The following is a 72,089-nucleotide window of genomic DNA, read 5'->3' on the forward strand; positions in this document are numbered from 1 at the left end:
ACGTCTGAACCTGTCTACGCTTTTATCGTTCCAAGGAAGACCAGTAGTAGTTTCCGATGCACATCTGGAGGCAATCTGTAATCTGTATACTATCAGAGTGTTGATGAAAAACTGAAATTGCATCGGTATTGAATACAACGATCACCATGCGCACTTTCTTCCATGGGAGTAATGTCCGTAACGGTCTACACTTTGATCCTTCCCTGGAAGACCAGTAGTAGCTTCCGACGCACGTCTGGTGGCATTCTGTAATCTGTGGACTATCAGAGTGTTGATGAAACACAGAAATTGCATCGGGATTGAATACAACAGTCACCATGCGCACTTTCCTCCATGGGAGTAATGTCTCAAACAGTGTATGCTTTGATCGTTCCCAGGAAGACCAGTAGTAGTTTCCGATGCATATCTGGTGGCAATCTGTAATCTGTGGACTATCGGAGTGTTGATGAAACACAGAAATTGCATTGGGATTGAATACAACAGTCACCATTGGCACTTTCCTCCACGGGAGTAACGTCTCAAACAGTCTACGCTTTGATCGTTCCCTGGAAGACCGGTAGTAGTTTCCCATGCACATCTGGAGGTATTCTGTAATCTGTGGACATTCAAAGTGTTGATGAAACACAGAAATTGAATCGAGATTGAATACAACAAGCACCATGCGCACTTTCCTCCACGGGAGTAATGTCTCAAACAGTCTACGCTTTGATCATTCCCTGGGAGACCAGTAGTGGTTTCCGATGCACATCTGGTGGCATTCTATAATCTGTGGACGATCAGGGTGTTGATGAAACACAGAAATATCTTCGGGATTGAATACAACAGTCACCATGCGCACTTTCCTCCACGGGAGTAATGGCTCAAACAGTCTACGCTTTGACCGGTCCCTGGAAGACCAGTAGCAGTTTCCGTTGCACATCTGGTGGGATTCTGTATTCTGTGGACTCTCAGAGTGTTGATGAAACACAGAAATTCCATCGGGAGTGAATGTAACAGGCACCATGCGCACTTTCCTCCACAGGAGTAATGTCTGAAACAGTCTACTTCTTGATCGTTCCCTGGAAGACCAGCAGTAGTTTCCGATGCACGTCTGGAGGCAATCTGACATCTGTGGACTACCAGAGTGTTGATGAAACACACAAATTGCATCGGGATTGAATACAACAGTCACCATCCGCACTTTCCTCCATGGGAGTAATGTCTCAAACAGTGTATGCTTTGATCGTTCCCAGGAAGACCAGTAGTAGTTTCCGATGCATATCTGGTGGCAATCTGTAATCTGTGAACTATCGGAGTGTTGATGAAACACAGAAATTGCATTGGGATTGAATACAACAGTCACCATTGGCACTTTCCTCCACGGGAGTAACGTCTCAAACAGTCTACGCTTTGATCGTTCCCTGGAAGACCGGTAGTAGTTTCCCATGCACATCTGGAGGTATTCTGTAATCTGTGGACATTCAAAGTGTTGATGAAACACAGAAATTGAATCGAGGTTGAATACAACAAGCACCATGCGCACTTTCCTCCACGGGAGTAATGTCTCAAACAGTCTACGCTTTGATCATTCCCTGGGAGACCAGTAGTGGTTTCCGATGCACATCTGGTGGCATTCTATAATATGTGGACGATCAGGGTGTTGATGAAACACAGAAATATCTTCGGGATTGAATACAACAGTCACCATGCGCACTTTCCTCCACGGGAGTAATGTCTCAAACAGTCTACGCTTTGACCGGTCCCTGGAAGACCAGTAGCAGTTTCCGTTGCACATCTGGTGGGATTCTGTATTCTGTGGACTCTCAGAGTGTTGATGAAACACAGAAATTCCATCGGGAGTGAATGTAACAGGCACCATGCGCACTTTCCTCCACAGGAGTAATGTCTGAAACAGTCTACTTCTTGATCGTTCCCTGGAAGACCAGCAGTAGTTTCCGATGCACGTCTGGAGGCAATCTGACATCTGTGGACTACCAGAGTGTTGATGAAACACACAAATTGCATCGGGATTGAATACAACAGTCACCATCCGCACTTTCCACTATGGGAGTAATGTCTGAAAAGGTCCTCTCTTTAATCGTTCCCTGGAAGACCAGTAGAAGTTTCCAATGCACATCTGGTGGCATTCTGTAATCTTTGGGCTATCAGAGTGTTGATGAAACACAGATATTGCATCGGGATTGAATACAACAGTCACCATGCGCACTCTCCTCCACGGGAGTAATGTCTCAAACAGTTTACGCTTTGATCGTTCCCTGGAAGACCAGTAGTAGTTTCCGATGCACATCTGGAGGCATTCTGTAATCTGTGGACCTTCAAAGTGTTGATGAAACACAGAAAATGCATCGGGATGGAATACAACAGTCACCATGCGCACTTTCCTCCATGGGAGTAATGTCTCAAACAGTGTATGCTTTGATCGTTCCCAGGAAGACCAGGAGTAGTTTCGGATGCATATCTGGTGGCAATCTGTAATCTGTGGACTATCAGAGTGTTGATGAAACACAGAAATTGCATTGGGATTGAATACAACAGTCACAATCCCCACTTTGCTCCATGGGAGTAATGTCTGAAACAGTCTACACCTTGATCGGTCCCAGGAAGACCAGTAGTAGTTTCCGATGCACATCTGGAGACAATCATAATCTGTGGACTATCAGAGTGTTGATGAAACACAGAAATTGCATCGGGATTGAATACAACAGTCACCAACCGCACATTCCTAAATGGGAGTAACGACTGGAACAGTCTACCCTTTGATCGTTCCCTGGAAGACCAGTAGTAGTTTCCGATGCACATCTGAAGGCATTCTGTAATCTGTGGACTTTCAAAGTGTTGATGAAACACAGAAATTGCATCGGGATTGAATTCAACAGTCACCATGCACACTTTCCTCCATGGGAATAATGTCTGAAACAGTCTACGCCTTGATCCGTCCCAGGAAGACCAGTAGTAGTTTTCGATGCACATCTGGAGACAATCTTTAATCTGTGGACTATCAGAGTGTTGATGAAACACAGAAATTGCATTGGGATTGAATACAACAGTCACCATGCGCACTTTCCTCCATGGGAGTAATGTCTCAAACAGTCTATGCTTTGATCGTTCCCTGGAAGACCAGTAGTAGTTTCCCATGCACATCTGGAGGCATTCTGTAATCTGTGGACCTTCAAAGTGTTGATGAAACACAGATATTGCATCGGGATTGAATACAACAGTCACCATGCGCACTTTCCTCCATGGGAGTAATGTCTCAAACAGTCTATGCTTTAATCGTTCCCAGGAAGACCAGTAGTAGTTTCCGATGCATATCTGGTGGCAATCTGTAATCTGTGGACTATCAGAGTGTTGATGAAACACAGAAATTGCATCGGGATTGAATACAACAGTCACCATCCGCACTCTCCTCCATGGGAGTAACGTCTGAAACATTCTAGGCTTTGATCGTTTCCTGGAAGACCAGTAGTAGTTTCCGATGCACATCTGGTGGCATTCTGTAATCTGTAACCTGTCAGAGTGTTGATGAAACACAGAAATGGCATCGGGTTTGAATACAACAATCACCATGGGCACTTTCCTCCATGTGAGTAATGTCTCAAAGAGTGTACGCTTTGATCGTTCCTTGGAAGACCAGTAGTAATTTCCGATGCACATCTGGAGGCATTCTGTAATCTGTGGAGCTTCAAAGTGTTGATGAAACACAGAAATTTCATCGGGAGTGAATACAACAGTCACAATGCGCACTTTCCTCCACGGAAGTATTGTCTCAAACAGTCTACGCTTTGATCGTTCCCTGGAAGACCAGTAGTAGTTTCCGATGCACATCTGGTGGCATTCTGTAATCTGTGGACTATCAAAGTGTTGATGAAACACAGAAATTGCATCGGGATTGAATACAACATTCACAATACGCACTTTTCTCCATGGGAATAATGTCTAAAACAGTCTACGCTTTGATCGTTCCCTGGAAGACCAGTAGTAGTTTCCGATGCACATCTGGAGGCATTCTGTAATCTGTGGAGCTTCAAAGTGTTGATGAAACACAGAAATTGCATCGGGAGTGAATACAACAGTCACAGTCCGAACTTTCCTCAATGGGAGTAATGTCTGGTACAGTCTACGCTTTGATCGTTCAGAGGAAGAACAGTAGTACTTTCCGATGCACATCTGGAGACAATCTGTATTCTGTGGACTATCAGAGTGTAGATGAAACACAGAAATTGCATTGGGATTGAATACAACAGTCACCATGCGCACTTTCCTCCATGGGAGTAATGTCTCAAACAGTTTACGCTTTGATCGTTCACAGGGTGACCAGTAGTAGTTTCCGATGCACATCTGGAGGCATTCTGTAATCTGTTGACCTACAAAGTGTTGATGAAACACAGAAATTGCATCGGGATTGAATACAACAGTCACCATGCGCACTTTCCTCCATGGGAGTAATGTCTCAAACAGTGTATGCTTTGATCGTTTCCAGGAAGACCAGTAGTAGTTGATGATGCATATCTGGTGGCAATCTGTAATCTGTGGACTATCGGAGTGTTGATGAAACACAGAAATTGCATTGGGATTGATAACAACAGTCACCATGCGCACTTTCCTCCACGGGAGTAACGTCTCAAACAGTCTACGCTTTGATCGTTCCCTGGAAGACCGGTAGTAGTTTCCCATGCACATCTGGAGGTATTCTGTAATCTGTGGACCTTCAAAGTGTTCATGAAACACAGAAATTGAATCGAGATTGAATACAACAAGCACCATGCGCACTTTCCTCCACGGGAGTAATGTCTCAAACAGTCTACGCTTTGATCGTTCCCTGGGAGACCAGTAGTGGTTTCCGATGCACATCTGGTGGCATTCTATAATCTGTGGACTATCAGGGTGTTGATGAAACACAGAAATATCTTCGGGATTAAATACAACAATCACCATGCGCACTTTCCTCCACGGGAGTAATGTCTCAAACAGTCTACGCTTTGACCGGTCCCTGGAAGACCAGTAGCAGTTTCCGTTGCACATCTGGTGGGATTCTGTATTCTGTGGACTATCAGAGTGTTGATGAAACACAGAAATTCCATCGGGAGTGAATGTAACAGGCACCATGCGCACTTTCCTCCACAGGAGTAATGTCTGAAACAGTCTACTTCTTGATCGTTCCCTGGAAGACCAGCAGTAGTTTCCGATGCACGTCTGGAGGCAATCTGACATCTGTGGACTACCAGAGTGTTGATGAAACACAGAAATTGCATCGGGATTGAATACAACAGTCACCATCCGCACTTTCCACTATGGGAGTAATGTCTGAAACGGTCCTCTCTTTAATCGTTCCCTGGAAGAGCAGTAGAAGTTTCCAATGCACATCTGGTGGCATTCTGTAATCTTTGGGCTATCAGAGTGTTGATGAAACACAGATATTGCATCGGGATTGAATACAACAGTCACCATGCGCACTCTCCTCCACGGGAGTAATGTCTCAAACAGTTTACGCTTTGATCGTTCCCTGGAAGACCAGTAGTAGTTTCCGATGCACATCTGGTGGCATTCTGTAATCTGTGGACTATCAGAGTGTTGATGAAACACAGAAATTGCATCAGGATTGAATACAACAGTCACTATCCGCACTTTCCTCCATGGGAGTAATGTCTCAAACAGTCTACGCTTTGATCGTTCCCTGGAAGACCAGTAGTAGTTTACGATGCACATCTGGAGGCAATCTGTAATCTGTGGTCTTTCAAAGTGTTGATGAAACACAGAAATTGCATCGGGAGTGAATACAACAGTCACAATCCCCACTTTCCTCCATAGGAGTAATGTCTGAAACAGTCTACCCCTTGATCGGTCCCAGGAAGACCAGTAGTAGTTTCCGATGCACATCTGGAGACAATCTTTAATCTGTGGACTATCAGAGTGTTGATGAAACACAGAAGTTGCATCGGGATTGAATAGAACAGTCACCATGCGCACTTTCCTCCATGGGAGTAATGTCTCAAACCGTTTACGCTTTGATCGTTCCCTAAAGACCAGTAGTAATTTCCGATGCACATCTGGAGGCAATCTGTATTCTGTGGACTATCAGAGTGTTGATGAAACACAGAAATTGCATTGGGATTGAATACAACAGTCACCATGCGCACTTTCCTCCATGGGAGTAATGTCTCAAACACTTTAAGCTTTGATCGTTCACAGGAAGACCAGTAGTAGTTTCCGATGCACATCTGGAGGCATTCTGTAATCTGTGGACCTTCAAAGTGTTGATGAAACACAGAAAATGCATCGGGATTGAATACAACAGTCACCATGCGCACTTTCCTCCATGGGAGTAATGTCTCAAACAGTGTATGCTTTGATCGTTCCCAGGAAGGCCAGTAGTAGTTTCGGATGCATATCTGGTGGCAATCTGTAATCTGTGGACTATCAGAGTGTTGATGAAACACAGAAATTGCATTGGGATTGAATACAACAGTTACAATCCCCACTTTGCTCCATGGGAGTAATGTCTGAAACAGTCTACACCTTGATCGGTCCCAGGAAGACCAGTAGTAGTTTCCGATGCACATCTGGAGACAATCTTTAATCTGTGGACTATCAGAGTGTTGATGAAACACAGAAATTTCATTGGGATTGAATACAACAGTCACCATGCGCACTTTCCTCCATGGGAGTAATGTCTCAAACAGTCTATGCTTTGATCGTTCCCTAGAAGACCAGTAGTAGTTTCCCATGCACATCTGGAGGCATTCTGTAATCTGTGGACCTTCAAAGTGTTGATGAAACACAGATATTGCATCGGGATTGAATACAACAGTCACCATGCGCACTTTCCTCCATGGGAGTAATGTCTCAATCAGTCTATGCTTTAATCGTTCACAGGAAGACCAGTAGTAGTTTCCGATGCACATCTGGAGGCATTCTGTAATCTGTGGACCTTCAAAGTGTTGATGAAACACAGAAAATGCATCGGGATTGAATACAACAGTCACCATGCGCACTTTCCTCCATGGGAGTAATGTCTCAAACAGTGTATGCTTTGATCGTTCCCAGGAAGGCCAGTAGTAGTTTCGGATGCATATCTGGTGGCAATCTGTAATCTGTGGACTATCAGAGTGTTGATGAAACACAGAAATTGCATCGGGATTGAATACAACAGTCACCATCCGCACTCTCCTCCATGGGAGTAACGTCTGAAACATTCTAGGCTTTGATCGTTTCCTGGAAGACCAGTAGTAGTTTCCGATGCACATCTGGTGGCATTTTGTAATCTGTAACCTGTCAGAGTGTTGATGAAACACAGAAATGGCATCGGGTTTGAATACAACAGTCACCATGCGCACTTTCCTCCATGGGAGTAATGGCTCAAAGTGTCTACCCTTTGATCGTTCCCTGGAAGACCAGTAGTATTTTCCGATGCACATCTGGAGGCAATCTGTGATCTGTGGACTATCAGAGTGTTGATGAAACACAGAAATTGCATCGGTATTGAATACAACGATCACCATGCGCACTTTCTTCCATGGGAGTAATGTCTCTAACGGTCTACGCTTTGATCCTTCACTGGAAGACCAGTAGTAGCTTCCGACGCACGTCTGGTGGCACTCTGTAATCTGTGGACTATCAGAGTGTTAATGAAACACAGAAATTGCATCGGCATTGAATACAACAGTCACAATGCGCACTTTCCTCCACGGAAGTATTGTCTCAAACAGTCTACGCTTTGATCGTTCCCTGGAAGACCAGTAGTAGTTTCCGATGCACATCTGGTGGCATTCTGTAATCTGTGGACTATCAAAGTGATGATGAAACACAGAAATTGCATCGGGATTGAATACAACTTTCACAATACGCACTTTTCTCCATGGGAATAATGTCTAAAACAGTCTACGCTTTGATCGTTCCCTGGAAGACCAGTAGTAGTTTCCGATGCACATCTGGAGGCATTCTGTAATCTGTGGAGCTTCAAAGTGTTGATGAAACACAGAAATTGCATCGGGAGTGAATACAACTGTCACAGTCCGAACTTTCCTCAATGGGAGTAATGTCTGGTACAGTCTACGCTTTGATCGTTCAGAGGAAGAACAGTAGTACTTTCCGATGCACATCTGGAGACAATCTGTATTCTGTGGACTATCAGAGTGTAGATGAAACACAGAAATTGCATTGGGATTGAATACAACAGTCACCATGCGCACTTTCCTCCATGGGAGTAATGTCTCAAACAGTTTACGCTTTGATCGTTCACAGGATGACCAGTAGTAGTTTCCGATGCACATCTGGAGGCATTCTGTAATCTGTGGACCTTCAAAGTGTTGATGAAACACAGAAATTGCATCGGGATTGAATACAACAGTCACCATGCGCACTTTCCTCCATGGGAGTAATGTCTCAAACAGTGTATGCTTTGATCGTTTCCAGGAAGACCAATAGTAGTTTCCGATGCATATCTGGTGGCAATCTGTAATCTGTGGACTATCGGAGTGTTGATGAAACACAGAAATTGCATTGGGATTGAATACAACAGTCACCATTCGCACTTTCCTCCACGGGAGTAACGTCTCAAACAGTCTACGCTTTGATCGTTCCCTGGAAGACCGGTAGTAGTTTCCCATGCACATCTGGAGGTATTCTGTAATCTGTGGACCTTCAAAGTGTTGATGAAACACAGAAATTGAATCGAGATTGAATACAACAAGCACCATGCGCACTTTCCTCCACGGGAGTAATGTCTCAAACAGTCTACGCTTTGATCGTTCCCTGGGAGACCAGTAGTGGTTTCCGATGCACATCTGGTGGCATTCTATAATCTGTGGACTATCAGGGTGTTGTTGAAACACAGAAATATCTTCGGGATTGAATACAACAGTCACCATGCGCACTTTCCTCCACGGGAGTAATGTCTGAAACAGTCTACGCTTTGACCGGTCCCTGGAAGACCAGTAGCAGTTTATGTTGCACATCTGGTGGGATTCTGTATTCTGTGGACTATCAGAGTGTTGATGAAACACAGAAATTCCATCGGGAGTGAATGTAACAGGCACCATGCGCACTTTCCTCCACAGGAGTAATGTCTGAAACAGTCTACTTCTTGATCGTTCCCTGGAAGACCAGCAGTAGTTTCCGATGCACGTCTGGAGGCAATCTGACATCTGTGGACTACCAGAGTGTTGATGAAACACAGAAATTGCATCGGGATTGAATACAACAGTCACCACCCGCACTTTCCACTATGGGAGTAATGTGTGAAACGGTCCTCTCTTTAATCGTTCCCTGGAAGACCAGTAGTAGTTTCCGATGCACATCTGGTGGCATTCTGTAATCTGTGGACTATCAGAGTGTTGATGAAACACAGAAATTGCATCGGGATTGAATACAACAGTCACTATCCGCACTTTCCTCCATGGGAGTAATGTCTCAAACAGTCTACGCTTTGATCGTTCCCTGGAAGACCAGTAGTAGTTTACGATGCACATCTGGAGGCAATCTGTAATCTGTGGTCTTTCAAAGTGTTGATGAAACACAGAAATTGCATCGGGAGTGAATACAACAGTCACAATCCCCACTTTCCTCCATGGGAGTAATGTCTGAAACAGTCTACGCCTTGATCGGTCCCAGGAAGACCAGTAGTAGTTTCCGATGCACATCTGGAGACAATCTTTAATCTGTGGACTATCAGAGTGTTGATGAAGCACAGAAGTTGCATCGGGATTGAATAGAACAGTCACCATGCGCACTTTCCTCCATGGGAGTAACGTCTCAAACAGTTTACGCTTTGATCGTTCCCTAAAGACCAGTAGTAATTTCCGATGCACATCTGGAGACAATCTGTATTCTGTGGACTATCAGAGTGTTGATGAAACACAGAAATTGCATTTGGATTGAATACAACAGTCACCATGCGCACTTTCCTCCCTGGGAGTAATGTCTCAAACACTTTAAGCTTTGATCGTTCACAGGAAGACCAGTAGTAGTTTCCGATGCACATCTGGAGGCATTCTGTAATCTGTGGACCTTCAAAGTGTTGATGAAACACAGAAAATGCATCGGGATTGAATACAACAGTCACCATGCGCACTTTCCTCCATGGGAGTAATGTCTCAAACAGTGTTTGCTTTGATCGTTCCCAGGAAGACCAGTAGTAGTTTCGGATGCATATCTGGTGGCAATCTGTAATCTGTGGACTATCAGAGTGTTGATGAAACACAGAAATTGCATTGGGATTGAATACAACAGTCACAATCCCCACTTTGCTCCATGGGAGTAATGTCTGAAACAGTCTACACCTTGATCGGTCCCAGGAAGACCAGTAGTAGTTTCCGATGCACATCTGGAGACAATCTTTAATCTGTGGACTATCAGAGTGTTGATGAAACACAGAAATTGCATCGGGATTGAATACAACAGTCACCAACCGCACATTCCTAAATGGGAGTAACGACTGGAACAGTCTACCCTTTGATCGTTCCCTGGAAGACCAGTAGTAGTTTCCGATGCACATCTGAAGGCATTCTGTAATCTGTGGACATTCAAAGTGTTGATGAAACACAGAAATTGCATCGGGATTGAATTCAACAGTCACCATGCACACTTTCCTCCATGGGAATAATGTCTGAAACAGTCTACGCCTTGATCGGTCCCAGGAAGACCAGTAGTAGTTTCCGATGCACATCTGGAGACAATCTTAAATCTGTGGACGATCAGAGTGTTGATGAAACACAGAAATTGAATTGGGATTGAATACAACAGTCACCATGCGCACTTTCCTCCATGGGAGTAATGTCTCAAACAGTCTATGCTTTGATCGTTCCCTGGAAGACCAGTAGTAGTTTCCCATGCACATCTGGAGGCATTCTGTAATCTGTGGAGCTTCAAAGTGTTGATGAAACACAGATATTGCATCGGGATTGAATACAACAGTCACCATGCGCACTTTCCTCCATGGGAGTAATGTCTCAAACAGTCTATGCTTTAATCGTTCCCAGGAAGACCAGTAGTAGTTTCCGTTGCATATCTGGTGGCAATCTGTAATCTGTGGACTATCAGAGTGTTGATGAAACACAGAAATTGCATCGGGATTGAATACAACAGTCACCACCGCACTCTCCTCCATGGGAGTAACGTCTGAAACATTCTAGGCTTTGATCGTTTCCTGGAAGACCAGTAGTAGTTTCCGATGCACATCTGGTGGCATTCTGTAATCTGTAACCTGTCAGAGTGTTGATGAAACACAGAAATGGCATCGGGTTTGAATACAACAGTCACCATGCGCACTTTCATCCATGGGAGTAATGGCTCAAAGAGTCTACGCTTTGATCGTACCCTGGAAGACCAGTAGTATTTTCCGATGCACATCTGGAGGCAATTTGTAATCTGTGGACTGTCAGAGTGTTGATGAAACACAGAAATTGCATCGGGATTGAATTCAACAGTCACCATGCACACTTTCCTCCATGGGAATAATGTCTGAAACAGTCTACGCCTTGATCGGTCCCAGGAAGACCAGTAGTAGTTTCCGATGCACATCTGGAGACAATCTTAAATCTGTGGACTATCAGAGTGTTGATGAAACACAGAAATTGCATTGGGATTGAATACAACACTCACCATGCGCACTTTCCTCCATGGGAGTAATGTCTCAAACATTCTACGCTTTGATCGTTCCCTGTTAGACCAGTTGTAGTTCCCGATGCACATCTGGAGGCATTCTGTAATCTGTGGACTATCAGAGTGTTGATGAAACACAGATATTGAATCGGGATTGAATACAACAGTCACCATCCGCACTTTCCTCCATGGGAGTAATGTCTGAAACAGTCTACGCTTTGATCGTTCATTGGAAGACCATTAGTTGTTTCCGGTGAACATGTGGAGGATTTCTGTAATCTGTGGACCTTCAAAATGTTGATGAAACACAGAAAGTGCATCGGAAGTGAATGCAACAGTCACTATCCGCACTTTCCTCCATGCGAGTAACGTCTGAAATTGTCTACGCTTTTATCGTTCCCATGAAGACCAGTAGTAGATTCCGATGTACATCTGGAGGCAATCTGTAATCTGTGGACCATCAGAGTGTTGATGAAAAACAGAAATTGCATCGGTATTGAATACAACGATCACCATGCGCACTTTCTTCCATGGGAGTAATGTCTCTAACGGTCTACGCTTTGATCCTTACCTGGAAGACCAGTAGTAGCTTCCGACGCACGTCTGGTGGCACTCTGTAATGTGTGGACTATCAGAGTGTTGATGAAACACAGAAATTGCATCGGCATTGAATACAACAGTCACAATGCGCACTTTCCTCCACGGAAGTAATGTCTCAAACAGTCTACGCTTTGATCGTTCCGTGGAAGACCAGTAGTAGTTTCCGATGCACATCTGGTGGCATTCTGTAATCTGTGGACTATCAAAGTGTTGATGAAACACAGAAATTGCATCGGGATTGAATACAACATTCACAATACGCACTTTTCTCCATGGGAATAATGTCTAAAACAGTCTACGCTTTGATCGTTCCCTGGAAGACCAGTAGTAGTTTCCGATGCACATCTGGAGGCATTCTGTAATCTGTGGAGCTTCAAAGTGTTGATGAAACACAGAAATTGCATCGGGAGTGAATACAACTGTCACAGTCCGAACTTTCCTCAATGGGAGTAATGTCTGGTACAGTCTACGCTTTGATCGTTCAGAGGAAGAACAGTAGTACTTTCCGATGCACATCTGGAGACAATCTGTATTCTGTGGACTATCAGAGTGTAGATGAAACACAGAAATTGCATTGGGATTGAATACAACAGTCACCATGCGCACTTTCCTCCATGGGAGTAATGTCTCAAACAGTTTACGCTTTGATCGTTCACAGGATGACCAGTAGTAGTTTCCGATGCACATCTGGAGGCATTCTGTAATCTGTGGACCTTCAAAGTGTTGATGAAACACAGAAATTGCATCGGGATTGAATACAACAGTCACCATGCGCACTTTCCTCCATGGGAGTAATGTCTCAAACAGTGTATGCTTTGATCGTTTCCAGGAAGACCAGTAGTAGTTCACGATGCATATCTGGTGGCAATCTGTAATCTGTGGACTATCGGAGTGTTGATGAAACACAGAAATTGCATTGGGATTGAATACAACAGTCACCATTCGCACTTTCCTCCACGGGAGTAACGTCTCAAACAGTCTACGCTTTGATCGTTCCCTGGAAGACCGGTAGTAGTTTCCCATGCACATCTGGAGGCATTCTGTAATCTGTGGACCTTCAAAGTGTTGATGAAACACAGAAATTGAATCGAGATTGAATACAACAGTCACCATGCGCACTTTCCTCCATGGGAGTAATGTCTCAAACAGTCTACGCTTTGATCGTTCCCTGGGAGACCAGTAGTGGTTTCCGATGCACATCTGGTCCCATTCTATAATCTGTGGACTATCAGGGTGTTGATGAAACACAGAAATATCTTCGGGAATGAATACAACTGTCACCATTCGCACTTTCCTCCACGGGAGTAATGTCTCAAACAGTCTACGCTTTGTACCGGTCCCTGGAAGACCAGTAGTAGTTTCCGATGCACGTCTGGAGGCAATCTGACATCTGTGGACTATCAGAATGTTGTTGAAACACTGAAATTGCATCGGGATTGGCTACAACAGTCACCATGCGCACTTTCCTCCATGGGAGTAATGTCTCAAACAGTCTACGCTTTGATCGTTCCCTGGAAGACCAGTAGGAGTTTCCGATGCACATCTGGAAACATTCTGTAAACTGTGGACCTTCAAAGTGTTGATGAAACACAGAAATTGCAAAGGGAGTGAATACAACTGTCACAATCCGCACTTTCCTCCACAGGAATAATGTCTCAAACAGTCTAAGAATTGATTTTTCCCAGGAAGACCAGTACTAGTTTTCGATGCACTTCTGGAGGCAATCTGTTATCTGTGGACTATCAGAGTGTTGATGAAACACAGAAATTGCATCGGGATTGAATACAACAGTCTCCAAGCACTCTTACCTCCATGGGCATAATGTCTCTAACAGTCTACGCTTTGATCGTTCCCTGGAAGACCAGTAATAGTTTCCGATGTACATCTGGTGGTATTCTGTAATCTGTGGCCTATCAGAGTGTAGATGAAACACATAAATTGCATCGGGGTTGAATACAACAGTCACAATCCGCACTTTTCTCCATGGGAATAATGTCTAAAACAGTCTACGCTTTGTTCGTTCCCTGGAAGACCAGTAGTAGTTTACGATTCACATCTGGAGACAATCTGTATTCTGTGGACTATCAGAGTGTTGATGAAACACAGAGATTGCATCGGGATGGAATACAACATTCACCATCCGCAATTTCCTCCATGGGAGTAACGTCTGAAACAGTCTACGCTTTGACGTTCCCAGGAAGACCAGTAGTAGTTTCCGATGCACATCTGGTGGCATTCTGTAATCTGTGGACTATCAGAGTGTTGATGAAACACAGAAATTGCATCGGGATTGAATACAACAGTCACCTTCCACACTTTCTTCCATGGGAGAGATGTCCGAAACAGTCCTCGCTTTAATCGTTCCCTGGAAGACCAGTAGTAGTTTCCGATGCACATCTGGAGGCATTCTGTAATCTGTGGTCCATCCGGGTGTTGATAAAAGACAGAAATTGCATCGGGATTGAATACAACAGGCACCATGCGTACATTTCTCCATGGGAGAAATGTCTCAAACTGTCATCGATTTGATCGTGTCCTGGAAGACCAGTAGTAGTTTCCGATGCATATCTGGAGGCATTCTGTAATCTGTGGACCTTCAAAGTGTTGATGAAACACAACAATGGCATCGGGAGTGAATACAACTGTCACAATCCACACTTTCCTCCATGGGAGAGATGTCTGAAACAGTCCTCGCTTTAATCGTTCCCTGGAAGACCAGTAGTAGTTTCCGATGCACATCTGGAGGCAGTCTGTAATCTGTGGACTATCAGAGTGTTGTTGAAACACAGAAATTGCATCGGGATTGAATACAACAGTCACCATGCGCACTTTCCTACATAGTAGTAATGTCTCAAACAGTCTACGCTTTGATCGATCCTGGAAGACCAGTAGTAGTTTCCGATGCACATCTGGAGGTATTCTGTAATCTGTGGTCCATCCGGGTGTTGATAAAAGACAGAAATTGCATCGGGACTGAATACAACAATCACCATGCTCTCTTTCCTCCACAGGAATAATGTCTCAAACTGTCTACGCTTTGATCGTTCCCTGGAAGACCAGTAGTAGTTTCCGATGCACATCTGGTGGCATTCTGTAATCTGTGGACTATCAGAGTGTTGATGAAACACAGAAATTGCATCGGGATTGAATACAACAGTCACCATCCACACTTTCCTCCATGGGAGAGATGTCTGAAACAGTCCTCGCTTTAATCGTTCCCTGGAAGACCAGTAGTAGTTTCCGATGCACATCTGGTGGCATTCTGTAATCTGTGGGCTATCAGAGTGTTAATGAAACAAAGAAATTGCATCGGGATTGAATACAACAGTCACCATGCGCACTTTCCTCCAAGGGAGTAATGTCTCAAACAGTTTACGCTTTGATGTTCTCTGGAAGACCAGTAGTAGTTTCCGATGCACATCTGGTGGCATTGTGTAATCTGTTTAGTATCAGAGTGTTGATGAAACACAGAAATTGCATCGGAATTGAATACAACAGTCACCATCCGCACTTTCCTCCATGGGAGTAATGTCTCAAAGAGTCTACGTCTTGATCGGTCCCACGAAGACCAGTAGTAGTTTCCGATGCACATCTGGAGACAATCTATAATCTGTGGACTTTCAGAGTGTTGATGAAACACAGAAATTGCATCGGGATTCAATACAACAGTCACCATCAGCACATTCCTCTATGGGAGTAACGTCTGAAACAGTCTACCCTTTGATCGTTCCCTGGAAGACCAGTAGTGGTTTCCGAAGCTCATCTGGAGGCGTTCTGTAATCTGTGGACCTTCAAAGTGTTGATGAAACACAGAAATTGCATCGGGATTGAATACAACAGTCACCATGCACACTTTCCTCCATGGGAATAATGTCTCAAACAGCCTAAGCTTTGATCGTTCCCAAGAAGACCAGTAGTAGTTTTCGATGCACTTCTGGAGGCAATCTGTTATCTGTGGATTATCAGAGTGTTGATGAAACACAGAATTAGCATCGGGATTGAATACAACAGTCACCATGCACACTTTGCTCCATGGGAGTAATGTCTCAAACAGTTTACGCTTTGATCGTTCACAGGATGACCAGTAGTAGTTTCCGATGCACATCTGGAGGCATTCTGTAATCTGTGGACCTTCAAAGTGTTGATGAAACACAGAAATTGCATCGGGATTGAATACAACAGTCACCATGCGCACTTTCCTCCATGGGAGTAATGTCTCAAACAGTGTATGCTTTGATCGTTTCCAGGAAGACCAATAGTAGTTTCCGATGCATATCTGGTGGCAATCTGTAATCTGTGGACTATCGGAGTGTTGATGAAACACAGAAATTGCATTGGGATTGAATACAACAGTCACCATTCGCACTTTCCTCCACGGGAGTAACGTCTCAAACAGTCTACGCTTTGATCGTTCCCTGGAAGACCGGTAGTAGTTTCCCATGCACATCTGGAGGTATTCTGTAATCTGTGGACCTTCAAAGTGTTGATGAAACACAGAAATTGAATCGAGATTGAATACAACAAGCACCATGCGCACTTTCCTCCACGGGAGTAATGTCTCAAACAGTCTACTCTTTGATCGTTCCCTGGGAGACCAGTAGTGGTTTCCGATGCACATCTGGTGGCATTCTATAATCTGTGGACTATCAGGGTGTTGATGAAACACAGAAATATCTTCGGGATTGAATACAACAGTCACCATGCGCACTTTCCTCCACGGGAGTAATGTCTGAAACAGTCTACGCTTTGACCGGTCCCTGGAATACCAGTAGCAGTTTATGTTGCACATCTGGTGGGATTCTGTATTCTGTGGACTATCAGAGTGTTGATGAAACACAGAAATTCCATCGGGAGTGAATGTAACAGGCACCATGCGCACTTTCCTCCACAGGAGTAATGTCTGAAACAGTCTACTTCTTGATCGTTCCCTGGAAGACCAGCAGTAGTTTCCGATGCACGTCTGGAGGCAATCTGACATCTGTGGACTACCAGAGTGTTGATGAAACACAGAAATTGCATCGGGATTGAATACAACAGTCACCACCCGCACTTTCCACTATGGGAGTAATGTGTGAAACGGTCCTCTCTTTAATCGTTCCCTGGAAGACCAGTAGAAGTTTCCAATGCACATCTGGTGGCATTCTGTAATCTTTGGGCTATCAGAGTGTTGATGAAACACAGATATTGCATCGGGATTGAATACAACAGTCACCATGCGCACTCTCCTCCACGGGAGTAATGTCTCAAACAGTTTACGCTTTGATCGTTCCCTGGAAGACCAGTAGTAGTTTCCGATGCACATCTGGTGGCATTCTGTAATCTGTGGACTATCAGAGTGTTGATGAAACACAGATATTGCATCGGGATTGAATACAACAGTCACTATCCGCACTTTCCTCCATGGGAGTAATGTCTCAAACAGTCTACGCTTTGATCGTTCCCTGGAAGACCAGTAGTAGTTTACGATGCACATCTGGAGGCAATCTGTAATCTGTGGACTATCAGAGTGTTGATGAAGCACAGAAGTTGCATCGGGATTGAATAGAACAGTCACCATGCGCACTTTCCTCCATGGGAGTAACGTCTCAAACAGTTTACGCTTTGATCGTTCCCTAAAGACCAGTAGTAATTTCCGATGCACATCTGGAGACAATCTGTATTCTGTGGACTATCAGAGTGTTGATGAAACACAGAAATTGCATTTGGATTGAATACAACAGTCACCATGCGCACTTTCCTCCATGGGAGTAATGTCTCAAACACTTTAAGCTTTGATCGTTCACAGGAAGACCAGTAGTAGTTTCCGATGCACATCTGGAGGCATTCTGTAATCTGTGGACCTTCAAAGTGTTGATGAAACACAGAAAATGCATCGGGATTGAATACAACAGTCACCATGCGCACTTTCCTCCATGGGAGTAATGTCTCAAACAGTGTATGCTTTGATCGTTCCCAGGAAGACCAGTAGTAGTTTCGGATGCATATCTGGTGGCAATCTGTAATCTGTGGACTATCAGAGTGTTGATGAAACACAGAAATTGCATTGGGATTGAATACAACAGTCACAATCCCCACTTTGCTCCATGGGAGTAATGTCTGAAACAGTCTACACCTTGATCGGTCCCAGGAAGACCAGTAGTAGTTTCCGATGCACATCTGGAGACAATCTTTAATCTGTGGACTATCAGAGTGTTGATGAAACACAGAAATTGCATCGGGATTGAATACAACAGTCACCAACCGCACATTCCTAAATGGGAGTAACGACTGGAACAGTCTACCCTTTGATCGTTCCCTGGAAGACCAGTAGTAGTTTCCGATGCACATCTGAAGGCATTCTGTAATCTGTGGACATTCAAAGTGTTGATGAAACACAGAAATTGCATCGGGATTGAATTCAACAGTCACCATGCACACTTTCCTCCATGGGAATAATGTCTGAAACAGTCTACGCCTTGATCGGTCCCAGGAAGACCAGTAGTAGTTTCCGATGCACATCTGGAGACAATCTTAAATCTGTGGACGATCAGAGTGTTGATGAAACACAGAAATTGCATTGGGATTGAATACAACAGTCACCATGCGCACTTTCCTCCATGGGAGTAATGTCTCAAACAGTCTATGCTTTGATCGTTCCCTGGAAGACCAGTAGTAGTTTCCCATGCACATCTGGAGGCATTCTGTAATCTGTGGAGCTTCAAAGTGTTGATGAAACACAGATATTGCATCGGGATTGAATACAACAGTCACCATGCGCACTTTCCTCCATGGGAGTAATGTCTCAAACAGTCTATGCTTTAATCGTTCCCAGGAAGACCAGTAGTAGTTTCCGTTGCATATCTGGTGGCAATCTGTAATCTGTGGACTATCAGAGTGTTGATGAAACACAGAAATTGCATCGGGATTGAATACAACAGTCACCACCGCACTCTCCTCCATGGGAGTAACGTCTGAAACATTCTAGGCTTTGATCGTTTCCTGGAAGACCAGTAGTAGTTTCCGATGCACATCTGGTGGCATTCTGTAATCTGTAACCTGTCAGAGTGTTGATGAAACACAGAAATGGCATCGGGTTTGAATACAACAGTCACCATGCGCACTTTCCTCCATGGGAGTAATGGCTCAAAGAGTCTACGCTTTGATCGTTCCCTGGAAGACCAGTAGTATTTTCCGATGCACATCTGGAGGCAATCTGTAATCTGTGGACTGTCAGAGTGTTGATGAAACACAGAAATTGCATCGGGATTGAATTCAACAGTCACCATGCACACTTTCCTCCATGGGAATAATGTCTGAAACAGTCTACGCCTTGATCGGTCCCAGGAAGACCAGTAGTAGTTTCCGATGCACATCTGGAGGCATTCTGTAATCTGTGGAGCTTCAAAGTGTTGATGAAACACAGAAATTGCATCGGGAGTGAATACAACTGTCACAGTCCGAACTTTCCTCAATGGGAGTAATGTCTGGTACAGTCTACGCTTTGATCGTTCAGAGGAAGAACAGTAGTACTTTCCGATGCACATCTGGAGACAATCTATATTCTGTGGACTATCAGAGTGTAGATGAAACACAGAAATTGCATTGGGATTGAATACAACAGTCACCATGCGCACTTTCCTCCATGGGAGTAATGTCTCAAACAGTTTACGCTTTGATCGTTCGCAGGATGACCAGTAGTAGTTTCCGATGCACATCTGGAGGCATTCTGTAATCTGTGGACCTTCAAAGTGTTGATGAAACACAGAAATTGCATCGGGATTGAATACAACAGTCACCATGCGCACTTTCCTCCATGGGAGTAATGTCTCAAACAGTGTATGCTTTGATCGTTTCCAGGAAGACCAGTAGTAGTTTACGATGCATATCTGGTGGCAATCTGTAATCTGTGGACTATCGGAGTGTTGATGAAACACAGAAATTGCATTGGGATTGAATACAACAGTCACCATTCGCACTTTCCTCCACGGGAGTAACGTCTCAAACAGTCTACGCTTTGACCGGTCCCTGGAAGACCAGTAGTAGTTTCCGATGCACGTCTGGAGGCAATCTGACATCTGTGGACTATCAGAATGTTGTTGAAACACTGAAATTGCATCGGGATTGGCTACAACAGTCACCATGCGCACTTTCCTCCATGGGAGTAATGTCTCAAACAGTCTACGCTTTGATCGTTCCCTGGAAGACCAGTAGGAGTTTCCGATGCACATCTGGAAACATTCTGTAAACTGTGGACCTTCAAAGTGTTGATGAAACACAGAAATTGCAAAGGGAGTGAATACAACTGTCACAATCCGCACTTTCCTCCACAGGAATAATGTCTCAAACAGTCTAAGATTTGATTTTTCCCAGGAAGACCAGTACTAGTTTTCGATGCACTTCTGGAGGCAATCTGTTATCTGTGGACTATCAGAGTGTAGATGAAACACATAAATTGCATCGGGGTTGAATACAACAGTCACAATCCGCACTTTTCTCCATGGGAATAATGTCTAAAACAGTCTACGCTTTGTTCGTTCCCTGGAAGACCAGTAGTAGTTTACGATTCACATCTGGAGACAATCTGTATTCTGTGGACTATCAGAGTGTTGATGAAACACAGAAATTGCATCGGGATGGAATACAACATTCACCATCCGCAATTTCCTCCATGGGAGTAACGTCTGAAACAGTCTACGCTTTGACGTTCCCAGGAAGACCAGTAGTAGTTTCCGATGCACATCTGGTGGCATTCTGTAATCTGTGGACTATCAGAGTGTTGATGAAACACAGAAATTGCATCGGGATTGAATACAACAGTCACCTTCCACACTTTCTTCCATGGGAGAGATGTCCGAAACAGTCCTCGCTTTAATCGTTCCCTGGAAGACCAGTAGTAGTTTCCGATGCACATCTGGAGGCATTCTGTAATCTGTGGTCCATCCGGGTGTTGATAAAAGACAGAAATTGCATCGGGATTGAATACAACAGGCACCATGCATACATTTCTCCATGGGAGAAATGTCTCAAACTGTCATCGATTTGATCGTGTCCTGGAAGACCAGTAGTAGTTTCCGATGCATATCTGGAGGCATTCTGTAATCTGTGGACCTTCAAAGTGTTGATGAAACACAACAATGGCATCGGGAGTGAATACAACTGTCACAATCCACACTTTCCTCCATGGGAGAGATGTCTGAAACAGTCCTCGCTTTAATCGTTCCCTGGAAGACCAGTAGTAGTTTCCGATGCACATCTGGAGGCAGTCTGTAATCTGTGGACTATAAGAGTGTTGTTGAAACACAGAAATTGCATCGGGATTGAATACAACAGTCACCATGCGCACTTTCCTACATAGTAGTAATGTCTCAAACAGTCTACGCTTTGATCGATCCTGGAAGACCAGTAGTAGTTTCCGATGCACATCTGGAGGTATTCTGTAATCTGTGGTCCATCCGGGTGTTGATAAAAGACAGAAATTGCATCGGGACTGAATACAACAATCACCATGCTCTCTTTCCTCCACAGGAATAATGTCTCAAACTGTCTACGCTTTGATCGTTCCCTGGAAGACCAGTAGTAGTTTCCGATGCACATCTGGTGGCATTCTGTAATCTGTGGACTATCAGAGTGTTGATGAAACACAGACATTGCATCGGGATTGAATACAACAGTCACCATCCACACTTTCCTCCATGGGAGAGATGTCTGAAACAGTCCTCGCTTTAATCGTTCCCTGGAAGACCAGTAGTAGTTTCCGATGCACATCTGGTGGCATTCTGTAATCTGTGGGCTATCAGAGTGTTAATGAAACAAAGAAATTGCATCGGGATTGAATACAACAGTCACCATGCGCACTTTCCTCCAAGGGAGTAATGTCTCAAACAATTTACGCTTTGATGTTCTCTGGAAGACCAGTAGTAGTTTCCGATGCACATCTGGTGGCATTGTGTAATCTGTTTAGTATCAGAGTGTTGATGAAACACAGAAATTGCATCGGAATTGAATACAACAGTCACCATCCGCACTTTCCTCCATGGGAGTAATGTCTCAAAGAGTCTACGTCTTGATCGGTCCCACGAAGACCAGTAGTAGTTTCCGATGCACATCTGGAGACAATCTATAATCTGTGGACTTTCAGAGTGTTGATGAAACACAGAAATTGCATCGGGATTCAATACAACAGTCACCATCAGCACATTCCTCTATGGGAGTAACGTCTGAAACAGTCTACCCTTTGATCGTTCCCTGGAAGACCAGTAGTGGTTTCCGAAGCTCATCTGGAGGCATTCTGTAATCTGTGGACCTTCAAAGTGTTGATGAAACACAGAAATTGCATCGGGATTGAATACAACAGTCACCATGCACACTTTCCTCCATGGGAATAATGTCTCAAACAGCCTAAGCTTTGATCGTTCCCAAGAAGACCAGTAGTAGTTTTCGATGCACTTCTGGAGGCAATCTGTTATCTGTGGATTATCAGAGTGTTGATGAAACACAGAATTAGCATCGGGATTGAATACAACAGTCACCATGCACACTTTGCTCCATGGGAGTAATGTCTCTAACAGTCTACGCTTTGATCGTTCCCTGGAAGACTAGTAGTAGTTTCCGATGCACATCTGGAGGCATTCTGTAATCTGTGGACTATCAGAGTGTTGATGAAACACAGAAATTGCATCGGGATTCAATACAACAGTCACCACGTGCACATTCCTCCATGGGAGTAATGTCTGAAACAGTCTACACTTTGATCGTTCCCTGGAAGACCAGTAGTAGTTTCCGATGCACATCTGGAGGCATTCTGTAATCTGTGGACTATCAGAATGTTGTTGAAACACTGAAATTGCATCGCGATTGACTCCAACAGTCACCATGCGCACTTTCCTCCATGGGAGTAATGTCTCAAACAGTCTACGCTTTGATCGTTTCCTGTAAGACCAGTAGTAGTTTCCGATGCACATCTGGAGACATTCTGTAATCTGTGGACCTTCAAAGTGTTGATGAAACACAGAAACTGCAAAGGGAGTGAATACAACTGTCACAATCCGCACTTTACTCCATGGGAATAATGCCTCACACAGTCTAAGATTTGATTTTTCCCAGGAAGACAAGTACTAGTATTCGATGCACTTCTGGAGGCAATCTGTTATCTGTGGACTATCAGAGTGTTGATGAAACACAGAAATTGCATCGGGATTGAATACAACAGTCACCAAGCACTCTTTCCTCCATGGGAATAATGTTTCTAACAGTCTACGCTTTGATCGTTCCCTGGAAGACCAGTAATGGTTTCCGATGCACATCTGGTGGCATTCTGTAATCTGTGGACTATCAGAGTGTTGATGAAACACAGAAATTGCATCGGGATTGAATACAACAGTCACAATCCGCACTTTTCTCCATGGGAATAATGTCTAAAACAGTCTACGCTTTGTTCGTTCCCTGGAAGACCAGTAGTAGTTTCCGATGCACATCTGGAGGCAGTCTGTAATCTGTGGACTATCAGAGTGTTGTTGAAACACAGAAATTGCATCGGGATTGAATACAACAGTCACCATGCGCACTTTCCTACATAGTAGTAATGTCTCAAACAGTCTACGCTTTGATCGTTCCCTGGAAGACCAGTAATAGTTTCTGATGCACATCTGGAGGCATTCTGTAATCTGTGGTCCATCCAGGTGTTGATAAAAGACAGAAATTGCATCGGGATTGAATACAACAGGCACCATGCGTACATTTCTCCATGGGAGAAATGTCTCAAACTGTCATCCATTTGATCGTGTCCTGGAAGACCAGTAGTAGTTTCCGATGCACATCTGGAGGCATTCTGTAATCTGTGGACCTTCAAAGTGTTGATGAAACACAACAATGGCATCGGGAGTGAATACAACTGTCACAATCCACACTTTCCTCCATGGGAGAGATGTCTGAAACAGTCCTCGCTTTAATCGTTCCCTGGAAGACCAGTAGTAGTTTCCGATGCACATCTGGAGGCAGTCTGTAATCTGTGGACAATCAGAGTGTTGTTGAAACACAGAAATTGCATCGGGATTGAATACAACAGTCACCATGCGCACTTTCCTACATAGTAGTAATGTCTCAAACAGTCTACGCTTTGATCGTTCCTGGAAGACCAGTGGTAGTTTCCGATGCACATCTGGAGGTATTCTGTAATCTGTGGTCCATCCGGGTGTTGATAAAAGACAGAAATTGCATCAGGACTGAATACAACAGGCACCATGCTCTCTTTCCTCCACAGGAATAATGTCTCAAACTGTCTACGCTTTGATCGTTCCCTGGAAGACCAGTAGTAGTTTCCGATGCACATCTGGTGGCATTCTGTAATCTGTGGACTATCAGAGTGTTGATGAAACACAGAAATTGCATCGGGATTGAATAGAACAGTCACCATCCACACTTTCCTCCATGGGAGAGATGTCTGAAACAGTCCTCGCTTTAATCGTTCCCTGGAAGACCAGTAGTAGTTTCCGATGCACATCTGGTGGCATTCTGTAATCTGTGGGCTATCAGAGTGTTAATGAAACAAAGAAATTGCATCGGGATTGAATACAACAGTCACCATGCGCACTTCCCTCCATGGGAGTAATGTCTCAAAGAGTCTACGTCTTGATCGGTCCCACGAAGACCAGTAGTAGTTTCCGATGCACATCTGGAGGCATTCTGTAATCTGTGGACTATCAGAGTGTTGATGAAACACAGAAATTGCATTGGGATTCAATACAACAGTCACCACGTGCACATTCCTCCATGGGAGTAATGTCTGAAACAGTCTACACTTTGATCGTTCCCTGGAAGACCAGTAGTAGTTTCCGATGCACATCTGGAGGCATTCTGTAATCTGTGGACTATCAGAATGTTGTGAAACACTGAAATTGCATCGCGATTGACTACAACAGTCACCATGCGCACTTTCCTCCATGGGAGTAATGTCTCAAACAGTCTACGCTTTGATCGTTCCCTGTAAGACCAGTAGTAGTTTCCGATGCACATCTGGAGGCATTCTGTAATCTGTGGACCTTCAAAGTGTTGATGAAACACAGAAACTGCAAAGGGAGTGAATACAACTGTCACAATCCGCACTTTACTCCATGGGAATAATGCCTCACACAGTCTAAGTTTTGATTTTTCCCAGGAAGACAAGTACTAGTATTCGATGCACTTCTGGAGGCAATCTGTTATCTGTGGACTATCAGAGTGTTGATGAAACACAGAAATTGCATCGGGATTGAATACAACAGTCACCAAGCACTCTTTCCTCCATGGGAATAATGTTTCTAACAGTCTACGCTTTGATCGTTCCCTGGAAGTCCAGTAATAGTTTCCGATGCACATCTGGTGGCATTCTGTAATCTGTGGACTATCAGAGTGTTGATGAAACACAGAAAATGCATCGGGATTGAATACAACAGTCACCATTCACACTTTTCTCCATGGGAGTAATGTCTCAAACAGACTACGCTTTGATCGCTCCCTGGAAGACATGTAGTAGTTTCCGATGCACATCTGGTGGCATTGTGTAATCTGTTTAGTATCAGAGTGTTGATGAAACACAGAAATTGCATCGGAATTGAATACAACAGTCACCATCCGCACTTTCCTCCATGGGAGTAATGTCTCAAAGAGTCTACGTCTTGATCGGTCCCACGAAGACCAGTAGTAGTTTCCGATGCACATCTGGAGACAATCTATAATCTGTGGACTTTCAGAGTGTTGATGAAACACAGAAATTGCATCGGGATTCAATACAACAGTCACCATCAGCACATTCCTCTATGGGAGTAACGTCTGAAACAGTCTACCCTTTGATCGTTCCCTGGAAGACCAGTAGTGGTTTCCGAAGCTCATCTGGAGGCATTCTGTAATCTGTGGACCTTCAAAGTGTTGATGAAACACAGAAATTGCATCGGGATTGAATACAACAGTCACCATGCACACTTTCCTCCATGGGAATAATGTCTCAAACAGCCTAAGCTTTGATCGTTCCCAAGAAGACCAGTAGTAGTTTTCGATGCACTTCTGGAGGCAATCTGTTATCTGTGGATTATCAGAGTGTTGATGAAACACAGAATTAGCATCGGGATTGAATACAACAGTCACCATGCACACTTTGCTCCATGGGAGTAATGTCTCTAACAGTCTACGCTTTGATCGTTCCCTGGAAGACTAGTAGTAGTTTCCGATGCACATCTGGAGGCATTCTGTAATCTGTGGACTATCAGAGTGTTGATGAAACACAGAAATTGCATCGGGATTCAATACAACAGTCACCACGTGCACATTCCTCCATGGGAGTAATGTCTGAAACAGTCTACACTTTGATCGTTCCCTGGAAGACCAGTAGTAGTTTCCGATGCACATCTGGAGGCATTCTGTAATCTGTGGACTATCAGAATGTTGTTGAAACACTGAAATTGCATCGCGATTGACTCCAACAGTCACCATGCGCACTTTCCTCCATGGGAGTAATGTCTCAAACAGTCTACGCTTTGATCGTTTCCTGTAAGACCAGTAGTAGTTTCCGATGCACATCTGGAGACATTCTGTAATCTGTGGACCTTCAAAGTGTTGATGAAACACAGAAACTGCAAAGGGAGTGAATACAACTGTCACAATCCGCACTTTACTCCATGGGAATAATGCCTCACACAGTCTAAGATTTGATTTTTCCCAGGAAGACAAGTACTAGTATTCGATGCACTTCTGGAGGCAATCTGTTATCTGTGGACTATCAGAGTGTTGATGAAACACAGAAATTGCATCGGGATTGAATACAACAGTCACCAAGCACTCTTTCCTCCATGGGAATAATGTTTCTAACAGTCTACGCTTTGATCGTTCCCTGGAAGACCAGTAATGGTTTCCGATGCACATCTGGTGGCATTCTGTAATCTGTGGACTATCAGAGTGTTGATGAAACACAGAAATTGCATCGGGATTGAATACAACAGTCACAATCCGCACTTTTCTCCATGGGAATAATGTCTAAAACAGTCTACGCTTTGTTCGTTCCCTGGAAGACCAGTAGTAGTTTCCGATGCACATCTGGAGGCAGTCTGTAATCTGTGGACTATCAGAGTGTTGTTGAAACACAGAAATTGCATCGGGATTGAATACAACAGTCACCATGCGCACTTTCCTACATAGTAGTAATGTCTCAAACAGTCTACGCTTTGATCGTTCCCTGGAAGACCAGTAATAGTTTCTGATGCACATCTGGAGGCATTCTGTAATCTGTGGTCCATCCGGGTGTTGATAAAAGACAGAAATTGCATCGGGATTGAATACAACAGGCACCATGCGTACATTTCTCCATGGGAGAAATGTCTCAAACTGTCATCCATTTGATCGTGTCCTGGAAGACCAGTAGTAGTTTCCGATGCACATCTGGAGGCATTCTGTAATCTGTGGACCTTCAAAGTGTTGATGAAACACAACAATGGCATCGGGAGTGAATACAACTGTCACAATCCACACTTTCCTCCATGGGAGAGATGTCTGAAACAGTCCTCGCTTTAATCGTTCCCTGGAAGACCAGTAGTAGTTTCCGATGCACATCTGGAGGCAGTCTGTAATCTGTGGACAATCAGAGTGTTGTTGAAACACAGAAATTGCATCGGGATTGAATACAACAGTCACCATGCGCACTTTCCTACGTAGTAGTAATGTCTCAAACAGTCTACGCTTTGATCGTTCCTGGAAGACCAGTGGTAGTTTCCGATGCACATCTGGAGGTATTCTGTAATCTGTGGTCCATCCGGGTGTTGATAAAAGACAGAAATTGCATCAGGACTGAATACAACAGGCACCATGCTCTCTTTCCTCCACAGGAATAATGTCTCAAACTGTCTACGCTTTGATCGTTCCCTGGAAGACCAGTAGTAGTTTCCGATGCACATCTGGTGGCATTCTGTAATCTGTGGACTATCAGAGTGTTGATGAAACACAGAAATTGCATCGGGATTGAATAGAACAGTCACCATCCACACTTTCCTCCATGGGAGAGATGTCTGAAACAGTCCTCGCTTTAATCGTTCCCTGGAAGACCAGTAGTAGTTTCCGATGCACATCTGGTGGCATTCTGTAATCTGTGGGCTATCAGAGTGTTAATGAAACAAAGAAATTGCATCGGGATTGAATACAACAGTCACCATGCGCACTTCCCTCCATGGGAGTAATGTCTCAAAGAGTCTACGTCTTGATCGGTCCCACGAAGACCAGTAGTAGTTTCCGATGCACATCTGGAGGCATTCTGTAATCTGTGGACTATCAGAGTGTTGATGAAACACAGAAATTGCATTGGGATTCAATACAACAGTCACCACGTGCACATTCCTCCATGGGAGTAATGTCTGAAACAGTCTACACTTTGATCGTTCCCTGGAAGACCAGTAGTAGTTTCCGATGCACATCTGGAGGCATTCTGTAATCTGTGGACTATCAGAATGTTGTGAAACACTGAAATTGCATCGCGATTGACTACAACAGTCACCATGCGCACTTTCCTCCATGGGAGTAATGTCTCAAACAGTCTACGCTTTGATCGTTCCCTGTAAGACCAGTAGTAGTTTCCGATGCACATCTGGAGGCATTCTGTAATCTGTGGACCTTCAAAGTGTTGATGAAACACAGAAACTGCAAAGGGAGTGAATACAACTGTCACAATCCGCACTTTACTCCATGGGAATAATGCCTCACACAGTCTAAGTTTTGATTTTTCCCAGGAAGACAAGTACTAGTATTCGATGCACTTCTGGAGGCAATCTGTTATCTGTGGACTATCAGAGTGTTGATGAAACACAGAAATTGCATCGGGATTGAATACAACAGTCACCAAGCACTCTTTCCTCCATGGGAATAATGTTTCTAACAGTCTACGCTTTGATCGTTCCCTGGAAGTCCAGTAATAGTTTCCGATGCACATCTGGTGGCATTCTGTAATCTGTGGACTATCAGAGTGTTGATGAAACACAGAAAATGCATCGGGATTGAATACAACAGTCACCATTCACACTTTTCTCCATGGGAGTAATGTCTCAAACAGACTACGCTTTGATCGCTCCCTGGAAGACATGTAGTAGTTTCCGATGCACATCTGGTGGCATTGTGTAATCTGTTTAGTATCTGAGTGTTGATGAAACACAGAAATTGCATCGGGATTGAATACAACTGTCACCATGCGCACTTCCCTCCATGCGAGTAATGTCTCAAACAGTCTACGCCTTGATCGGTCCCGCGAAGACCGGTAGTAGTTTCCGATGCACATCTGGAGACAATCTGTATTCTGTGGACTATCAGAGTGTTGATGAAACACAGAAATTGCATCGGGACTGAATACAACAGTCACCATGCACACTTTCCTCCATGGGAATAATGTCTCAAACAGTCTAAGCTTTGATCGTTCCCAGGAAGACCAGTAGTAGTTTTCGATACACTTCTGGAGGCAATCTGTAATCTGTGGACTATCTGAGTGTTGATGAAACACAGAAATTGCATCGGGATTGAATACAACAGTCACCATGCACACTTTCCTCCATGGGAGTAATGTCTCTAACAGTCTACGCTTTGATTGTTCCCTGGAAGACTAGTAGTAGTTTCCGATGCACATCTGGAGGCATTCTGTAATCTGTGGACTATCAGAGTGTTGATGAAACACAGAAATTGCATCGGGATTCAATACAACAATTACCACGTGCACCTTCCTCCATGGGAGTAATGTCTCAAACAGTCTACACTTTGATCGTTCCCTGGAAGACCAGTAGTAGTTTCCGATGCACATCTGGAGGCATTCTGTAATCTGTGGACTATCAGAATGTTGTTGAAACACTGAAATTGCATCGGGATTGACTACAACAGTCACCATGCGCACTTTCCTCCATGGGAGTAATGTCTCAAACAGTCTACGCTTTGATCGTTCCCTGGATGACCAGTAGTAGTTTCCGATGCACATCTGGAGGCATTCTGTAATCTGTGGACCTTCAAAGTGTTGATGAAACACAGAAACTGCAAAGGGAGTGAATACAACTGTCACAATCCGCACTTTACTCCATGGGACTAATGCCTCATACAGTCTAAGTTTTGATTTTTCCCAGGAAGACAAGTACTAGTATTCGATGCACTTCTTTAGGCAATCTGTTATCTGTGGACTATCAGAGTGTTGATGAAACACAGAAATTGCATCGGGATTGAATACAACAGTCACCAAGCACTCTTTCCTCCATGGGAATAATGTTTCTAACAGTCTACGCTTTGATCGTTCCCTGGAAGACCAGTAATAGTTTCCGATGCACATCTGGTGGCATTCTGTAATCTATGGACTATCAGAGTGTTGATGAAACACAGAAATTGCATCGGGATGGAATACAACATTCACCATCCGCAATTTCCTCCATGGGAGTAACGTCTGAAACAGTCTACGCTTTGATCGTTCCCAGGAAGAACAGTAGGAACAGTAGTAGTTTCCGATGCACATCTGGTGGCATTCTGTAATCTGTGGACTATCAGAGTGTTGATGAAACACAGAAATTGCATCGGGATTGAATACAACAGGCACCATGCGCACTTTCCTCCACAGGAGTAATGTCTCTAAGTGTCTACGCTTTGATCGTTGCCTGGAAGACCAGTAGTAGTTTCCGATGCACATCTAGTGGCATTCTGTAATCTGTGGACTATCAGAGTGTTGATCAAACACAGAAATTGCATCGGGATTGATTACAACAGTCACCATGCGCACTTCCCTCCATGGGAGTAATGTCTCAAACAGTCTACGCTTTGATCGTTCCCTGGAAGACCAGTAGTAGTTTCCGATGCACATCTGGTGGCATTCTGTAACCTGTGAGCTATCAGAGTGTTGATGAAACACAGAAATTGCATCGGGATTGAATACAACAGTCACCATACTCACTTTCCTCCATAAGAGTATTGTCTCAAACAGTCTACGCTTTGATCGTTCCCTGGAAGACCAGTAGTAGTTTCCGTTGCACATTTGGAGGCATTCTGTAATCTGTGGACCTTCAAAGTGTTGATGAAACACAGAAATTGCATCGGGTTTGATTGCAACAGTCACCATGCGCACTTTGCTCCATTTGAGTAATGTCTCATACAGTTTACGCTTTAATCGTTCCCTGGAATACCGGTAGTAGTTTCCGATGCATATCTGGAGGCATTCTGTAACCTGTGAGCTATCAGAGTGTTGATGAAACACAGAAATTGCATCGGGATTGAATACAACAGTCACCATGCACACTTTCCTCCAATCGAGTAATGTCTCTAACAGTCTACGCTTTGATCGTTCCCTGGAAGACCAGTAGTAGTTACCGATGCACATCTGGAGGCATTGTGTAATCTGTGGACTATCAGAGTGTTGATGAAACACAGAAATTGCATCGGGATTCAATACAATAGTCACCATGTGCACCTTCCTCCATGGGAGTAATGTCTCAAACAGTCTACGCTTTGATCGTTCCCTGGAACACCAGTAGTAGTTTCCGATGCACATCTGAAGGCATTCTGTAATCTGTAGAGTATCAGAGTGTTGATGAAACACAGAAATTGCATCGGGATTGAATACAACAGTCACCATCCGCAATTTCCTCCATGGGAGTAACGTCTGAAACAGTCGACGCTTTGATCGTTCCCAGGAAGACCAGTAGTAGTTTCCGATGCACATCTGGAGGTATTCTGTAATCTGTGGACCTTCAAAGTGTTGATGAATCACAGAAATTGCATCGGGAGTGAATACAACTGTCACAATCCGCACTTTCCTCAATGGGAGTAATGTCTGGTACAGTCTACGTTTTGATCGTTCCCAGGAAGACCAGTAGTAGTTTCCGATGCACATCTGGAGACAATCTGTATTCTGTGGACTATCACAGTGTTGATGAAACACAGAATTTGCATCAGGATTGAATACAACAGTCACCATCCGCAATTTCCTCCATGGGAGTAACGTCTGAAACAGTCTACGCTTTGATCGTTCCCAGGAAGACCAGTAGTAGTTTCCGATGCACATCTGGTGGCATACTGTAATCTGTGGACTATCAGATTGTTGATGAAACACAGAACTGGCATCGGGTTTGAATACAACAGACACGATGCGCACTTCCCTCCATGGGAGTAATGTCTCAAACAGTCTACGCTTTGATCGTTCCCTGGATGACCAGTAGTAGTTTCCGATGCACATCTGGAGGCATTCTGTAATCTGTTGACCTTCAAAGTGTTGATGAAACACAGAAATTGCATCGGGATTGAATACAACAGTCACCATGCGCATTTTGCTCCACGGGAGTAAAGTCCCAAACAGTCTACGCTTTGATCGTTCCCTGGAAGACCAGTAGTAGTTTCCGATGCACATCTAGTGGTATTCTGTAATCTGTGGACTATCAGAGTGTTGATGAAACACAGAAATTGCATCGGGATTGAATACAACAGTCACCATGCGCACTTCCCTCCATGGGAGTAGTGTCTCAAACAGTCTACGCTTTGATCGTTCCCTGGAAGACCAGTAGTAGTTTCCGATGCACATCTGGTATGATTCTGTAATCTGTGGACTATCAGAGTGTTGATGAAACACAGAAATTGCATCGGGATTGAATACAACAGTCACCATCCGCACTTTCCGCCATGGGAGTAATGTCAGAAGCAGTCCTCGCTTTAATCGTTATCTGGAATACCAGTAGTAGTTTCCGTTGCACATCTGGTGGCATTCAGTAACCTGTGAGCTATCAGAGTGTTGATGAAACACAGAAATTGCATCGGGATTGAATACAACAGTCACCATGCGCACTTTCCTCCATGGGAGTTATGTCTCAAACAGTCTACGCTTTTGATCGTTCCCTGGAAGACCAGTAGTAGTTTCTCATGCACATCTGGAAGCATTCTGTAATCTGTGGACTTTCAGAGTGTTGATTAAACACAGAAATTGCATCGGGATTGAATACAACAGTCACCATGCACACTTTCCTCCAAGGTAGTAATGTCTCTAACAGTCTACGTTTTGTTCGTTCCCCCGAAGGCCAGTAGTAGTTACCGATGCACATCTGGAGACATTCTCTAACCTGTGGACTATCAGAGTGTTGATGAAACACAGAAATTGCATCGGGATTCAATACAATATTCACCATGTGCACCTTCCTCCATGGGAGTAATGTCTCAAACAGTCTACGCTTTGATCGTTCCCTGGAACACCAGTGGTAGTTTCCGATGCACATCTGGAGGCATTCTGTAATCTGTGGACTAACAGAGTGTTGATGAAACACAGAAATTGCACTGGGATTGAATACAACAGTCACCATCCGCACTTTCCACCACGGGAGTAATGCCTCAAACAGTCTACGCTTTGATCGCTCCCTGGAAGACCAGTAGTAGTTTCCGATGCACATCTAGTGGTATTCTGTAATCTGTGGACTATAAGAGTGTTGATGAAACACAGAAATTGCATCGGGATTGAATACAACAGTCACCATGCGCACTTCCCTCCATGGGAGTAATGTCTCAAACAGTCTACGCTTTGATCGTTCCCTGGATGACCAGTAGTAGTTTCCGATGCACATCTGCAGGCATTCTGTAATCTGTGGACTAACAGAGTGTTGATGAAACACAGAAGTTGCACTGGGATTGAATACAACAGTCACCATCCGCATTTTCCACCACAGGAGTAATGCCTCAAACAGTCTACGCTTTGATCGTTCCCTGGAAGACCAGTAGTAGTTTCCGATGCACATCTGGAGGCATTCTGTAATCTGTTGACCTTCAAAGTGCTGATGAAACACAGAAATTAGTTCGGGATTGAATACAACAGTCAGCATGCACACTTTCCTCCACGGAAGTAATGTCTCAAACAGTCTACGCTTTGGTCGTTCCCTGGAAGACCAGTAGTTGTTTCCGATGCACATCTGGTGGCATTCTGTAATATGCGGACTATCAGAGTGTTGATGAAACACAGAAATTGCATCGGGATTGAATACAACAGTCACCATGCCCACTTTCCTCCATGGGAATAATGTCTCAAACAGTCTGAGATTTGATCGTTCCCAGGAAGACCAGTAGTAGTTTTCGATGCACTTCTGGAGGCAATCTGTAATCTGTGGACTATCAGAGTGTTGATGAAACACAGAAATTGCATCGGGATTCAATACAACAGTCACCATGCCCACTTTCCTCCATGGGAATAATGTCTCAAACAGTCTGAGATTTGATCGTTCCCAGGAAGACCAGTAGTAGTTTTCGATGCACTTCTGGAGGCAATCTGTAATCTGTGGACTATCAGAGTGTTGATGAAACACAGAAATTGCATCGGGATTGAATACAACAGTCACCATGCACACTTTCCTCCAATCGAGTAATGTCTCATACAGTCTACGCTTTGATCGTTCCCTGGAAGACCAGTAGTAGTTACCGATGCACACCTGGAGGCATTCTGTAATCTGTGGACTATCAGAGTGTTGATGAAACACAGAAATTGCATCGGGATTCAATACAATAGTCACCATGTGCACCTTCCTCCATGGGAGTAATGTCTCAAACAGTCTACGCTTTGATCGTTCCCTGGAACACCAGTAGTAGTTTCCGATGCACATCTGGAGGCATTCTGCAATCTGTAGAGTATCAGAGTGTTGATGAAACACAGAAATTGCATCGGGATTGAATACAACAGTCACCATCCGCAATTTCCTCCATGGGAGTAACGTCTGAAATAGTCGACGCTTTGATCGTTCCCAGGAAGACCAGTAGTAGTTTCCGATGCACATCTGGAGGCATTCTGTAATCTGTGGAATTTCAAAGTGTTGATGAAACACAGAAATTGCATCGGTAGTGAATACAACTGTCACAATCCGTAATTTCCTCAATGGGAGTATTGTCTGGTACAGTCTACGCTTTGATCGTTCCCAGGAAGACCAGTAGTAGTTTCCGATGCACATCTGGAGACAATCTGTATTCTGTGGACTATCAGAGTGTTGATGAAACACAGAAATTGCATCGGGATTGAATACAACAGTCACCATCCGCAATTTCCTCCATGGGAGTAACGACTGATACAGTCTAAGCTTTGATCGTTCCCAGGAAGACCACTAGTAGTTTCCGATGCACATCTGGTGGCATACTGTAATCTGTGGACTATCAGATTGTTGATGAAACACAGAACTGGCATCGGGTTTGAATACAACAGACACGATGCGCACATTCCTCCATGGGAATAATGACTCAAACAGTCTACGCTTTGATCGTTCCCTGGATGACCAGTAGTAGTTTCCGATGCACATCTGCAGGCATTCTGTAATCTGTGCACTAACAGAGTGTTGATGAAACACGGAAATTGCACTGGGATTGAATACAACAGTCACCATCCGCATTTTCCACCATGGGAGTAATGCCTAAAACAGTCTACGCTTTGATCGTTCCCTGGAAGACCAGTAGTAGTTTCCGATGCACATCTGAAGGCATTCTGTAATCTGTTGACCTTCAAAGTGTTGATGAAACACAGAAATTGCATCGGGATTGAATACAAAAGTCACCATGCGCATTTTGCTCCACGGGAGTAATGTCCCAAACAGTCTACGCTTTGATCGTTCCCTGGAAGACCAGTAGTAGTTTCCGATGCACATCTAGTGGTATTCTGTAATCTGTGGACTATCAGAGTGTTGATGAAACACAGAAATTGCATCGGGATTGAATACAACAGTCACCATGCGCACTTTCCTCCATGGGAGTAATGTCTCAAACAGTCTACGCTTTTGATCGTTCCCTGGAAGACCAGTAGTAGTTTCTCATGCACATCTGGAAGCATTCTGTAATCTGTGGACTTTCAGAGTGTTGATGAAACACAGAAATTGCATCGGGATTGAATACAACAGTCACCATGCACACTTTCCTCCAAGGGAGTAATGTCTCTAACAGTCTACGCTTTGTTCGTTCCCCCGAAGGCCAGTAGTAGTTACCGATGCACATCTGGAGGCATTCTGTAATCTGTGGACTATCAGAGTGTTGATGAAACACAGAAATTGCATCGGGATTCAATACAATAGTCACCATGTGCACCTTCCTCCATGGGAGTAATGTCTCAATCAGTCTACGCTTTGATCGTTCCCTGGAACACCAGTGGTAGTTTCCGATGCACATCTGGAGGCATTCTGTAATCTGTGAACTATCAGAGTGTTGATGAAACTTAGAAGTTGCATCGGGATTGAATACAACAGTCACCATCCGCACATTCCTTCATGGGAGTAATGTCTGAAACAGTCTACTCTTTGATTGTACCCTGGCAGACCAGTAGTAGTTTCCGATGCCCATCTGGAGGCATTCTGTAATCTGTGACCTTCAAAGTGTTGAAGAAACACAGAAATTGCATCGGGAGTGAATACAACAGTCACAAGCCGCACTTCCCTCCATGGGAGTAATGTCTGAAACAGTCTACGCTTTGATCGGTCCCAGGAAGACCAGTAGTAGTTTCCGATGCACATCTGGGGACAATCTGTAATCTGTGGACTATCAGAGTGTTGATCAATCACAGAAATTGCATCGGGATTGAATACAACAGTCACCATCCACACTTTCCTCCATGGGAGTAACGTCTTAACAAGTCTACACTTTGATCGTTCCCTGGAAGACCAGTAGTAGTTTCCGATGTATATCTGGAGGCATTCTGTAATCTGTGGACCTTCAAAGTGTTGATAAAACACAGAAATTGCATCGGGATTCAATACAACAGTCACCATGCACACTTTCCTCCATGGGAATAATGTCTCAAACAGTCTAAGCTTTGATCGTTCCCAGGAAGACCAGTAGTAGTTTCCCATGCACTTCTGGAGGCAATCAGTAATCTGTGGACTATCAGAGTGTTGATGAAACACAGAAATTGTATCGGCATTGAATACAACAGTCACCATGCACACTTTCCTCCAAGGGAGTAGTGTCTCTAACAGTCTACGCTTTGATCGTTCCCTGGAAGACCAGTAGTAGTTACCGATGCACATCTGGAGGCATTCTGTAATCTGTGGACTATCAGAGTGTTGATGAAACACAGAAATTGCATCGGGATTCAATACAATAGTCACCATGTGCACCTTCCTCCATGGGAGTAATGTCTAATTCAGTCTACGCTTTGATCGTTCCCTGGAACACCAGTAGTAGTTTCCGATGCATATCTGTAGGCATTCTGTAATCTGTGGACTATCAGAGTGTTGTTGAAACACTGTAATTGCAAAGGGATTGAATACAACAGTCACAATGTGCACTTTCCTCCAAGGGAGAAATGTCTCTAACAGTCTACGCTTTGTTCGTTCCCCCGAAGGCCAGTAGCAGTTACCGATGCACATCTGGAGGCATTCTGTAATCTGTGGACTATCAGAGTGTTGATGAAAAACAGAAATTGCATCGGGATTCAATACAATAGTTACCATGTGCACCTTCCTCCATGGAAGTAATGTCTCAAACAGTCTACGCTTTGATCGTTCCCTGGAACACCAGTGGTAGTTTCCGATGCACATCTGGAGGCATTCTGTAATCTGTGAACTATCAGAGTTTTGATGAAACACTAAAATTGCATCGGGATTGAATACATCAGTCACCATGCGCACTTTCCTCCATGGGAGTAATGTCTCAAACAGTCTACGCTTTTGATCGTTCCCTGGAATACCAGTAGTAGTTTCCGATGCACAACTGGAAGCATTCTGTAATATGTGGACTATCAGAGTGTTGATGAAACACAGAAATTACATCAGGATTGAATACTACAGTCACCATGACCATTTTCCTACATGGGAGTAATGTCTCAAACAGTCTACGCTTTGATCGTTCCCTGGAAGAACAGTAGTAGTTTCCGATGCACATCTCTAGGCCTTCTGTAAGCTGTGGACTATCAGAGTGTTGATGAAACACAAAAAATTGCTTCGGGATTGAATACAACAGTCACCATCCGCACATTCCTCCATTGGAGTAACGTCTGAAACAGTCTGCCCTTTGATCGTTCCCTGGAAGACCAGTAGTAGTTTCCGATGCACATCTGGAGGCATTCTGTAACCTGTGGACTATCAAAGAGTTGATGAACACAGAAATTGCATCGGGATTGAATACAACAGTCACCATGCGCACTTCCCTCCATGGGAGTAATGTCTCAAACAGTCTACGCTTTGATCGTTCCCTGGAAGACCAGTAGTAGTTTCCGATGCACATCTTTAGGTACTCTGTAATCTGTGGTCTATCCGGGTGTTGATAAAAGACAGAAATTGCATCGGGATTGAATACAACAGGAGCCATGCGTACATTTCTTTATGGGAGTAATGTCTCAAACTGTCATCGCTAAGATCGTTCCCTGTTAGACCAGTAGTAGTTTCCGATGCACATCTGGAGGCATTCTGTAATCTGTGGACTATCAGAGTGTTGATGAAACACAGATTTTACATCGGGATTGAATACAACAGTCACCATGACCACTTTGCCCTATGGGAGTAATGTCTCAAACAGTCTACGCTTTGATCGTTCCCTGGAGTCCAGTAGTAGTTTCCGATGCACATCTGGAGGTATTCTGTAATCTGTGGTCTATCCGGGTGTTGATAAGAGACAGAAATTGCATCGGGATTCAATACAACAGGCACCATGCGTACATTTCTCCATGTTAGTAATGTCTCAAACTGTCATCGACTTGATCGTTCCCTGAAGACCAGTAGTAGTTTCCGATGCACATCTCGAAGCATTCTTCAATCTGTGGACTATCAGAGAGTTGAAGAACATAGAAATTGCATCGTGATTGAATACAACAGTCACCATGCGCACTCTCCTCCATGGGAGTAATGTCTCAAACAGTCTACGCTTTGACCGTTCCGTGGAAGACCAGTAGTAGTTTCCGATGCACATCTGGAGGTATTCTATAATCTGTGGTCTATCCGGTTGTTGACAAAAGACAGAAATTGCATCGGGATTGAATACAACAGTCATCATGCGCACTTTCCTCCATGGGAGTCATGTCTCAAACAATCTAATCTCTGATCGTTCCCTGGATGACCAGTAGTACTTTCGATTCACATCTGGAGGCATTCTGTAATCTGTGGTTCTTCAAAGTATTGATGAAACACAGAAACTGCATCGGGATTGAATACAACAATCACTATGGCCACTTTCCTCCATGGGAGTAATGTCTCTAACAGTCTACGCTTTGATCGTTCCCTGGAAGACCAGTAGTAGTTTCCGATGCACATCTGGAGGTATTCTGTAATCTGTGGTCTATCCGGGTGTTGATAAGAGACAGAAATTGCATCGGGATTGAATAGAACAGGCACCATGAGTACATTTCTCCATGTTAGTAATTTCTCAAACTGTCATCGCCTTGATCGTTCCCTGAAGACCAGTAGTAGTTTCCGATGCACATCTGGAGGCATTCTGCAATCTGTGGACTATCAGAGAGTTGATGAACATAGAAATTGCATCGGAATTGAATACAACAGGCGCCATGCGTACATTTCTCCATGTTAGTAATGTCTCAAACTGTCATCGCTTTGATCGTTCCCTGAAGACCAGTAGTAGTTTCCGATGCACATCTGGAGGTATTCTGTAATCTGTGGTCTATCATTTTGTTGATAAAAGACTGAAAATGCATCGGGATTGAATACAACAGTCACCATGCGCACTTTCCTCCATGGGAGTAATGTCTCAAAGAGTCTAATCTCTGATCGTTCCCTGGAAGACCAGTAGCAGTTTCGATTCACATTTGGAGGCATTCTGTAATCTGTGGTTCTTCAATGTATTGATGAAACACATAATCTGCATCGGGATTGAATACAACAATCACCATTGGCACTTTCCTCCATGGGAGTAATGTCACTCAACAGTCTACTCTTTTATCGTTCCCTGGAAGACCAGTAGTAGTTTCTGATGCACATCTGGAGGCATTCTGTAATCTGTGGAATATCAAAGTGTTGTTGAAACACAGAACTTGCATCAGGATTGAATACAACAGTAACCATGCACACTTCCCTAAATGGGAGTTGTATCTCAGTCTACGCTATGATCGTTCGCTGGAACACCAATAGTAGATTCCAGTGAACATCTTGAGGCATTCTGTAATCTGTGGACCTTCAAAGTGTTGATGAAACACAGAAATTGCATCGGGAGTGAATACAACTGTCACAATCCGCACTTTCCTCAATGGGAGTAATGTCTGGTACAGTCTACGCTTTGATCGTACCCAGGAAGACCAGTAGTAGTTTCCGATGCACATCTGGAGACAATCTGTATTCTGTGGACTATCAGAGTGTTGGTGAAACACAGAAATTGCATCGGGATTGAATACAACAGTCACCATCCGCAATTTCCTCCAAGGGAGTAACGTCTGAAACAGTCTACGCTTTGATCGTTCCCTGGAAGACCAGTAGTAGTTTCCTATGCACATCTGGTGGCACTCTGTATTCTGTGGACTGTCAGAGTGTTCATGAAACACAGAAATTGCATCGGGATTGAATACAACAGGCACCATGCTCACTTTCCTCCACAGGATTAATGTCTCAAACAGTCTACGCTTTGATCGTTCCCTGGAAGACCAGTAGTAGTTTCCGATGCACATCTGGTGGCATTCTGTTACCTGTGGACTATCAGAGTGTTGATGAAACACAGAAATTGCATCGGAATTGAATACAACAGTCACCATCCACACTTTCCGCCATGGGAGTAATGTCTGAAACAGTCCTTGCTTTAATCGTTTCCTGGAAGACCAGTAGTAGTTTCCGATGCACATCTGGTGGCATTCTGTAATCTGTGGTCTATCAGAGTTTTGATGAAATACAGAAATTGCATCGGGATTGAGTACAACAGTCACCATGCGCACTTTCCTCCAAGGGAGTAATGTCTCAAACAGTTTACGCTTTGATGGTTCCCTGGAAGACCAGTAGTAGTTTCCGATGCACATTTGGTTTCATTCTGTAATATGTGGACTGTCAGAGTGTTGATGAAACACAGAAATTGTTTCGGGATTGAATACAATAGTCACCATGCGCACTTTCCTAAACGGTAGTAGTGTGTCAAACAGTCTACGCTTTGATCATTCCCTGGAAGACCAGTAGTAGTTTCCGATGCACATCTGGTATGATTCTGTAATCTGCGCACTATCTGAGTGTTGATGAAACACAAAAATTGCATCGGGATTGAATACAACAGTCATCATCCGCAATTTCCGCCATGGGAGTAATGTCTGAAACAGTCCTCGCTTTAATCGTTCCCTGGAAGACCAGTAGTAGTTTCCGATGCACATCTGGTGGCATTCTGTAACCTGTGAGCTATCAGAGTGTTGATGAAACACAGATATCGCATCGGGATTGAATACAACAGTCACCATGCGCACTTTCCTCCACGGGAGTAATGTCTCAAACAGTCTACGCTTTGATCGTTCCCTGGAAGACCAGTAGTAGTTTCCGATGCACATCTGGTTTCATTCTGTAATATGTGGACTGTCAGAGTGTTGATGAAACACAGAAATTGCATCGGGATTGAATACAATAGTCACCATGCGCACTTTCCTCCATGGGAGTAATGTCTCAAACAGTCTACGCTTTTGATCGTTCCCTGGAATACCAGTAGTAATTTCCGATGCACAACTGGAAGCATTCTGTAATATGTGGACTATCAGAGAGTTGATGAACACAGAAATTGCATCGGGATTGAATACAACAGTCACCATGCGCACTTCCCTCCATGGGAGTAATGTCTCAAACAGTCTACGCTTTGATCGTTCCCTGGAAGACCAGTAGTAGTTTCCGATGCACATCTTTAGGTACTCTGTAATCTGTGGTCTATCCGGGTGTTGATAAAAGACAGAAATTGCATCGGGATTGAATACAACAGGAGCCATGCGTACATTTCTTTATGGGAGTAATGTCTCAAACTGTCATCGCTAAGATCGTTCCCTGTTAGACCAGTAGTAGTTTCCGATGCACATCTGGAGGCATTCTGTAATCTGTGGACTATCAGAGTGTTGATGAAACACAGATTTTACATCGGGATTGAATACAACAGTCACCATGACCACTTTGCCCTATGGGAGTAATGTCTCAAACAGTCTACGCTTTGATCGTTCCCTGGAGTCCAGTAGTAGTTTCCGATGCACATCTGGAGGTATTCTGTAATCTGTGGTCTATCCGGGTGTTGATAAGAGACAGAAATTGCATCGGGATTCAATACAACAGGCACCATGCGTACATTTCTCCATGTTAGTAATGTCTCAAACTGTCATCGACTTGATCGTTCCCTGAAGACCAGTAGTAGTTTCCGATGCACATCTCGAAGCATTCTGCAATCTGTGGACTATCAGAGAGTTGAAGAACATAGAAATTGCATCGTGATTGAATACAACAGTCACCATGCGCACTCTCCTCCATGGGAGTAATGTCTCAAACAGTCTACGCTTTGATCGTTCCGTGGAAGACCAGTAGTAGTTTCCGATGCATATCTGGAGGTATTCTATAATCTGTGGTCTATCCGGTTGTTGACAAAAGACAGAAATTGCATCGGGATTGAATACAACAGTCATCATGCGCACTTTCCTCCATGGGAGTCATGTCTCAAACAATCTAATCTCTGATCGTTCCCTGGATGACCAGTAGTACTTTCGATTCACATCTGGAGGCATTCTGTAATCTGTGGTTCTTCAAAGTATTGATGAAACACAGAAACTGCATCGGGATTGAATACAACAATCACCATGGCCACTTTCCTCCATGGGAGTAATGTCTCTAACAGTCTACGCTCTGATCGTTCCCTGGAAGACCAGTAGTAGTTTCCGATGCACATCTGGAGGTATTCTGTAATCTGTGGTCTATCCGGGTGTTGATAAGAGACAGAAATTGCATCGGGATTGAATAGAACAGGCACCATGCGTACATTTCTCCATGTTAGTAATTTCTCAAACTGTCATCGCCTTGATCGTTCCCTGAAGACCAGTAGTAGTTTCCGATGCACATCTGGAGGCATTCTGCAATCTGTGGACTATCAGAGAGTTGATGAACATAGAAATTGCATCGGAATTGAATACAACAGGCGCCATGCGTACATTTCTCCATGTTAGTAATGTCTCAAACTGTCATCGCCTTGATCGTTCCCTGAAGACCAGTAGTAGTTTCCGATGCACATCTGGAGGTATTCTGTAATCTGTGGTCTATCCTTTTGTTGATAAAAGACAGAAAATGCATCGGGATTGAATACAACAGTCACCATGCGCACTTTCCTCCATGGGAGTAATGTCTCAAACAGTCTAATCTCTGATCGTTCCCTGGAAGACCAGTAGCAGTTTCGATTCACATTTGGAGGCATTCTGTAATCTGTGGTTCTTCAATGTATTGATGAAACACATAATCTGCATCGGGATTGAATACAACAATCACCATGGGCACTTTCCTCCATGGGAGTAATGTCTCTCAACAGTCTACTCTTTTATCGTTCCCTGGAAGACCAGTAGTAGTTTCTGATGCACATCTGGAGGCATTCTGTAATCTGTGGAATATCAGAGTGTTGTTGAAACACAGAACTTGCATCAGGATTGAATACAACAGTAACCATGCACACTTCCCTAAATGGGAGTTTTATCTCAGTCTACGCTATGATCGTTCGCTGGAACACCAATAGTAGATTCCAGTGAACATCTTGAGGCATTCTGTAATCTGTGGACCTTCAAAGTGTTGATGAAACACAGAAATTGCATCGGGAGTGAATACAACTGTCACAATCCGCACTTTCCTCAATGGGAGTAATGTCTGGTACAGTCTACGCTTTGATCGTACCCAGGAAGACCAGTAGTAGTTTCCGATGCACATCTGGAGACAATCTGTATTCTGTGGACTATCAGAGTGTTGGTGAAACACAGAAATTGCATCGGGATTGAATACAACAGTCACCATCCGCAATTTCCTCAAAGGGAGTAACGTCTGAAACAGTCTACGCTTTGATCGTTCCCTGGAAGACCAGTAGTAGTTTCCTATGCACATCTGGTGGCATTCTGTATTCTGTGGACTGTCAGAGTGTTCATGAAACACAGAAATTGCATCGGGATTGAATACAACAGGCACCATGCTCACTTTCCTCCACAGGATTAATGTCTCAAACAGTCTACGCTTTGATCGTTCCCTGGAAGACCAGTAGTAGTTTCCGATGCACATCTGGTGGCATTCTGTTACCTGTGGACTATCAGAGTGTTGATGAAACACAGAAATTGCATCGGAATTGAATACAACAGTCACCATCCACACTTTCCGCCATGGGAGTAATGTCTGAAACAGTCCTTGCTTTAATCGTTTCCTGGAAGACCAGTAGTAGTTTCCGATGCACATCTGGTGGCATTCTGTAATCTGTGGTCTATCAGAGTTTTGATGAAATACAGAAATTGCATCGGGATTGAGTACAACAGTCACCATGCGCACTTTCCTCCAAGGGAGTAATGTCTCAAACAGTTTACGCTTTGATGGTTCCCTGGAAGACCAGTAGTAGTTTCCGATGCACATTTGGTTTCATTCTGTAATATGTGGACTGTCAGAGTGTTGATGAAACACAGAAATTGCATCGGGATTGAATACAATAGTCACCATGCGCACTTTCCTAAACGGTAGTAGTGTGTCAAACAGTCTACGCTTTGATCATTCCCTGGAAGACCAGTAGTAGTTTCCGATGCACATCTGGTATGATTCTGTAATCTGCGCACTATCAGAGTGTTGATGAAACACAAAAATTGCATCGGGATTGAATACAACAGTCATCATCCGCAATTTCCTCCTTGGGAGTAATGTCTGAAACAGTCCTCGCTTTAATCGTTCCCTGGAAGACCAGTAGTAGTTTCAGATGCACATCTGGTTGCATTCTGTAACCTGTGAGCTATCAGAGTGTTGATGAAACACAGATATTGCATCGGGATTGAATACAACAGTCACCATGCGCACTTTCCTCCACGGGAGTAATGTCTCAAACAGTCTACGCTTTGATCGTTCCCTGGAAGACCAGTAGTAGTTTCCGATGCACATCTGGTTTCATTCTGTAATATGTGGACTGTCAGAGTGTTGATGAAACACAGAAATTGCATCGGGATTGAATACAATAGTCACCATGCGCACTTTCCTAAACGGTAGTAGTGTGTCATACAGTCTACGTTTTGATCATTCCCTGGAAGACCAGTAGTAGTTCCCGATGTACATCTGGTGGGATTCTGTAATCTGTGGACTATCAGATTGTTGATGAAACACAGAAATTGCATCGGGATTGAATACAACAGTCACCATCCGCACTTTCCTCCATGGGAGGAATGTCTCAAACGGTCTACGCGTTGATCGGTCCCAGGAAGACCAGTAGTAGTTTTCGATGCACATCTGGAGGTATTAGGTAATCTGTGGTCTATCCGGGCGTTGATAAAAGACAGAAATTGCATCGGGATTGAATACAACAGGCACCATGCGTACATTCCTCCATGGGAGTAATGTCTCAAACTGTCATCGCTGTGATCGTTCCCTGGAAGACCAGTAGTAGTTTCCGATGCACATATGGTGGCATTCTGTAATCTGTGGACTATCAAGTGTTGATGAAACACAGAAATTGCATCGGGATTGAATACAACAGTAACAATCCGCACTTTTCTCCATGGGAATAATGTCTAAAACAGTCTACGCTTTGATCGTTCCCTGGAAGACCAGTAGTAGTTTCCGATGCACATCTGGAGACAATCTGTATTCTGTGGACTATCAGAGTGTTGATGAAACTCAGAAATTGCATCGGGATTGAATACAACAGTCACCATCCGCAATTTCATCCATGGAGTAACGTCTGAATCAGTCTACGCTTTGATCCTTCCCAGGAAGACCAGTAGTAGTTTCCGATGCACATCTGGTGGCATTCTGTAGCCTGTGGGCTATCAGATTGTTGATGAAGCACAGAAATGGCATCGGGTTTGAATACAACAGACACGATGCGCACTTTCCTCCATGGGAGTAATGTCTCAAACAGTCTACGATTTGATCGTTCCCTGGAAGACCAGTAGTAGTTTCCGATGCACATCTTAGGGCATTCTGTTATCTGGGGACTATCACAGTGTTGATGAAACACAGAAATTGCATCATGATTGAATACAACAGTCACCATCCACACTTCCCGCCATGGGAGTAATATCTGAAACAGTCCTCGCTTTAATCGTTTCCTGGAAGACCAGTAGTAGTTTCCGATGCACATCTGGTGGCATTCTGTAGTCTGTGGGCTATCAGAGTGTTGATGAACCACAGAAGTTGCGTCGGGATTGAATACAACAGTTACCATGCGCACTTTCCTCCAAGGGGGTAATGTCTCAAACAGTTTACGCTTTGATCGTTCCCTGGAAGACCAGTAGTAGTTTCCGATGCACATCTGGTTTCATTCTGTAATATGTGGACTGTCAGGGTGTTGATGAAACACAGAAATTGCATCCGGATTGAATACAATAGTCACCATGCGAACTTTCCTAAACGGGAGTAGTGTGTCAAACAGTCTACGCTTTGATCATTCCCTGGAAGACTAGTAGTAGTTCCCGATGTACATCTGGTGGCATTCTGTAATCTGTGGAATATCAGAGTGTTGATGAAACACAGAAATTCCGTCTGGGCTGAATACAACAGTCACCATCCGCACATTCCTCCATGGGAGTAACGTCTGAAACAGTCTACCCTTTGATCGTTCACTGGAAGACCAGTAGTAGTTTCCGATGCACATCTGGAGGCATTCTGTAATCTGTGGACCTTCAAAGTGTTGATGAAACACAGAAATTGCATCGGGATTGAATACAACAGTCACCATGCACACTTTCCTTCATGGGAATAATGTCTCAAACAGTCTAAGCTTTGATCGTTCCCAGGAAGACCAGTAGTAGTTTCCGATGCACATCTGGAGGCATTCTGTAATCTGTGGACCATCAGAGTGTTGTTGAAACACAGAAATTGCATCGGGATTCAATACAACAGTCACCATGTGCCCCTTCCTCCATGGGAGTAATGTCTCAAACCGTCTACGCTTTGATAGTTCACTGGAAGACCAGTAGTAGTTTCCGATGCACATCCGGTGGCATTCTGTAATCTGTGGACTATCAGAATGTTGTTGAAACACTGAAATTGCATCGGGATTGAATACAACAGTCACCATGCGCACTTTCCTACATAGTAGTAATGTGTCAAACAGTCTACGCTTTGATCGTTCCTGGAAGACCAGTAGTAGTTTCCGATGCACATCTGGAGGTATTCGGTAATCTGTGGTCTATCCGGGTGTTGATAAAAGACAGAAATTGCATCGGGATTGAATACAACAGGCACCATGCGTACATTTCTCCATGGGAGAAATGTCACAAACTGTCATCGCTTTGATCGTTCCCTGGAAGACCAGTAGTAGTTTCCGATGCACAGATGGTGGCATTCTGTAATCTGTGGACTATCAAGTGTTGATGAAACACAGAAATTGCTTCGAGATTGAATACAACAGTCACCATCCACACTTTCCGCCATGGGAGTAATGTCTGAAACAGTCCTCGCTTTAATCGTTTCAAGGAAGACCAGTAGTAGTTTCCGACGCACATCTGGTGGCATTCTGTAATCTGTGGGCTATCAGAGTGTTGATGAAACATAGAAATTGCATCGGGATTGAATACAACAGTCACCATGCGCACTTTCCTCCAAGGGAGTAATGTCTCAAACAGTCTACGCTTTGATCGTTCCCTGGAAGACCAGTAGTAGTTTCCGATGCACATCTGGTGGCATTCTGTATTCTGTGGCCTATCAGAGTGTTGATGAAACACAGAAATTGCATCGGGATTGAATACAACAGTCACTATCCGCAATTTCCGCCATGGGAGTAATGTCTGAAACAGTCCTCGCTTTAATCGTTCCCTGGAAGACCAGTAGTTGTTTCCGATGCACATCTGGTGGCATTCTGTAACCCGTGAGCTATCAGAGTGTTGATGAAACACAGAAATGACATCGGGATTGAATACAACTGTCACCATGCGCACTTTCCTCCACGGGAGTAATGTCTCAAATACTCTACGCTTTGATCGTTCCCTGGAAGACCAGTAGTAGTTCCCCATGTACATCTGGTTGCATTCTGTATTCTGTGGACTATCAGAGTGTTGATGAAACATAGAAATTGCATCGGGATTGAATACAACTTTCACCATGCGCGCTTTAGTACATGGGAGTAATGGCTCGAACAGTCTATGCTTCGATCGTTCCCAGGAAGACCAGTAGTAGTTTCCGATGCAAATCTGGAGAAAATCTGTAATCTGTGGACTATCACAGTGTTGATGAAACACAGAAGTTGCATTGGGATTGAATACAACAGTCACCATCCGCACTTTCCAAAACGGGAGTAATGTCTCAAAAAGTCAACGCTTTGATCGTTCTGTGGAAGACCAGTAGTAGTTTCCGATGCACATCTGGAGCCATTCTGTAATCTGCTGACCTTCAAAGTGTTGATGAAATACAGAAATTGCTTCGGGATTGAATACAACAGTCACCATCCACACTTTCCTTCACGGGAGTAATGTCTCAAACGGTCCACGATTTGATCGTTCCCTGAAGACCAGTAGTAGTTTCCGATGCACATCTGGTGGCATTCTGTATTCTGTGGACTATCAGAGTGTTGATGAAACACAGAAATTGCATCGGGATTGAATACAACAGACACCATGCTCACTTTCTTCCACAGGATTAATGTCTCAAACAGTCTACGCTTTGATCGTTCCCTGGAAGACCAGTAGTAGATTCCGATGCACATCTGGTGGCATTCTGATATCTGTGGACTATCAGAGTGTTGATGAAACACAGAAATTGCATCGGGATTGAATACAACAGTCACCATCCACACTTTCCGCCATTGGAGTAATGTCTGAAACAGTCCTCGCTTTAATCGTTTCCTGGAAGACCAGTAGTAGTTTCCGACGCACATCTGGTGGCATTCTGTAATCTGTGGGCTATCAGAGTGTTGATGAAACATAGAAATTGCATCGGGATTGAATACAACAGTCACCATGCGCACATTCCTCCAAGGGAGTAATGTCTCAAACAGTTTACGCTTTGATCGTTCCCTGGGAGACCAGTAGTAGTTTCCGATGCACATCTGGTTTCATTCTGTAATATGTGGTCTGTCAGAGTGTTGATGAAACACAGAAATTGCATCGGGATTGAATACAATAGTCACCATCCGCACATTCCTCCATGGTAGTAACGTCTGAAACAGTCTACCCTTTGATCGTTCCCTGGAAGACCAGTAGTAGTTTCCGATGAACATCTGGAGGCATTCTGTAATCTGTGGACCTTCAAAGTGTTGATGAAACACAGAAATTGCATCGGGATTGAATACAACGTTCACCATGCACACTTTCCTCCATGGGAATAATGTCTCAAACAGTCTAAGCTTTGATCGTTCCCAGGAAGACCAGTAGTAGTTTTCGATGCACTTCTGGAGGCAATCTGTTATCTGTGGACTATCAGAGTGTTGATGAAACACAGAAATTGCATCGGGATTGAATACAACAGTCACCATGCACACTTTCCTCCATGGGAGTAATGTGTCTAACAGTCTACGATTTGATCGTTCCCTTTAAAGCCAGTAGTAGTTTCCGATGCACATCTGGAGGCATTCTGTAATCTGTGGACCATCAGAGTGTTGATGAAACACAGAAATTGCATCGGGATTCAATACAACAGTCACCATGTGCACCTTCCTCCATGGGAGTAATGTCTCAAACAGTCTACGCTATGATAGTTCACTGGAAGACCAGTAGTAGTTTCCGATGTACATCCGGTGGCATTCTGTAATCTGTGGACTATCAGAATGTTGTTGAAACACTGAAATTGCATCGGGATTGAATACAACAGTCACCATGCGCACTTTTCTCCATGGGAGTAATGTCTCAAACAGTCTACATTTTGATCGTCCCCTGGAAGACCAGTAGTAGTTTCCGATGCACATCTGGTGGCATTCTGTAATCTGTGGACTATGAGAGTGTTATTGAAACACAGAAATTGCATCGGGATTGAATACAACAGTCACCATGCGCACTTTCCTACATAGTAGTAATGTCTCAAACAGTCTACGCTTTGATCGTTCCCTGGAAGACCAGTAGTAGTTTCCGATGCACATCTGGAGGTATTCGGTAATCTGTGATCTATCCGGGTGTTGATAAAAGACAGAAATTGCATCGGGATTGAATACAACAGGCACCATGCGTACATTTCTCCATGGGAGAAATGTCTCAAACTGTCATCGCTTTGATCGATCCCTGAAAGACCAGTAGTAGTTTCTGATGCACATACGGTGGCATTCTGTAATCTGTGGACTATCAAGTGTTGATGAAACACAGAAATTGCATCGAGATTGAATACAACAGTCACAATCCGCACTTTTCTCCATGGGAGTAATGTCTCAAACAGTCTACGCTTTGATCGTTCCCTGGAAGGCCAGTAGTAGTTTCCGATGCACATCTGGTGGCATTCTGTATTCTGTGGACTATCAGAGTGTTGATGAAACACAGAAATTGCATCGGGATTGAATACAACAGTCACCATGCGCACTCTCCTCCACGGGAGTAATGTCTCAAACAGTTTACGCTTTGATCGTTCCCTGGAAGACCAGTAGTAGTTTCCGATGCACATCTGGTGGCATTCTGTAATCTGTGGACTATCAGAGTGTTGATGAAACACAGAAATTGCATCGGGATTGAATACAACAGTCACCATCCACACTTTCCTCCACGGGAGTAATGTCTCAAACCGTCTACGATTTGATCGTTCCCTGAAGACCAGTAGTAGTTTCCGATGCACATCTGGTGGCATTCTGTATTCTGTGGACTATCAGAGTGTTGATGAAACACAGAAATTGCATCGGGATTGAATACAACAGACACCATGCTCACTTTCTTCCACAGGATTAATGTCTCAAACAGTCAACGTATTGATCGTTCCCTGGAAGACCAGTAGTAGATTCCGATGCACATCTGGTGGCATTCTGATATCTGTGGACTATCAGAGTGTTGATGAAACACAGAAATTGCATCGGGATTGAATACAACAGTCACCATCCACACTTTCCGCCTTGGGAGTAATGTCTGAAACAGTCCTCGCTTTAATCGTTTCCTGGAAGACCAGTAGTAGTTTCCGACGCACATCTGGTGGCATTCTGTAATCTGTGGGCTATCAGAGTGTTGATGAAACATAGAAATTGCATCGGGATTGAATACAACAGTCACCATGCGCACTTTCCTCCAAGGGAGTAATGTCTCAAACAGTTTACGCTTTGATCGTTCCCTGGGAGACCAGTAGTAGTTTCCGATGCACATCTGGTTTCTCTCTGTAATATGTGGTCTGTCAGAGTGTTGATGAAACACAGAAATTGCATCGGGATTGAATACAATAGTCACCATCCGCACATTCCTCCATGGTAGTAACGTCTGAAACAGTCTACCCTTTGATCGTTCCCTGGAAGACCAGTAGTAGTTTCCGATGAACATCCGGTGGCATTCTGTAATCTGTGGGCTATCAGAGTGTTGATGAAACATAGAAATTGCATAGGGATTGAATACAACGTTCACCATGCACACTTTCCTCCATGGGAATAATGTCTCAAACAGTCTAAGCTTTGATCGTTCCCAGGAAGAACAGTAGTAGTTTTCGATGCACTTCTGGAGGCAATCTGTTACCTGTGGACTATCAGAGTGTTGATGAAACACAGAAATTGCATCGGGATTGAATACAACAGTCACCATGCACACTTTCCTCCATGGGAGTAATGTGTCTAACAGTCTACGATTTGATCGTTCCCTTTAAGCCAGTAGTAGTGTCCGATGCACATCCGGAGGCATTCTGTAATCTGTGGACCATCAGAGTGTTGATGAAACACAGAAATTGCATCGGTATTCAATTCAACAGTCACCATGTGCACCTTCCTCCATGGGAGTAATGTCTCAAACAGTCTACGCTTTGATAGTTCACTGGAAGACCAGTAGTAGTTTCCGATGCACATCCGGTGGCATTCTGTAATCTGTGGACTATCAGAATGTTGTTGAAACACTGAAATTGCATCGGGATTGAATACAACAGTCACCATGCGCACTTTTCTCCATGGGAGTAATGTCTCAAACAGTCTACATTTTGATCGTCCCCTGGAAGACCAGTAGTAGTTTCCGATGCACATCTGGAGGCATTCTGTAATCTGTGGACTATGAGAGTGTTATAGAAACACAGAAATTGCATCGGGATTGAATACAACAGTCACCATGCGCACTTTCCTACATAGTAGTAATGTCTCAAACAGTCTACGCTTTGATCGTTCCCTGGAAGACCAGTAGTAGTTTCCGATGCACATCTGGAGGTATTCGGTAATCTGTGGTCTATCCGGGTGTTGATAAAAGACAGAAATTGCATCGGGATTGAATACAACAGGCACCATGCGTACATTTCTCCATGGGAGAAATGTCTCAAACTGTCATCGCTTTGATCGTTCCCTGAAAGACCAGTAGTAGTTTCTGATGCACATATGGTGGCATTCTGTAATCTGTGGACTATCAAGTGTTGATGAAACACAGAAATTGCATCGAGATTGAATACAACAGTCACAATCCGCACTTTTCTCCATGGGCATAATGTCTAAAACAGTCTACGCTTTGATCGTTCCCTGGAAGACCAGTAGTAGTTTCCGATGCACATCTGGTGGCATTCTGTATTCTGTGGACTATCAGAGTGTTGATGAAACACAGAAATTGCATCGGGATTGAATACAACATTCACCATGCGCTCTTTGCTCCACAGGAGTAATGTCTCAAAGAGTCTACGCTTTGATCGTTCCCTGGAAGACCAGTAGTAGTTTCCGATGCACATCTGGTATGATTCTGTAATCTGCGGACGATCAAAGTGTTGATGAAACACAGAAATTGCATCGGGATTGAATACAACAGTCACCATCCGCAATTTCCGCCATGGGAGTAATGTCTGAAACAGTCCTCGCTTTAATCGTTCCCTGGAAGACCAGTAGTTGTTTCCGATGCACATCTGGTGGCATTCTGTTACCTGTGAGCTATCAGAGTGTTGATGAAACACAGAAATTACATCGGGATTGAATACAACTGTCACCATGCGCACTTTCCTCCACGGGAGTAATGTCTCAAATACTCTACGCTTTGATCGTTCCCTGGAAGTCCAGTAGTAGTTCCCGATGTACATCTGGTGGCATTCTGTAATCTGTGGACTATCAGAGTGATGATAAAACACAGAAATTGCATCGAGATTGAATAAAACAGTCACCATCCGCACTTTCCTCCATGGGAGTAAAGTCTCAAGCAGTCTACACTTTGATCGCTCACTGGAAGACAAGTAGTAGTTTTCGATGCACATCTGGAGGCATTCTGTAATCTGTGGACCTTCAAAGTGTTGATGAAACACAGAAATTGCATCGGGTTTGATTACAACAGTCACCATGCGCACTTTCCTCCATTTGAGTAATGTCTCATACAGTCTACGCTCTAATCCTTCCCAAGAACACCAGTAGTAGTTTCCGATGCACATCTGGAGGCAATCTGTAAATTGTGGACTATCAGAGTGTTGATGAAACATAGAAATTGCATCGGGATTGAATACAACAGTCACCATGCGCGCTTTAGTACATGGGAGTAATGTATCGAACAGTCTATGCTTCGATCGTTCCCAGGAAGACCAGTAGTAGTTTCCGATGCATATCTGGAGGCAATCTGTAATCTGTGGACTATCACAGTGTTGATGAAACACAGAAATTGCATTGGGATTGAATACAACAGTCACCATCCGCACTTTCCACCACGGGAGTAATGTCTCAAAAAGTCAACGCTTTGATCGTTCTGTGGAAGACCAGTAGTAGTTTCCGATGCACATCTGGAGGCATTCTGTAATCTGTTGACCTTCAAAGTGTTGATGAAATACAGAAATTGCTTCGGGATTGAATACAACAGTCACCATGCACACTTTCCACCACGGGAGTAATGTCTCAAACGGTCTACGATTTGATCGTTCCCTGGAAGACCAGTAGTAGTTTCCGATGCACATCTGGTGGCATTCCGTATTCTGTGGACTATCAGAGTGTTGATGAAACACAGAAATTGCATCGGGATTGAATACAACAGACACCATGCTCACTTTCCTCCACAGGATTAATGTCTCAAACAGTCTACGCTTTGATCGTTCCCTGGAAGACCAGTAGTAGTTTCCGATGCACATCTGGTGGCATTCTGATATCTGTGGACTATCAGAGTGTTGATGAAACACAGATATTTCATCGGGATTGAATACAACAGTCACCATGCACACTTTCCTCCATAGGAATAATGTTTCAAACAGTCTAAGTTTTGATCGTTCCCTGGAAGACCAGTAGTTGTTTCCGATGCACTTCTGGAGGCAATCTGTAATCTGTGGACCTTCAAAGTGTTGATGAAACACAGAAATTGCCTCAGGATTGAATAAAACAGTCACCATGCGCACTTTCCTCCATGGAAATAATGTCTCAAACAGTCTGGAAGAAAAGTAGTAGTTTCCGATGCACATCTGGAGGCATTCTGTAAGCTGTGGACTATCAGAGTGTTGATGAAACACAGAAATTCCATCTGGATTGAATACAACAGTCACCATCCGCACATTCCTCCATGGGAGTAACGTCTGAAACAGTCTACACTTTGATCGTTCCCTGGAAGACCAGTAGTAGTTTCCGATATTCATCTGGAGGAATTCTGTAATCTGTGGACCCTCAAAGTGTTGATCAAACACAGAAATTGCATCGGGGTTGAATACAACAGTCACCATGCACACTTTCCTCCATGTGAATAATGTCTCTAACAGTCTAAGATTTGATCGTTCCCAGGAAGACCAGTAGTTGTTTTCGATGCACTTCTGGAGGCAATCTGTTATCTGTGGACTATCAGAGTGTTGATGAAACACAGAAATTGCATCGAGGTTGAATACAACAGTCACCATGCACACTTTCCTCCATGGGAGTAATGTCTCTACCAGTCTACGCTTTGATCGTTCCCTGGAAGACCAGTAGTAGTTTCCGATGCACATTTGGAGGCATTCTGTAAACTGTGGACTATCAGAGTGTTGATGAAACACAGAAATTGCATAGGGATTCAATACAACAGACACCATGTGTGCCTTCCTCCATGGGAGTAATGTCTCAAACAGTCTACGCTTTGATCGTTCGCTGGAAGACCAGCAGTAGTTTCCAATGCACATCTTTAGGCATTCTGTTATCTGTGGACTATCAGAATGTTGTTGAAAAACTGAAATTGCATCGGGATTGAATACAACAGTCACCATGCGCACTTACCTCCATGGGAGTAATGTCTCAAACAGTCTACGCTTTGATCGTTCCCTGGAAGACCAGTAGTAGTTTCCGATGCACATCTGGAGGCATTCTGTAATCTGTGGACCTTCAAAGTGTTGACGAAACACAGAAATTGCATCGGGAGTGAGTACAACTGTCACAATCCGCACTTTCCTCATTGGAAGTAATGTCTGGTACAGTCTACGCTTTGATCGTACCCAAGAATACCAGTAGTAGTTTCCGATGCACATCTGTAGACAATCTGTATTCAGTGGACTATCAGAGTGTTGATGAAACACAGAAATTGCATCGGGATTGAATACAACAGTCACCATCCGCAATTTCCTCCATGGGAGTAACGTCTGAAACACTCTACGCTTTGATCGTTATCTGGAAGACCAGTAGTAGTTTCCGATGCACATCTGGTGGCATTCTGTATTCTGTGGACTATCAGAGTGTTGATGAAACACAGAAATTGCATCGGTATTGAATACAACAGGCACCATGCTCACTTTCCTCCACAGGATTAATGTCTCAAACAGTCTACGCTTTGATCGTTCCCTGGAAGACCAGTAGTAGTTTCCGATGCACATCCGGTGGCATTCTGTTATCTGTGGACTATCTGAGTGTTGATGAAACACAGAAATTGCATCGGGATTGAATACAACAGTCACCATCCACACTTTCCGCCACGGGAGTAATGTCTCAAACGGTCTACGATTTGATCGTTCCCTGGAAGACCAGTAGTAGTTTCCGATGCACATCTGGTGGCATTCCGTATTCTGTGGACTATCAGAGTGTTGATGAAACACAGAAATTGCATCGGGATTGAATACAACAGACACCATGCTCACTTTCCTCCACAGGATTAATGTCTCAAACAGTCTACGCTTTGATCGTTCCCTGGAAGACCAGTAGTAGTTTCCGATGCACATCTGGTGGCATTCTGATATCTGTGGACTATCAGAGTGTTGATGAAACACAGATATTTCATCGGGATTGAATACAACAGTCACCATGCACACTTTCCTCCATAGGAATAATGTTTCAAACAGTCTAAGTTTTGATCGTTCCCTGGAAGACCAGTAGTTGTTTCCGATGCACTTCTGGAGGCAATCTGTAATCTGTGGACCTTCAAAGTGTTGATGAAACACAGAAATTGCCTCAGGATTGAATAAAACAGTCACCATGCGCACTTTCCTCCATGGAAATAATGTCTCAAACAGTCTGGAAGAAAAGTAGTAGTTTCCGATGCACATCTGGAGGCATTCTGTAAGCTGTGGACTATCAGAGTGTTGATGAAACACAGAAATTCCATCTGGATTGAATACAACAGTCACCATCCGCACATTCCTCCATGGGAGTAACGTCTGAAACAGTCTACACTTTGATCGTTCCCTGGAAGACCAGTAGTAGTTTCCGATATTCATCTGGAGGAATTCTGTAATCTGTGGACCCTCAAAGTGTTGATCAAACACAGAAATTGCATCGGGATTGAATACAACAGTCACCATGCACACTTTCCTCCATGTGAATAATGTCTCTAACAGTCTAAGATTTGATCGTTCCCAGGAAGACCAGTAGTTGTTTTCGATGCACTTCTGGAGGCAATCTGTTATCTGTGGACTATCAGAGTGTTGATGAAACACAGAAATTGCATCGAGGTTGAATACAACAGTCACCATGCACACTTTCCTCCATGGGAGTAATGTCTCTACCAGTCTACGCTTTGATCGTTCCCTGGAAGACCAGTAGTAGTTTCCGATGCACATTTGGAGGCATTCTGTAAACTGTGGACTATCAGAGTGTTGATGAAACACAGAAATTGCATAGGGATTCAATACAACAGACACCATGTGTGCCTTCCTCCATGGGAGTAATGTCTCAAACAGTCTACGCTTTGATCGTTCGCTGGAAGACCAGCAGTAGTTTCCAATGCACATCTTTAGGTATTCTGTTATCTGTGGACTATCAGAATGTTGTTGAAAAACTGAAATTGCATCGGGATTGAATACAACAGTCACCATGCGCACTTACCTCCATGGGAGTAATGTCTCAAACAGTCTACGCTTTGATCGTTCCCTGGAAGACCAGTAGTAGTTTCCGATGCACATCTGGAGGCATTCTGTAATCTGTGGACCTTCAAAGTGTTGACGAAACACAGAAATTGCATCGGGAGTGAGTACAACTGTCACAATCCGCACTTTCCTCATTGGAAGTAATGTCTGGTACAGTCTACGCTTTGATCGTACCCAAGAATACCAGTAGTAGTTTCCGATGCACATCTGGAGACAATCTGTATTCAGTGGACTATCAGAGTGTTGATGAAACACAGAAATTGCATCGGGATTGAATACAACAGTCACCATCCGCAATTTCCTCCATGGGAGTAACGTCTGAAACACTCTACGCTTTGATCGTTATCTGGAAGACCAGTAGTAGTTTCCGATGCACATCTGGTGGCATTCTGTATTCTGTGGACTATCAGAGTGTTGATGAAACACAGAAATTGCATCGGTATTGAATACAACAGGCACCATGCTCACTTTCCTCCACAGGATTAATGTCTCAAACAGTCTACGCTTTGATCGTTCCCTGGAAGACCAGTAGTAGTTTCCGATGCACATCTGGTTTCATTCTGTAATATGTGGACTGTCAGAGTGTTGATGAAACACAGAAATTGCATCGGGATTGAAAACAGTCAGCATCCGCACTTTCCTCCATGGGAGGAATGTCTCAAACGGTCTACGCTTTGATCGTTCCCTGGAAGACCAGTAGTAGTTTCGATTCACATCTGGAGGCATTCTGTAATCTGTGGTTCTTCAAAGTGTTGATGAAACACAGAAATTGCATCGGGATTGAATACAATAGTCACCATGGGCACTTTCCTCCATGGGAGTAATGTCTGAAACAGTCTACACTTTTATCGTTCCCTGGAAGACCAGTAGTAGTTTCCATTGCACATCTGGTGGCATTCTGTAATCTGTGGACTATCAGAGAGTTGATGAAACACAGAAATTGCATCGGGATTAAATACAACAGTCACAATCCGCACTTTTCTCCATGGGAATAATGTCTAAAACAGTCTACGCTTTGATCGTTCCCTGGAAGACCAGTAGTAGTTTCCGATGCACATCTGGAGGCATTCTGTAATCTGTGGACCTTCAAAGTGTTGATGAAACACAGAAATTGCATCGGGAGTGAATACAACTGTCACAATCCGCACTTTCCTCAATGGGAGTAATGTCTGGTACAGTCTACGCTTTGATCGTACCCAAGAAGACCAGTAGTAGTTTCCGATGCACATCTGGAGACAATCTGTATTCTGTGGACTATCAGAGTGTTGATGAAACACAGAAATTGCATTGGGATTGAATACAACAGTCACCATCCGCACTTTCCTCCATGGGAGGAATGTCTCAAACGCTCTACGCGTTGATCGGTCCCAGGAAGACCAGTAGTACATTCCGATGCACATCTGGAGACAATCTGTAATCTGTGGACTATCAGAGTGTTGATGAAACACAGAAATTGCATCGGGATTGAATACAACAGTCACCATCCGCACATTCCTCCATGGGAGTAATGTCTCAAACAGTCAACGCTTTGATCGTTCCCAGGAAGGCCAAGAGTAGTTTTCGATGCACTTCTGGAGGCAATCTGTTATCTGTGGACTATCAGAGTGTTGATGAAACTAAGAAATTGCATCGGGATTGAATACAACATTCACCATGCACACTTTCTTCCATGGGAGTAATGTCTCTAACAGTCTACGCTTTGATAGTTCGCTTTAACACCAGTAGTAGTTTCCGATGCACATCTAGATTCATTCTGTAATCTGTGGACTATCAGAGTGTTGATGAAACACAGAAATTGCATCGGGAGTGAATACAACTGTCACAATCCGCACTTTCCTCAATTGGAGTAATGTCTGGTACAGTCTACGCTTTGATCGTACCCAAGAAGACCAGTAGTAGTTTCCGATGCACATCTGGAGACAATCTGTATTCTGTGGACTATCAGAGTGTTGATGAAACACAGAAATTGCATCGGGATTGAATACAACAGTCACCATCCGCAATTTCCTCCATGGGAGTTACGTCTGAAACAGTCTACGCTTTGATCGTTCCATGGAAGACCAGTAGTAGTTTCCGATGCACATCTGGAGGCATTCTGTAATCTGTGGACTATCAGAGTGTTGATGAAACACAGAAATTGCATCGGGAATGAATACAACAGTCACCATGCGCACTTTGCTCCACGGGAGTAATGTCTCAAACAGTCTATGCTTTGATCGTTCCCTGGAAGACCAGTAGTAGTTTCCGATGCACATCAGGTGGCATTCTGTTATCTGTGGACTATCTGAGTGTTGATGAAACACAGAAATTGCATCGGGATTGAATACAACAGTCACCATCCACAATTTCCGCCATGGGAGTAATGTCTGAAACAGTCCTCGCTTTAATCGTTTCCTGGAAGACCAGTAGTAGTTTCCGATGCACAGATGGTGGCATTCTGTAATCTGTGGACTATCAAGTGTTGATGAAACACAGAAATTGCTTCGAGATTGAATACAACAGTCACCATCCACACTTTCCGCCATGGGAGTAATGTCTGAAACAGTCCTCGCTTTAATCGTTTCAAGGAAGACCAGTATTAGTTTCCGACGCACATCTGGTGGCATTCTGTAATCTGTGGGCTATCAGAGTGTTGATGAAACATAGAAATTGCATCGGGATTGAATACAACAGTCACCATGCGCACTTTCCTCCAAGGGAGTAATGTCTCAAACAGTCTACGCTTTGATCGTTCCCTGGAAGACCAGTAGTAGTTTCCGATGCACATCTGGTGGCATTCTGTTATCTGTGGACTATCTGAGTGTTGATGAAACACAGAAATTGCATCGGGATTGAATACAACAGTCACCATCCACACTTTCCGCCATGGGAGTAATGTCTGAAACAGTCCTCGCTTTAATCGTTTCCTGGAAGACCAGTAGTAGTTTCCGATGCACATCTGGTGGCATTCTGTAATCTGTGGGCTATCAGAGTGTTGATGAAACACAGAAATTGCATCGGGATTGAATACAACAGTCACCATGAGCACTTTCCTCCAAGGGAGTAATGTCTCAAACAATTTACGCTTTGATCGTTCCCTGGAAGACCAGTAGTAGTTTCCGATGCACATCTGGTTTCATTCTGTAATATGTGGACTGTCAGAGTGTTGATGAAACACAGAAATTGCATCGGGATTGAAAACAGTCAGCATCCGCACTTTCCTCCATGGGAGGAATGTCTCAAACGGTCTACGCGTTGATCGGTCCCAGGAAGACCAGTAGTACATACCGATGCACATCTGGAGACAATCTGTAATCTGTGGACTATCTGAGTGTTGATGAAACACAGAAATTGCATCGGGATTGAATACAACAATTACCATGGTCACTTTCGTCAATGTGAGTAATGTCTCAAACAGTCTACTCTTTTATCGATCCCTGGAAGACCTGTAGTAGTTTCCGATGCACATCTGGAGGCATTCTGTAATCTGTGGACTATCAGAGTGTTGTTGAAACACAGAAATTGCATCAGGATTGAATACAACAGTCACCATCCGCACATTCCTCCATGGGAGTAACGTCTGAAGCAGTCTACCCTTTGATCGTTCCCTGGAAGACCAGTAGTAGTTACTGATGCTCATCTGGAGGCATTCTGTAATCTGTGGACCCTCAAAGTGTTGATGAAACACAGAAATTGCATCGGGATTGAATACAACAGTCACCATGCACACTTTCCTCCAAGTGAATAATGTCTCAAACATTCTAAGATTTGATCGTTCCCAGGAAGACCAGTAGTAGTTTTCGAAGCACTTATGGAGGCAATCTGTTATCTGTTTACTATCAGAGTGTTGATGAAACACAGAAATTGCATCGAGGTTGAATACAACAGTCACCATGCACACTCTCCTCCATGGGAGTAATGTCTCTAACAGTCTACGCTTTGATCGTTCCCTGGAAGACCAGTAGTAGTTTCCGATGCACATCTGGAGGCATTCTGTAATCTGTGGACTATCAGAGTGTTGATGAAACACAGAAATTGCATAGGGATTCAATACAACAGTCACCATGTGCGCCTTCCTCCATGGGAGTAATGTCTCAAACAGTCTACGCTTTGATCGTTCGCTGGAAGACCAGCAGTAGTTTCCAATGTACATCTTTAGGCATTCTGTTAACTGTGGTCTATCAGAATGTTGTTGAAACACTGAAAAATGCATCGGGATTTAATACAACAGTCACCATGCGCACTTTCCTCCATGGGAGTAATGTCTCAAACAGTCTACGCTTTGATCGTTCCCTGGAAGACCAGTAGTAGTTTCGATTCACATCTGGAGGCATTCTGTAATCTGTGGTTCTTCAAAGTGTTGATGAAACACAGAAATTGCATCGGGATTGAATACAATAGTCACCATGGGCACTTTCCTCCATGGGAGTAATGTCTGAAACAGTCTACAATTTTATCGTTCCCTGGAAGACCAGTAGTAGTTTCCATTGCACATCTGGTGGCATTCTGTAATCTGTGGACTATCAGAGAGTTGATGAAACACAGAAATTGCATCGGGATTAAATACAACAGTCACAATCCGCACTTTTCTCCATGGGAATAATGTCTAAAACAGTCTACGCTTTGATCGTTCCCTGGAAGACCAGTAGTAGTTTCCGATGCACATCTGGAGGCATTCTGTAATCTGTGGACCTTCAAAGTGTTGATGAAACACAGAAATTGCATCGGGAGTGAATACAACTGTCACAATCCGCACTTTCCTCAATGGGAGTAATGTCTGGTACAGTCTACGCTTTGATCGTACCCAAGAAGACCAGTAGTAGTTTCCGATGCACATCTGGAGACAATCTGTATTCTGTGGACTATCAGAGTGTTGATGAAACACAGAAATTGCATCGGGATTGAATACAACAGTCACCATCCGCACTTTCCTCCATGGGAGGAATGTCTCAAACGCTCTACGCGTTGATCGGTCCCAGGAAGACCAGTAGTACATTCCGATGCACATCTGGAGACAATCTGTAATCTGTGGACTATCAGAGTGTTGATGAAACACAGAAATTGCATCGGGATTGAATACAACAGTCACCATCCGCACATTCCTCCATGGGAGTAATGTCTCAAACAGTCAACGCTTTGATCGTTCCCAGGAAGGCCAAGAGTAGTTTTCGATGCACTTCTGGAGGCAATCTGTTATCTGTGGACTATCAGAGTGTTGATGAAACTAAGAAATTGCATCGGGATTGAATACAACAGTCACCATGCACACTTTCTTCCATGGGAGTAATGTCTCTAACAGTCTACGCTTTGATAGTTCGCTTTAACACCAGTAGTAGTTTCCGATGCACATCTAGATTCATTCTGTAATCTGTGGACTATCAGAGTGTTGATGAAACACAGAAATTGCATCGGGAGTGAATACAACTGTCACAATCCGCACTTTCCTCAATTGGAGTAATGTCTGGTACAGTCTACGCTTCGATCGTACCCAAGAAGACCAGTAGTAGTTTCCGATGCACATCTGGAGACAATCTGTATTCTGTGGACTATCAGAGTGTTGATGAAACACAGAAATTGCATCGGGATTGAATACAACAGTCACCATCCGCAATTTCCTCCATGGGAGTTACGTCTGAAACAGTCTACGCTTTGATCGTTCCATGGAAGACCAGTAGTAGTTTCCGATGCACATCTGGAGGCATTCTGTAATCTGTGGACTATCAGAGTGTTGATGAAACACAGAAATTGCATCGGGAATGAATACAACAGTCACCATGCGCACTTTGCTCCACGGGAGTAATGTCTCAAACAGTCTATGCTTTGATCGTTCCCTGGAAGACCAGTAGTAGTTTCCGATGCACATCAGGTGGCATTCTGTTATCTGTGGACTATCTGAGTGTTGATGAAACACAGAAATTGCATCGGGATTGAATACAACAGTCACCATCCACAATTTCCGCCATGGGAGTAATGTCTGAAACAGTCCTCGCTTTAATCGTTTCCTGGAAGACCAGTAGTAGTTTCCGATGCACATCTGGTGGCATTCTGTAATCTGTGGGCTATCAGAGTGTTGATGAAACACACAAATTGCATCGGGATTGAATACAACAGTCACCATGAGCACTTTCCTCCAAGGGAGTAATGTCTCAAACAGTCTACGCTTTGATAGTTCACTGGAAGACCAGTAGTAGTTTCCGATGCACATCCGGTGGCATTCTGTAATCTGTGGACTATCAGAATGTTGTTGAAACACTGAAATTGCATCGGGATTGAATACAACAGTCACCATGCGCACTTTCCTACATAGTAGTAATGTGTCAAACAGTCTACGCTTTGATCGTTCCTGGAAGACCAGTAGTGGTTTCCGATGCACATCTGGAGGTATTCGGTAATCTGTGGTCTATCCGGGTGTTGATAAAAGACAGAAATTGCATCGGGATTGAATACAACAGGCACCATGCGTACATTTCTCCATGGGAGAAATGTCACAAACTGTCATCGCTTTGATCGTTCCCTGGAAGACCAGTAGTAGTTTCCGATGCACAGATGGTGGCATTCTGTAATCTGTGGACTATCAAGTGTTGATGAAACACAGAAATTGCTTCGAGATTGAATACAACAGTCACCATCCACACTTTCCGCCATGGGAGTAATGTCTGAAACAGTCCTCGCTTTAATCGTTTCAACGAAGACCAGTAGTAGTTTCCGACGCACATCTGGTGGCATTCTGTAATCTGTGGGCTATCAGAGTGTTGATGAAACATAGAAATTGCATCGGGATTGAATACAACAGTCACCATGCGCACTTTCCTCCAAGGGAGTAACGTCTCAAACAGTCTACCCTTTGATCGTTCCCTGGAAGACCAGTAGTAGTTTCCGATGCACATCTGGTGGCATTCTGTATTCTGTGGCCTATCAGAGTGTTGATGAAACACAGAAATTGCATCGGGATTGAATACAACAGTCACTATCCGCAATTTCCGCCATGGGAGTAATGTCTGAAACAGTCCTCGCTTTAATCGTTCCCTGGAAGACCAGTAGTTGTTTCCGATGCACATCTGGTGGCATTCTGTAACCCGTGAGCTATCAGAGTGTTGATGAAACACAGAAATGACATCGGGATTGAATACAACTGTCACCATGCGCACTTTCCTCCACGGGAGTAATGTCTCAAATACTCTACGCTTTGATCGTTCCCAGGAAGACCAGTAGTAGTTTCCGATGCAAATCTGGAGAAAATCTGTAATCTGTGGACTATCACAGTGTTGATGAAACACAGAAGTTGCATTGGGATTGAATACAACAGTCACCATCCGCACTTTCCAAAACGGGAGTAATGTCTCAAAAAGTCAACGCTTTGATCGTTCTGTGGAAGACCAGTAGTAGTTTCCGATGCACATCTGGAGCCATTCTGTAATCTGCTGACCTTCAAAGTGTTGATGAAATACAGAAATTGCTTCGGGATTGAATACAACAGTCATCATCCACACTTTCCTCCACGGGAGTAATGTCTCAAACGGTCCACGATTTGATCGTTCCCTGAAGACCAGTAGTAGTTTCCGATGCACATCTGGTGGCATTCTGTATTCTGTGGACTATCAGAGTGTTGATGAAACACAGAAATTGCATCGGGATTGAATACAACAGACACCATGCTCACTTTCTTCCACAGGATTAATGTCTCAAACAGTCTACGCTTTGATCGTTCCCTGGAAGACCAGTAGTAGATTCCGATGCACATCTGGTGGCATTCTGATATCTGTGGACTATCAGAGTGTTGATGAAACACAGAAATTGCATCGGGATTGAATACAACAGTCACCATCCACACTTTCCGCCATTGGAGTAATGTCTGAAACAGTCCTCGCTTTAATCGTTTCCTGGAAGACCAGTAGTAGTTTCCGATGCACATCTGGAGGCATTCTGTAATCTGTGGACTATCAGGGTGTTGATGAAACACAGAAATTGCATCGGGAATGAATACAACAGTCACCATGCGCACTTTCCTCCACGGGAGTAATGTCTCAAACAGTCTACGCTTTGATCGTTCCCTGGAAGACCAGTAGTTCTTTCCGATGCACATCAGGTATCATTCTGTAATCTGTGCACTATTAGAGTGTTGATGAAACACAGAAATTGCATCGGGATTGAATACAACAGTCACCATGCGCACTTTCCTCCAAGGGAGTAATGTCTCAAACAGTTTACGCTTTGATCGTTCCCTGGGAGACCAGTAGTAGTTTCCGATGCACATCTGGTTTCATTCTGTAATATGTGGTCTGTCAGAGTGTTGATGAAACACAGAAATTGCATCGGGATTGAATACAATAGTCACCATCCGCACATTCCTCCATGGTAGTAACGTCTGAAACAGTCTACCCTTTGATCGTTCCCTGGAAGACCAGTAGTAGTTTCCGATGAACATCTGGAGGCATTCTGTAATCTGTGGACCATCAGAGTGTTGATGAAACACAGAAATTGCATCGGGATTCAATACAACAGTCACCATGTGCACCTTCCTCCATGGGAGTAATGTCTCAAACAGTCTACGCTTTGATAGTTCACTGGAAGACCAGTAGTAGTTTCCGATGTACATCCGGTGGCATTCTGTAATCTGTGGACTATCAGAATGTTGTTGAAACACTGAAATTGCATCGGGATTGAATACAACAGTCACCATGCGCACTTTTCTCCATGGGAGTAATGTCTCAAACAGTCTACATTTTGATCGTCCCCTGGAAGACCAGTAGTAGTTTCCGATGCACATCTGGTGGCATTCTGTAATCTGTGGACTATGAGAGTGTTATTGAAACACAGAAATTGCATCGGGATTGAATACAACAGTCACCATGCGCACTTTCCTACATAGTAGTAATGTCTCAAACAGTCTACGCTTTGATCGTTCCCTGGAAGACCAGTAGTAGTTGCCGATGCACATCTGGAGGTATTCGGTAATCTGTGGTCTATCCGGGTGTTGATAAAAGACAGAAATTGCATCGGGATTGAATACAACAGGCACCATGCGTACATTTCTCCATGGGAGAAATGTCTCAAACTGTCATCGCTTCGATCGATCCCTGAAAGACCAGTAGTAGTTTCTGATGCACATACGGTGGCATTCTGTAATCTGTGGACTATCAACTGTTGATGAAACACAGAAATTGCATCGAGATTGAATACAACAGTCACAATCCGCACTTTTCTCCATGGGCATAATGTCTAAAACAGTCTACGCTTTGATCGTTCCCTGGAAGGCCAGTAGTAGTTTCCGATGCACATCTGGTGGCATTCTGTATTCTGTGGACTATCAGGGTGTTGATGAAACACAGAAATTGCATCGGGATTGAATACAACAGTCACCATGCGCACTCTCCTCCACGGGGAGTAATGTCTCAAACAGTTTACGCTTTGATCGTTCCCTGGAAGACCAGTAGTAGTTTCCGATGCACATCTGGTGGCATTCTGTAATCTGTGGACTATCAGAGTGTTGATGAAACACAGAAATTGCATCGGGATTGAATACAACAGTCACCATCCACACTTTCCTCCACGGGAGTAATGTCTCAAACCGTCTACGATTTCATCGTTCCCTGAAGACCAGTAGTAGTTTCCGATGCACATCTGGTGGCATTCTGTATTCTGTGGACTATCAGAGTGTTGATGAAACACAGAAATTGCATCGGGATTGAATACAACAGACACCATGCTCACTTTCTTCCACAGGATTAATGTCTCAAACAGTCTACGTATTGATCGTTCCCTGGAAGACCAGTAGTAGATTCCGATGCACATCTGGTGGCATTCTGATATCTGTGGACTATCAGAGTGTTGATGAAACACAGAAATTGCATCGGGATTGAATACAACAGTCACCATCCACACTTTCCTCCTTGGGAGTAATGTCTGTAACAGTCCTCGCTTTAATCGTTTCCTGGAAGACCAGTAGTAGTTTCCGACGCACATCTGGTGGCATTCTGTAATCTGTGGGCTATCAGAGTGTTGATGAAACATAGAAATTGCATCGGGATTGAATACAACAGTCACCATGCGCACTTTCCTCCAAGGGAGTAATGTCTCAAACAGTTTACGCTTTGATCGTTCCCTGGGAGACCAGTAGTAGTTTCCGATGCACATCTGGTTTCATTCTGTAATATGTGGTCTGTCAGAGTGTTGATGAAACACAGAAATTGCATCGGGATTGAATACAATAGTCACCATCCGCACATTCCTCCATGGTAGTAACGTCTGAAACAGTCTACCCTTTGATCGTTCCCTGGAAGACCAGTAGTAGTTTCCGATGAACATCCGGTGGCATTCTGTAATCTGTGGGCTATCAGAGTGTTGATGAAACATAGAAATTGCATCGGGATTGAATACAACGTTCACCATGCACACTTTCCTCCATTGGAATAATGTCTCAAACAGTCTAAGCTTTGATCGTTCCCAGGATGAACAGTAGTAGTTTTCGATGCACTTCTGGAGGCAATCTGTTACCTGTGGACTATCAGAGTGTTGATGAAACACAGAAATTGCATCGGGATTGAATACAACAGTCACCATGCACACTTTCCTCCATGGGAGTAATGTGTCTAACAGTCTACGATTTGATCGTTCCCTTTAAAGCCAGTAGTAGTGTCCGATGCACATCCGGAGGCATTCTGTAATCTGTGGACCATCAGAGTGTTGATGAAACACAGACATTGCATCGGTATTCAATTCAACAGTCACCATGTGCACCTTCCTCCATGGGAGTAATGTCTCAAACAGTCTACGCTTTGATAGTTCACTGGAAGACCAGTAGTAGTTTCCGATGCACATCCGGTGGCATTCTGTAATCTGTGGACTATCAGAATGTTGTTGAAACACTGAAATTGCATCGGGATTGAATACAACAGTCACCATGCGCACTTTTCTCCATGGGAGTAATGTCTCAAACAGTCTACATTTTGATCGTCCCCTGGAAGACCAGTAGTAGTTTCCGATGCACATCTGGAGGCATTCTGTAATCTGTGGACTATGAGAGTGTTATAGAAACACAGAAATTGCATCGGGATTGAATACAACAGTCACCATGCGCACTTTCCTACATAGTAGTAATGTCTCAAACAGTCTACGCTTTGATCGTTCCCTGGAAGACCAGTAGTAGTTTCCGATGCACATCTGGAGGTATTCGGTAATCTGTGGTCTATCCGGGTGTTGATAAAAGACAGAAATTGCATCGGGATTGAATACAACAGGCACCATGCGTACATTTCTCCATGGGAGAAATGTCTCAAACTGTCATCGCTTTGATCGTTCCCTGAAAGACCAGTAGTAGTTTCTGATGCACATATGGTGGCATTCTGTAATCTGTGGACTATCAAGTGTTGATGAAACACAGAAATTGCATCGAGATTGAATACAACAGTCACAATCCGCACTTTTCTCCATGGGCATAATGTCTAAAACAGTCTACGCTTTGATCGTTCCCTGGAAGACCAGTAGTAGTTTCCGATGCACATCTGGTGGCATTCTGTATTCTGTGGACTATCAGAGTGTTGATGAAACACAGAAATTGCATCGGGATTGAATACAACATTCACCATGCGCTCTTTGCTCCACAGGAGTAATGTCTCAAAGAGTCTACGCTTTGATCGTTCCCTGCAAGACCAGTAGTAGTTTCCGATGCACATCTGGTATGATTCTGTAATCTGCGGACGATCAGAGTGTTGATGAAACACAGAAATTGCATCGGGATTGAATACAACAGTCACCATCCGCAATTTCCGCCATGGGAGTAATGTCTGAAACAGTCCTCGCTTTAATCGTTCCCTGGAAGACCAGTAGTTGTTTCCGATGCACATCTGGTGGCATTCTGTTACCTGTGAGCTATCAGAGTGTTGATGAAACACAGAAATTACATCGGGATTGAATACAACTGTCACCATGCGCACTTTCCTCCACGGGAGTAATGTCTCAAATACTCTACGCTTTGATCGTTCCCTGGAAGTCCAGTAGTAGTTCCCGATGTACATCTGGTGGCATTCTGTAATCTGTGGACTATCAGAGTGATGATAAAACACAGAAATTGCATCGAGATTGAATATAACAGTCACCATCCGCACTTTCCTCCATGGGAGTAAAGTCTCAAGCAGTCTACACTTTGATCGCTCACTGGAAGACAAGTAGTAGTTTTCGATGCACATCTGGAGGCATTCTGTAATCTGTGGACCTTCAAAGTGTTGATGAAACACAGAAATTGCATCGGGTTTGATTACAACAGTCACCATGCGCACTTTCCTCCATTTGAGTAATGTCTCATACAGTCTACGCTCTAATCCTTCCCAAGAACACCAGTAGTAGTTTCCGATGCACATCTGGAGGCAATCTGTAAATTGTGGACTATCAGAGTGTTGATGAAACATAGAAATTGCATCGGGATTGAATACAACAGTCACCATGCGCGCTTTAGTACATGGGAGTAATGTATCGAACAGTCTATGCTTCGATCGTTCCCAGGAAGACCAGTAGTAGTTTCCGATGCATATCTGGAGGCAATCTGTAATCTGTGGACTATCACAGTGTTGATGAAACACAGAAATTGCATTGGGATTGAATACAACAGTCACCATCCGCACTTTCCACCACGGGAGTAATGTCTCAAAAAGTCAACGCTTTGATCGTTCTGTGGAAGACCAGTAGTAGTTTCCGATGCACATCTGGAGGCATTCGGTAATCTGTTGACCTTCAAAGTGTTGATGAAATACAGAAATTGCTTCGGGATTGAATACAACAGTCACCATGCACACTTTCCACCACGGGAGTAATGTCTCAAACGGTCTACGATTTGATCGTTCCCTGGAAGACCAGTAGTAGTTTCCGATGCACATCTGGTGGCATTCCGTATTCTGTGGACTATCAGAGTGTTGATGAAACACAGAAATTGCATCGGGATTGAATACAACAGACACCATGCTCACTTTCCTCCACAGGATTAATGTCTCAAACAGTCTACGCTTTGATCGTTCCCTGGAAGACCAGTAGTAGTTTCCGATGCACATCTGGTGGCATTCTGATATCTGTGGACTATCAGAGTGTTGATGAAACACAGATATTTCATCGGGATTGAATACAACAGTCACCATGCACACTTTCCTCCATAGGAATAATGTTTCAAACAGTCTAAGTTTTGATCGTTCCCTGGAAGACCAGTAGTAGTTTCCGATGCACTTCTGGAGGCAATCTGTAATCTGTGGACCTTCAAAGTGTTGATGAAACACAGAAATTGCCTCGGGATTGAATAAAACAGTCACCATGCGCACTTTCCTCCATGGAAATAATGTCTCAAACAGTCTGGAAGAAAAGTAGTAGTTTCCGATGCACATCTGGAGGCATTCTGTAAGCTGTGGACTATCAGAGTGTTGATGAAACACAGAAATTCCATCTGGATTGAATACAACAGTCACCATCCGCACATTCCTCCATGGGAGTAACGTCTGAAACAGTCTACACTTTGATCGTTCCCTGGAAGACCAGTAGTAGTTTCCGATATTCATCTGGAGGAATTCTGTAATCTGTGGACCCTCAAAGTGTTGATCAAACACAGAAATTGCATCGGGATTGAATACAACAGTCACCATGCACACTTTCCTCCATGTGAATAATGTCTCTAACAGTCTAAGATTTGATCGTTCCCAGGAAGACCAGTAGTTGTTTTCGATGCACTTCTGGAGGCAATCTGTTATCTGTGGACTATCAGAGTGTTGATGAAACACAGAAATTGCATCGAGGTTGAATACAACAGTCACCATGCACACTTTCCTCCATGGGAGTAATGTCTCTACCAGTCTACGCTTTGATCGTTCCCTGGAAGACCAGTAGTAGTTTCCGATGCACATTTGGAGGCATTCTGTAAACTGTGGACTATCAGAGTGTTGATGAAACACAGAAATTGCATAGGGATTCAATACAACAGACACCATGTGTGCCTTCCTCCATGGGAGTAATGTCTCAAACAGTCTACGCTTTGATCGTTCGCTGGAAGACCAGCAGTAGTTTCCAATGCACATCTTTAGGCATTCTGTTATCTGTGGACTATCAGAATGTTGTTGAAAAACTGAAATTGCATCGGGATTGAATACAACAGTCACCATGCGCACTTACCTCCATGGGAGTAATGTCTCAAACAGTCTACGCTTTGATCGTTCCCTGGAAGACCAGTAGTAGTTTCCGATGCACATCTGGAGGCATTCTGTAATCTGTGGACCTTCAAAGTGTTGACGAAACACAGAAATTGCATCGGGAGTGAGTACAACTGTCACAATCCGCACTTTCCTCATTGGAAGTAATGTCTGGTACAGTCTACGCTTTGATCGTACCCAAGAATACCAGTAGTAGTTTCCGATGCACATCTGGAGACAATCTGTATTCAGTGGACTATCAGAGTGTTGATGAAACACAGAAATTGCATCGGGATTGAATACAACAGTCACCATCCGCAATTTCCTCCATGGGAGTAACGTCTGAAACACTCTACGCTTTGATCGT

The sequence above is a fragment of the Schistocerca gregaria genome, unplaced genomic scaffold (assembly GCF_023897955.1).
Source record: "Schistocerca gregaria isolate iqSchGreg1 unplaced genomic scaffold, iqSchGreg1.2 ptg000169l, whole genome shotgun sequence".
NCBI lineage: Eukaryota > Metazoa > Arthropoda > Insecta > Orthoptera > Acrididae > Schistocerca > Schistocerca gregaria.